The sequence below is a fragment of the Antedon mediterranea genome, chromosome 3 (assembly GCF_964355755.1).
Source record: "Antedon mediterranea chromosome 3, ecAntMedi1.1, whole genome shotgun sequence".
Taxonomy (NCBI): domain Eukaryota; kingdom Metazoa; phylum Echinodermata; class Crinoidea; order Comatulida; family Antedonidae; genus Antedon; species Antedon mediterranea.
In genome coordinates this window covers 21,072,776-21,144,864 of record NC_092672.1, presented here as the reverse complement: position 1 = coordinate 21,144,864, position 72,089 = coordinate 21,072,776, and the positions used below count along the sequence as shown (strand labels likewise).

General features: G+C 31.5%; 2 protein-coding genes and 1 non-coding gene across 3 annotated transcripts; 1 reads left to right on the top strand and 2 right to left on the bottom strand.

Annotated features, from left to right (window-relative positions):
- Positions 1 to 20,572: 20,572 nt before the first annotated feature.
- Positions 20,573 to 23,518, bottom strand: LOC140043702 (uncharacterized). The gene is made up of 4 exons (XM_072088200.1): positions 23,453 to 23,518; positions 22,915 to 23,116; positions 21,493 to 21,744; positions 20,573 to 20,841 (listed from the first exon to the last, which is right to left on the bottom strand). Exons 1-4 carry the CDS (start codon positions 23,510 to 23,512, stop codon positions 20,585 to 20,587), a joined length of 771 nt encoding a protein of 256 aa, XP_071944301.1. The 5' UTR covers positions 23,513 to 23,518; the 3' UTR covers positions 20,573 to 20,584.
- A 2,023-nt stretch (positions 23,519 to 25,541) lies between these two features.
- LOC140044134 (uncharacterized) lies at positions 25,542 to 47,178 on the bottom strand. The gene is made up of 13 exons (XM_072088614.1): positions 46,781 to 47,178; positions 46,136 to 46,301; positions 44,386 to 44,492; positions 42,026 to 42,138; positions 34,232 to 34,343; positions 33,977 to 34,011; positions 33,591 to 33,615; positions 31,946 to 32,097; positions 31,323 to 31,412; positions 30,930 to 31,109; positions 28,887 to 29,047; positions 27,030 to 27,150; positions 25,542 to 25,796 (listed from the first exon to the last, which is right to left on the bottom strand). The coding sequence occupies exons 1-13, from the start codon at positions 46,992 to 46,994 to the stop codon at positions 25,542 to 25,544; spliced, it is 1,731 nt and encodes a 576-aa protein (XP_071944715.1). The 5' UTR covers positions 46,995 to 47,178.
- Trnad-auc (transfer RNA aspartic acid (anticodon AUC)) lies at positions 45,248 to 45,319 on the top strand. The gene has a single exon. It is a non-coding gene; the product is annotated as a tRNA-Asp (tRNA).
- Positions 47,179 to 72,089: the final 24,911 nt, after the last annotated feature.

Here is a 72,089-nt window from a genome sequence, read left to right as displayed (position 1 = left end):
AAGCACTACAGTGATTATTTGATCCATTGTAATACTGTAATTTGTTGTCACTATTTAATTTATTTAGTTACAGTACTTGTTTTAGTTCTCTTGTTTCCATATCATAAGCTAATAGAACAATTTATTAAGTTGTTAATGTGATAGCATTGCTATAATTGTTGCTGGTTAAATGCTATTATCCTAAAACAGTATAAACTTGCCTACCTCAAGACCATTTTTTGCACAAAGATTAACCAGCCATCCATGGAGAGCCATTGTATTGCTAAACTGAAAGAAAACGCAAAAACAATGTATAATGTTATATTATAAAAAAAAAAACAATTTTTCAATTCAAATAAAAATATTTTTATATTAAAGTAAACTGCATTAATACATACACAGCTTCTTTTCACAGACATAAAAACATGATGATAATATTATGAGTTATTTGAATACTAGTGGTAGATACTTAATGATAAAAACATAAAAAAACACCAGAAGAATTTTTTCTAGTGTTTTAAAAATTCTTCTGGTGTTTTAAAAATTCTAATACTTTAATAAATTTATATGTTTCTCTTGTCCGTCCCCATCTTGAATACTGTAGTGTTGTGTCTAATTCGTTTTCGTCTGTTCATAGTACCCGTCTTCAAAGAGTCCAAGATCGTTTTGTTCGTTTTGTGTATTCTACTTGTCACTGTCCTCCTTTGTCTGTCTCTCTTCCTTCGCTTGTCTCTCGTCGTTCTATGTTCGATCTTCAGTTTTTGTATAAATGTATGAATTCCCGTTTCAATTGTAATTTTATCTCCTTGTTTTCCTTTCATGTTAAAGCTGTTGGTTGTCGTACTCGTAATTCCAAATGTAATCTTCTTTATGTGCCGTATTGTCGTGTTAATGTTACCAAGAATGGATTTATTTCACGTATTTGTCTTCTTTTTAATAATTGTGTTGTTAAAGATAATTCTATTGATCTCTTTTTTGACCGTTATTATTGTTTTTGTAATAAAATTAGTAAAATTGTATAAATTTGTATTGTTAGATTTTAAGATTTTTATATATTTTTATATGGTATAGTTTATTCCATTCTGTAAGGGGCGGGTTTCCCGCTGTTGAATGAGTTTGAATAAAATAAAAATAAAAAAATAAAAAGAAACTTGTGTGACAACTCATCACAGAATGAAGCAATAATTGGGATCATCTGCAGATTGTGGCTTTAAACTCGACCTAAATACTATCCCTTCCTCTAATTTGACAGCTCATCACATCATTAGAGGATCATCTGCAGATTGTGGCTTTAAACTCAACCTAAATACTATCCCTTCCTCTAATTTGACAGCTCATCACACCATTAGAGGATCATCTGTAGATGTGGCTTTAAACTCAACCTATATACTATCCCTTCCTCTAATTTTGACAATAATCAATATAAATACAGTACTAGGACTAAAAGTACTGAACATGATGTTGAGTAAATAAATGTCTCATCTATCAACACTTTCCTCAACCAATGCCTCCTCTATCAATTAATAATATATTAATTCTAGATTCAAGTAGGTCTACGGAGTAATGCTGAAATAAAAAAATCTAAAATATATAATGCTTCTCTATCAATAGTTGAATGCAAATTGTTGTACAAAAGACCAACACTTTTATCTGATAACCAGGGCAATTCAATATATTCTGTAAAATTGCTAATTGATTTTAATAGGCCTATGGGGAAAATGTCACCATTTAGTAGGCTAGTACCTCAACCCATCCTCAACCAAGGTTGGGCTGAGTTTATGTGAATCTTTACAGTTGCGCCCCCTTCCCCTCTTTCACAAAATCCTGGATCCGCCCCCTGGAATGCATTAATTTATTTATTAATAGTAAAAGCCAAAGTTGTTTTTTGAAATGCTTATTGTCTGATTCAGCAGCCAGTTATCTAATGTATACGTTTTAGTTTTACTTAATTGTTTACAGGTATAATAACCATTTTGACATACTGTATATCATTTATTGCAATTCATGGAGTGGAGCTGTAGCTTGGTGGTTAACGTGCTTGCCTTCCAATCCCAAGGTCCCGGGTTCAATCCTGACCTAGGGCAGGGTTGTAACTCATGACTCTTTCAACTCCACTCCCTAAGCCTCAAATGAGACTTAGTTTATAAGCACGATAAATTATTAAATAGTTTATCCATCCTGTAATTGGCGAGTTACTCGCTGTTGGATGAGTATGAATAAAAAAAAAAAAAAAAAAATTTACACCATAGTGTTGTCTTTGTTTTATCATATAGTTGATTAGAACTACAAACCAACATAAATTACCATTTTAGGTAAAGCAATAAAGGTGTATCAAGGTACCTCAGGTAAACCCTAATAATGACTGATTAAGGTCTTGTGAAAATACAATGTATTTTTACTTGGAATTATTAAAAATACTTGAACATTGAATAAGATGAGGTTCATACAAAGTATTAATAAAATAAAGATGTTTGATTAAAATCATGTCAATCATACATGGCTTGGAAGGTATACAATCTACAACTTAAGTCAAGAAATTGCATCATCAGTTTAACATTAGTTGAGTTTATCAGATTTGTTTTTACATTTTCAATAGATTGGTTTGAGATTATATTTTATCAGAGAGGCACTGTGGGGATCAAGGGTTAGTTAGTTAATAACCGCTCTTGAAAGAGGTTGCACTATAAAACCAAATATAATGCAATTATAAAATAAAAAAAAAGATAACAGTAATTTTCTAACTCTATGTAATTAGGTATTGAATAAATCCATTATTAATCAAGGCATTAGTAGTTAATGTCGTCCTTCTATAGGTCAGTTATAGAGAGTGTAATAACGTATTCTTTAACGGTATGGTTCGGTAGCGCTACCGAAAATGAAAAGCGTGACCTAAATAGAATAGTCAAGACCGCATCGCGTATAATTGGATCTACACAACTGCCTTTGGAGAACATATTTTCGGATCGTCTTCTGAAAAAGGCAGTGGCTATCAAAGATGATCATTTTCATCCGGCCTCTAGTATGTTCCAGTTGATGCGCAGCGGTCGGCGATTTCGTTCTATTAAGGCCAATAAGGCACGATTTACAAATAGTTTCTTTCCAGGATCTATTAGACCCTTAAATATGATGTAGACACTTTTTTTTTGTAATGTTTTTGTTTTTGAGTTCGTGTTGTGTCCGTTGGATATTGTGCTCCGCCAACAGAGCAAACAGAATTTCTATGTTTTTCCTAAAACAAATGATAATAAATGATACTTGACTTGACTTGACTTGACTTGACTTAATGATCAGAGACAAGACAAAATCTAACCAACTGAATGTTCACAGGCAAAATCAAAGCTAATGATCATTAGAATTATTAATACAAACACACTATAACAAAGATGTGCTGTATGTACCTATTCAAATAAATGATATACAGTATGTCAAAATGGTTATTATACCTGTAAACAATTAAGTAAAACTAAAACGTATACATTAGATAACTGGCTGCTGAATCAGACAATAAGCATTTCAAAAAACAACTTTGGCTTTTACTATTAATAAATAAATTAATGCATTCCAGGGGGCGGATCCAGGATTTTGTGAAAGAGGGGAAGGGGGCGCAACTGTAAAGATTCACATCAACTCAGCCCAACCTTGGTTGAGGATGGGTTGAGGTACTAGCCTACTAAATGGTGACATTTTCCCCATAAGCCTATTAAAAGCAATTAAAAGTAAAAGCGTCACAACAGGGCGCTTCAAGGTGCTTGTCCAAGGCCATCGACAGGACCTATGGCGAAGCGAACTTAAAATGTTAAATGACGCCCTAGAAACGGAATGGAAATGGTACTCTCGCACATAAAAATCATGATAAATGGCACCTCTAATTTGCAGGAAAAGACACTCTCATATGTACAGTAGCATGCTACCAATGAGCAAAACAATCATACTTTTCCCCTCCAATAAACACATGTGACTAATTGCAGGGCGATATAACATTTTGTTGCCGATTTCATTCACTCAGTATTTAGTTTTTATTGCGTTGCGTTCAAGTTTATTGCGAACGTACATCTAGAGGAAGCCCCGAAAAAAGCGCAAAATTTAATGCTTATTATAGCTCAATAATTTTATTTACATAAATTTGTTGAAGAAATTAAATATATAAATAGCCTCGGTATTGACACAGTTGGGTGGATGGCCTTGAAAAAAAATAGGTTGCTATAATGTATACTACAGTACACAGTTACCACAGTTAGTGTACGATATTATTATTAACACATCCTCTATGATGATGATACATATACTAGCCACACATACTGTAGGTTGCTATAATGTACACTACAGCACACAGTTAGTGTACTATATTATTATTAACATCCTCTATGATGATGATACATATACTAGCCACACATACTGTAGGTTGCTATAATGTATACTATAGTACACAGTTAGTGTACTATATTATTATTAACATATCCTATGATGATGATACATATACTAGCCACACATACTGTAGGTTGCTATAATGTATACTACAGCACACAGTTAGTGTACTATATTATTATTAACATATCCTCTATGATGATGATCTGTAGTTAACCACAGCGTTCCATTTTTGACGTATATACACTTTTATTTATGCTTACTGACTGTCAGCTAAACAATAGGTAGGCCTAGGGGCCGCGGTTGTATGACGGTGTCCTCTGTACGAATCGTTACGAATGAGATGCGGAGAGTGCGCCACTGCATTCTTACTTTGCTTGATAATAATAATAAATACACTAAGTCAGAAAACGACCTAACAAAAAATGATTCTGACGCTTAGGAGTTTTGGAAGGTATACAATCTATGACTTAATTCATGAAATTACAACATCGGTTTTAATATTGGTTAAAGACACTAGATCTGCAATTGTTGACGTTTTGTAAAAATAATGCATATATATAACTTTAAAAAGATTAAATGTGCATTTTAAGGTTAATTATGATAAAAGAGACAATTAATGCACTCCCTAATAGGAATGTGTGTGTGTTATAGGCCTATAGGCCAAAATTTAAAAGTGCAGTAAAAAATGTATAACATAAATATCCATTGATAGATAGATATAACTTTTATCATATTGTTTATCATAATATGTGCAATAAAAGGGGGACTGCCCCAACAAAAGAGAAAAACAAAATTAAGAAAATGAATTCAATCTCGGCATCTTTTACATAGAATCTGTTGCCGTTCAAAAAAATGTTTAATATGACAATTTTACATTTGACTCATACTTTTCTGTCCAATTTAATTGGCTTTGTAAATCTGTGATGCATGGTGACTGGATAAAAAAACAATCAAGCCTAGGGATTGCCCAGATTTTAGGCTCTGACATTCCTAATTAGGGGTGAAAGCACATGCCCCTCCCATACTCTTAACACCATCCCACAATTGTGTAATTTTTACATTTACAAAAATGGTTTGCACTCTGATCCAAATCCAGTATTTCAGTGTTTATTTTCAAACCTACTCATTGCAGCCTTCCATACTACACTGTAAATTACAAATCAGATTTGTAAATAAATTAATCTGATAATAGTTAGGGTAGTATTTCTTGCTTTAATATGAACTACAGTGCAAACTGACAAATTATGGACTCAACTTGGACTAGAAATCTTGATAACTATACTGACTTTACCAATCAACTCAAAATTAAACCAATTTGTAGCACCAACTGCCTACCACTCCTTACAGTCTATTTTCATATTTAGTGTTCATTCACATAACTAGATGGCACGCTCGCTTCGCTCGCGTACCATCTAGGGGTGCTCACAGATGGTTCTCGAATACAGTAGAATCCACGGACGGGGACTTTTTTGGGACACTAAACAAAAACGGAAGTGTCCCCCTAATTGGGGTATTCAGAAATAGAGACAACAAAACCAATACTGGATTCCATAAAGGACAATTAATTTATGTGGATTAAAGAAATTAGGGAGAAATGGAAATGTATGTACGGGAATTGGGCGGCGGCACGTGGTGGTGGTGATGGAACCGCAGTAATAAAGTTGATTGTATTTATATTATAAGAACCAAACTAAATAAATAGACCTAGACATTCTGCGAAATGGAAATCGGAAATTCAAGCTCCTATTCAGTGAAAAATTAAACTGTAGTCTACCTAAATATTTAGGGCAAATCATCGGTTGTGGTGTTGAACTTCCTGTAAACATTTGTGTGAACCAAACTGGGTCGAATTTCTGTCATGAGTACTGATTTGTTGGCCTGTGATTTATGACGCCCAAGGGATCTATCTAGACTTATTTTTTAGAATAATGTACGTACCTGTCAGATACAATTGTCTTGTGTCGTATAATAAATAAGTACTGTAATAGTTACTGAAGTTACTATTACAATCTCGTCAATGAAAACACGAAAATGTATATGCACTTACTTATGAAAACGTATACAGTATTATACTCAGTTATTGAAACAGTAGGTTTAAAAAAGTTTCGTTTGTCTGTAAAATGATGTAATCAAGCTGTTTACATGAGTCTTAATTTATAAGCACATCAATAATAAAATAGTTTATCTATCCTGTAATTGGCGAGATTATGGTCGCTGTTGAATGAAATAAAGCCAATCGGTATCATATTTGTACAGAAACGTTTTCGCGGCCGAAGGGTGTAACCTAAATTCGTTGTATTATCGTCAAGAACTAACTGTAACTAAACTTACATAGAAAGTAAGGTATCATAAATTTGGCCTTAGCACTCGGGGGAGTGGCTAAGATGAAGTCCGTGGGACTACTAAATATAAATTGTAATGAACCTCGAGGGACATAAATAGGAATATTTCATGTTTCATTATCAATGTATAATAAATGGAAACTGTTTACCGATTCAAATAATAGAAATTGGTTTTTAACATTTTCCGAACCTATTGCAAGTTTATTCTCAAAGGGCCCATATATTTACCTACCGTATGTGTTAAACCAAGGGCTCATAAATTTACCTACAGTACTTGTGTTAAACCAAACTGGATGTTCCATTCATCGCAAATCAATACATTTGTATAATCGTATATTAAATCTATCAAAATATTATTTTTTAAAGAAAATCGGCCTGTCTTCAACATTATGATGGTGTACTCTAGCAATCTATCAAAATAGTATTTTTTAAAGAAAATCGGCCTGTCTTCAACATTATGATGGTGTACTCTAGCTGTTCAACCGGTTTTCAGCTATTAAAAACAATTATCGTAAGAGGAGATAGGAAAATGCGAAGCCTCCTCGCTATGTAACATTAGGGTTGAGGGATGGGAAAGCGGATAGGTACAAAGAGGAACAATTTTTAAATATATTCTTTATCCACTGAGTAACGAAATATTTTGTTCATGTTTTATAGGCCTATAAATAATATACCTCTAAATACAGTAGGCCTAAAACATTTGCGATTTAATACTTTGTTAAAACTGTCACTGTCATAATCGATTGAAATATTAAAGTACATGTCACGATACACCACTACGACGTTTATATTTTTGGTAATTATTAATTAATACAAACGTTGAGAAGGAACTGTCAGTATAAAGTTTATTTGTATATCTAACAGTAGAGCCTATCCACAGTCTCAGTAATAAAGTTTATTTGTATACATTTTTATATTACATCTAACAGTACGAACATTCACAGTAAGAAATGTTCGATTCAAATGAAAAATAGTTAATAGGTATTTACAGTATTGTCAAAGTATTGCAAGTTTATTCTCAAAGGGCCCATATATTTACCTACCGTATGTGTTAAACCAAGGGCTCATAAATTTACCTACAGTACTTGTGTTAAACCAAACTCTGGCAGACTGAGAGATTGGGATGTTCCATTCATCGCAAATCAATACATTTGTATAATCGTATATTAAATCTATCAAAATAGTATTTTTTAAAGAAAATCGGCCTGTCTTCAACATTATGATGGTGTACTCTAGCTGTTCAACCGGTTTTCAGCTATTAAAAACAATTGTCGTAGGAGGAGATAGAAAAATGCGAAGCCTCCTCGCATTTTTTTGGCGGGTATTTTTCAAGATGGACATCAATTAGACAGTGTATACCACGATCGGAAAACACCCCTATTTGGGGCAAATCTTTGAACCTAAATTCGTTTTAATCGTCAATAACTAATTATCTAACTCAATTTAATTAGTAAACAGGGTTACATCAGGCGGTTAAAATCAGTACCGAAAGTACGAACCAACTTTACATACCATCGAGTGAAAATTCTAGAAGTAAGGCGCGATTTACCGAATTTAAATAGACACGATGATTTATGTAGTCAACTAAAATTAGCACCCTGGGAATTACTTCCGAAGGAGAAACTTATCACAAAATCAAGTTTTTGATTTGGACTCATTTAAAGAAACCCAATTTGTGTTTTGTATGTAACATTAGGGTTGAGGGATGGGAAAGCGGATAGGTACAAAGAGGAACAATTTTAAAATATTATTATTCTTTATCCACTCACTAACGAAATATTTTTTTCATGTTTTATAGGCCTATAAATAATATACCTCTAAATACAGTAAAACATTTGCGATTTAATACTTTTTTTATTTTATTTATTTATTTATTTCTTTTAAATATTCATTGTACACTAATTTTCCCCGTGTATGGCAAGAGATTCCTAATTATATTAGAGAACATTCTTTATTTAGTTTAGTTAAAACTGTCACTGTCATAATCGATTGAAATATTAAAGTACCATGTCACGATACACAACTACGACGTTTATATTTGGTAATTATTAATTAATACAAACGTTGAGAAAGAACTGTCAGTATAAAGTGTATTTGTATATAATAATGTGTTTATATATCTAACAGTAGAGCCTATCCACAATCTCACAAGTTTATTCTCAAAGGGCCCATATATTTACCTACCGTATGTGTTAAACCAAGGGCTCATAAATTTACCTACAGTACTTGTGTTAAACCAAACTCTGGCAGACTGAGAGATTGGGATGTTCTATTCATCGCAAATCAATAGATTTGTATATCGTATATTAAATCTATCAAAATAGTATTTTTTAAAGAAAATCGGCCTGTCTTCAACATTATGATGGTGTACTCTAGCTGTTCAACCGGTTTTCAGCCATTAAAAACAATTATCGTAGGAGGAGATAGGAAAATGCGAAGCCTCCTCGCATTTTTGTGGCGGGTATTTTTCAAGACGGACATCCATTAGACAGTGTATACCACGATCGAAAAACACCCCTATTTGGGGCAAATAGTTGAACCTAAATTCGTTTTAATCGTCAATAACTAATTATCGAACTCAATTTAATTAGTAAACAGGGTTACATCAGGTGGTTAAAATCAGTACAGAAAGTACGAACCAACTTTATATACCATCGAGTAAACATTCTAGAAATAACGCGCGATTTACCGAATTTTGCCCTTACGTAAATTTATATATAGATATGCTTATTGACTTTAGCTATGATGTCACAACAACTTTTGCATGGTCTATGCACTTGTACAATTCACAATACTCTGTGGAATTTTCTTTAGAATTCTGTTATTAAATTTCTATAAAACCCCTAAAAAGTACTAAAGGGAAACAAGTTTAGCCCAGTTTTTATTAGCAAATAATTGCTATTTTAGCCAAAAAAATAAATAGTATTTTAATTTAATTACTACTTGAGGAAAATTCTCAGTATGGTAACAAAAGGACTGCAAGTTTAGACAGAAAAAATAATAAAACATTTAACACATTAGATCTAGTACATTAATTGATTTCTGTAGGTCTTTTAGTATTTTAAACATTTAACACATTAGATCTAATATACCAAATGATTTCTGTAGGTTTGGTAAATCAGCTCTAACCTGTTATCATAATAAAAAAAGACCGACAGACCTACAGGAATCAATTGGTATATCAGATCTAACCTGTTATCATAATAAAAAAAAAGACTGACAGACCTACAGAAATCAATTGGTATATCAGATCTAACCTGTTAAATGTTTAAAAGACTGACAGACCTACAGGAATCAATTGGTATATCAGATCTAACCTGTTAAATGTTTAAAAGACTGACAGACCTACAGAAATCAATTGGTATATCAGATCTAACCTGTTAAATGTTTAAAAAACTGACAGACCTACAGAAATCAATTGGTATATTAGATCTAACCTGTTACATGTCTAAAAGACTGACAGACCTACAGAAATCAATTGGTATATCAGATCTAACCTGTTAAATGTTTAAAAGACTGACAGACCTACAGGAATCAATTGGTATATAAGATCTAATGTGATAAATGTTTACAAGACTGACATACATACAGGAATCAATTGGTATATCAGATCTAACCTGTTATCATAATAAAAAAAAGACTGACAGACATACAGAAATCAATTGGTATATCAGATCTAACCTGTTACATGTTTAAAAGACTGACAGACCTACAGAAACCAATTGGTATATCAGATCTAACCTGTTATACATGTTTAAAAGACTGACAGACCTACAGAAATCAATTGGTATATCAGATCTAACCTGTTATACATGTTTAAAAGACTGACAGACCTACAGAAACCAATTGGTATATCAGATCTAACCTGTTAAATGTTTAAAAAAGACTGACAGACCTACAGGAATCAATTGGTGTACTAGATCTAACCTGTTACATGTTTAAAAGACTGACAGACCTACAGAACTGACCAAGCAGCTTAAAAGATACAGTAGGCCACTCTTTACATTGACTAAGAAGTCTACTAAACTTATCAGGCTACCAAACATGTTATGTTAAAGGAAATAGAGTTAGACTATATTAAAGTGTCTTCCTAAATCTACATACTGGTGACAAAAAAAATGACATATCCTGTTGTAACAACTCATTTAATTTTCTTCTCTTTTATCCAAACATTTCAATTCTCAACCAGCTTATTTTAGCTTCCTTCTTCCTTAAAACTCTTACTCTTAATAATCAAAATTATAAACTAATATTTATCAAATTTATAAAATTGAAAAATCAGCAATATACTGTATTTCTTACTGTACTTACATAACATCTACATTGCAAACTTACATTATTATTGGTTAAAATGGAATAATCTGGTAATTCACAATAACTGGACTGACTTTCTAGTTGTCTGAATTCAATCAATTCATAGCACCAACTGTCTAACTCTTTAGAGTATATTTCTTTTATATAGTATTCACAATGAATAGTACCTAACTATGATATCACAAAAACGTGTCCACGGTCTGTGCACTTATTAAATATAGAAGCACAATACACAAGTATTCTATTGAATTTCACTTTAGAATTCTTACAATTCATTTACAAAACTCCTACACATGATTTCCTTTGGAATTGTAGTACAAAACACAAGAAGTTGTTAAGTGTAGTATATGGAAACTTAATAGACATAATATCAATCATACAAGTATCATTAAAACAAGTTTCAATAGAAAATCATTGCTATACTGTAGACCTATAGCAAAAACATACCGTACTATGTTGTCTGTACGGCACACTTTTATGAGCAGTCTTCTTCAATGCTTTGCTATTTCTGCCTTTGTGGTAAGGTAACAACCACAAGAGGCACTGCTGCCCAGTTATGAACCTGCAAAATAAAATAGTTTACAGTATTGGCAGCTGTCTATGGAAATTGATGTTATTATGGCTTGGCACTTGGCATTAGTATGCAAATAATGAATGTTTGAGTTGTGGTGAGAAAATGTCATGAATTGAAAGATTGACTATTGTTAAAAGAAGGTTGAACTGAGTTAAATAGAACAGCCAGTATTTCAACAGGTTTTTAAAGGTTTTTTTAATCTTGAAAAACCATGGGGGCAAATGCAGGATCAAAAGAGGGGGATACAGAGGCAATGGCCTTCCCTACTTCAGCAAAAAAGGAGAAAGACTATCTAGAACTATTAATTAATTGTTATTCTGAAAATTACTCTTATTCTGCAGTGTGTGTCTGATAGATGTGTATGTGTTACATCACAGTGGATATATTTATACTTCACATTTCTAATTTACAATATCCCTGTAGTTTTCCATAATTAATTATGATAGAAGTTAGTAATTTATTATCTTATTAATCTTTACCTTAAATGAAAAAAAGAGGCAAATGGTAAGACTTAGTACTCGTCTAGGCTGACTACGCTCATAGATTTTATGTGTCAGTCGTTTGTTAAATGGTGTGTGTTTGGCTTGGAACAGTTTGGTAACGTAGAGAATGTGTTCATGATAAAAATACCTTCAAGAAACAAATGTAAAAAATGATGCTCTGCTATAGGTATTAAACCGAGCTTTACAAAATTAAGATGATGACTGGAAAAATTGTGGAATTAAAAAAATTAGAGAACAAAATATTTACAAAACCATGTAATCGTGTCGTATAGTGGGTCATACCAAAATACAAAATCTACAAAAATCTGATCAACATGGACTGAAGACTTTAATTAAGTCAGAGGTAACTGTAATACTTTTAGTAATCTTTTTAGTTAATATAAATGTCATGGTGTAGTGGTATTTTCACTGGTCCTCATTTTGCAAAACCATTTTATGAATACTGTTGCATATTTACCACCACTCAAGGAGTATACAATCATGGGGGAAGTCTGTCTAAAGTCCCATTCCCTACGTTTTTAAGATTTAATTTAAGAAGGTCACAAATTACATTCATCTTATCCTATTGCGATAACTTGTTTTGGCTTTAAATGGTTAAAAATGTGAAAAATAATCGATTCTAATAAATTTAGTAGTGCATTGTTTTTTTTTCTTTTTATCAAATTACCATAAAACGTACATTTAAGACACGGAATGACCTGGTTTCATGTTTTAAAACTTTTAACATAAAAAAACATAGGCAATGGGACTAGGATGGGATACCTTCCATCAGTGGTTAATTACTTCAAAACAATTGCGGCACACACTGTATAGTAACTAATGTACAGTATCATTTTTGCTACCAAGATTTATTGCTTAAGTTGTAGGCATTCAATCTTAAAATTATCAAGTCTTGCATACCTCGCCAGTCGGAAAAGCTGTGATAGACTGCTGTTACAGTAAGAAAGACAGGTACCTAAATCTCAGCTAGCTAGGCCATAGTGAGGCCGGATCGGGGGCTTAACTTTAGCCTACATACAGTACTTACTACACAGCTTACTATAGTAGCCTAAGGCTAAAATCATTCTTGTCTTATTAGCTTAATAATTATTAGTAGGCTTAGGCACCTGTATTGTTGGAATGGCCTATTGTTATCCTTTACAAAAGTCACTGATAGCTTAACTTTACCATAAAATATGTAAAATATTACCGGGAACTAAAGTTCAAAATATGTCAACACTAACAGTCATGATTCCTGAAAACTTTTTTGTGCCAACACATGTAGTACCCTTATTCTTCACTCCATGGTAGTACACACACGTGTGCAACCTCTGGCGATGACTCACAAGAATGAGTAATCCGCGATTTTCCTTGTACATGTGGTAGGGCGCCGCCATGAGTGAGGATGTATCTGGGATGTATACAACTTTTTGTGAGGGTTTCACTAATCAAAGGCTGGACCACCTATTGCTGTGTTAGGCCTTTTTTGTGAACTAATTTAGCATGTTAGTAAATAATTGTCTGTAAAAGTGAATGTACACTAGTTTGTTAATAAATATATATTATAAAATAGTTTACAATTGCAAAATATATTATCATAATTCTATATAATGTGACATGTATAATATCTATTAAATCAAGTCTTATTTAGTATGTATACATCCGCACTTATTAGGGCGGGCATCACACTCTCTGGAGCTCTCTGTTACAAATTTCTCATGCAAAAATCGCGGAATACTCATCCAGTGATATATATTCTTTGGTCTAAGTCTAAAGAGATGACCTGGAATCTTTTAAGAAGACGTCCCTGGGAAATTACTGAAATGACGTGATGTTAATAAATTTAAAAAGTAGGCCTAATAATACGAATTTATCTACTTTCAACAACAAAAAATCATTCTAAAACAGGATCATGGTTGAGATCATTGCAAGTCAGGATATACTATTGTGTAATAAATATTGCAGACCTAGGCCTATGGTAGGGATGTGACCCTATTCATCAATCGATCATCAAGCAATCGACAGCCTTTTAGGCCTCGAAGAACAAACCATGTCTTAATCATTATAATCTATTAACTAAAAGACGCAAGAGAGATGTAATTTGGAATGACTGTGATCAAATAATTCATACATCTATTTATCATCAAATAATCAGAGATATCTTTTATAACCATAAGCTAAAGTTGTCTTCCCAGATCGTTTCGTATTAAGTGGTGATAACGTATTTTTAAATTTTGTTTAATGTCATATCCTAATCCTGATTTTTTAATCAAATTAATATCGCAATATATATTTTGTTCATTATTTAAGATGTCAACATAATCATCGAAATGTAATTTTGGCCCCGTTAATTACAGATGCCATTTTAATGTCACATTAATAGTTATCCACTTTGACAAAAATTGAATTTACCTGAAAAACTGTAATTTTAAAAAGAGTCAAATTGCTACAAGTCAATGGGTTTTTGATAGAATTTAACCATTTTATTTTGTCATTTGTCGTTTTTTTACGGAAGTGATTAACTTATTAAAACTAATAACCTACCGTATTTATTCGAATAAACGCCCGCTTTGAATGACGCGCCGCGTCCCCTTCATAAAACATCATTTGAAATAAACGCCCACCCTTCCACCTCCTCAAATAATAAATGCCCCGGGGCATTTTCCCTCATATAACGCTCCGCCAAATGCATACACACAATATTGTACCAGGGCGTTTATGTCGTGTTTCGGTTTCAACTACATACAATTCCCACACATCATTTTTTTTTATTAGGCCTACTGTTTGTTCAATAAATAGATCTATCAATATATCGTTTTCAAACATAGATCTCTTGAAACAATCTCCTCAGTATTCGTATCGCATTTTAAATTATTCTGAATAACAATATCGAGTAATTATTTTCAACACCTTTAATACTGAATCATTTTTACTTCAAATTTAATAACATCTTAATAGTTGTAACGACATCACCTTACATTTAGATAGTTTCGGTGTCATATTACCAGTTACATTGCACCACTTGTTTAAGTAACTGTAACCTCCACAGCACACAATGAGTGCATCATTGAATAACACCAGGAAAAGGGTGGGTGCTATTAAAGTACCTGTTATTCTAGAGAATCCATTGAAAAATGAAATATTCAAACAAAAATGGAGAGAGCGAGATAGGTCTAAGCACATTTAAAGTCTTGGCATTTTTAACCTTTCATATTGTAAACTGAGTGGACTTCTTCCAATCCTCCAAAAAAAATATCTTTCACTAGTACACTGTTCAAAATATTCGTGATAATTGGAGTTAGTATAGGTGCAAAATCCATTATTAAGCTCACTGGTTAATTGTCGGGATGACCAGCTTTAGATGCTTTTAAATCAAGCTATATTAAGCCTTTTCCGTACTTTCCAGGCATATATAATAATAACAATATATTTATTTTAAAACGGAGGCTCGTTCACAACAAAATGTGTTTTTCCACGAGACCGTATGAAAGAAATACAATTACAATATAAAAATGATGAACAAATTATACAAAAAAAAGTATATGAATATAACTGGGGAGGTTCTCTTGATGGAAATTATGCTGGTAACCTAAATTATTTTCTGTACCAAATTCCGAAGTCTGGCCCATTGATCAGTTTTTTAAATTTATCTTAAATTAAATTTAGCAACTTAATTAATTAACTAATTTTCTTATGTTGTGCGTCAGTTTTATCTGTAACCCGCTTATTGCTAGTAATCACTGGGAAATGCTCATTGTAAGTATCATGCATAATTGAATTATATAAATTAGTTTTGGCATTAACATTACCATCCGAGAGAAAAGGATCATCTCCATTGTATACTTTGGCCGAAAGATCTAACTGACGAACTCTCGTAGAACTGTGTCTTCATTGTGATTTATGATCTTAGTGTTTATCTCATTCGTCGAGCAGATAAGAATAAAGTTGTGATGGTTCGACCGATTGGTGCTAAAGAGTTTGCACATTCTTGGTAATGTAACTTTAATCAAAAGGCATTCAAAAGGGCAGTTGTTGTGGTCGGTAAGTGTCTCACATACTAGTTCCGTTGGCAATATAGACCAGCTCCTTTTGTTGTGGTTGGTAAGTGTCTCACGTAATAGTTCCGTTGGCAATATAGACCACCTCCTTTTGTTGTGGTCGGTAAGTGTCTCACATAATAGTTCCGTTGGCAATATAGACCACCTCCTTTTTGTCTTTCTATTTTTTGTATTAAGTTGGTAATTATCAAATTCTGCAAACTCACTGGTCTCATCATTAAGCGTTTAACTCCTATCTAAACTTTATATTTATTTAGAGTAGCTTCATTCAGTTTATTATTTATAACATTCATGAGGAATAATCTAACTATTTAATGTTGTTGGTTACGATGATTATGACGTATTATCATATTATTGTATTTATGGTCAACTGAGCAATTTTGTATTACACACCAGTTATCGTGACCTTTTTTTACTCATGATGTTTGCCTACTATTTTTAGTCGCGTGGACGCGACTCTATAGTTCATTATGTCGGTCGGTCGGTCGGTCGGTCTGTCGGTCCGGTATCACTATGCGTTTTAGCACGCGACTTATGACTGTTGGCCTTGTTCATGTTCACTTCACCACGATGAGTTGTTTTTTTTCGGCGTGCTTACAGTTCCTCAAAGTATTTGGATCTCTTTCTGGAAGTTACTGATTCCTGCACGGTGCATTTAATTACGTACTTTTTAAGTCTAGAGAAAATTTAAAGACACGAATTAGTACACATTGCTGCACTAATGAGGTGACACACAGAATTCCGAAAGAATCCGTTACATTTTAATATACAGTTTCGAATGATGGTGACGAATAATGATTTGAGAATAATGACGATAGTGACAATGATAATGAACACGAACGGCAATGATGATGAACGCTGACGTGATATTTAAACGGCAACCAAAGAGACGCGGATGCAATAATTGAGGTGTTCTCTTCTTACAACGACACAGATTTAAAATGAATTAAGTTCAAAATATACAAATTATTATCACGGTAATTAGAAATATTTCATGGAAATATCATCCCGCTTTTATTCATTTATAATTATTTTATCATACAAATATAAACAATTTAGTACTGTAAATTAGATACTTTATATTCAAAATAGTGATATAAAAATATTTAAAATGTGTTTTATAATTTTCCTTTCGTAATAAAACGTCCATAGATATTTAACTACATCACAAAATACATCTGCTTTGGTGTACAAAATAACCGACAGATAGTTAACACTACATTTTATAAACTGATTCCTATATAATAATGGTATCATAACATATTAACAACTGATTCCTATATAATATGGTATCATAACATATTAACAACTGATTCCTATATAATATGGTATCATAACATATTAACAACTGATTCCTATATAATATGGTATCATAACATATTAACAACTGATTCCTATATAATATGGTATCATAACATATTAACAACTGATTCCAATATAATATGGTATCATAACATATTAACCACTGATTCCTATATAATAATGGTATCATAACATATTAACAACTGATTCCTATATAATATGGTATCATAACATAATAATTAGCTGTGCACAATCATAGAATAAATGGCTTTCATTTTCAATCTAGTTGCATGTTTTACTTTAATAATTTTTGTTTCAGAGTCAGTTTATTTGTTCCCATCTCTCTTTTTAGAATATAGGCCTATATAACATCATATCAGGGATGTAAACACATAGGACACATTTCAGCTGAGAGACTGGGTATAATGAGAGGGTAACCAATCTCTTAAATGTTCTCATCGATTTGTGCGGTTCACTAGATGTATCACAATTGACTCCTGACATATTTCAGCTGAGAGACTGGGCATAATGAGAGGGTAACCAATCTCTAAAATATCACAATTGATTTCTGACAATTTAAATGGAAAGAATGACCAAAAAATAGCAAACTCGTACACAGTGTGTTCACCTTAAAAAGAAATAAGAAAATACGATAATAATTACAAACATGATATGTACTACATGCCTAAAAACATAATAACAATTACAAACATGATTATATTAAAAACATAAAATACTAAAACAAAAAATGTTGACAGATTATATAACAGGCTTATAACATGACATATATATATATTGATCTTACCAATAGGTTGATAATAATTGATCTTTTATAATTTTGAAAGTATTAACAGATAAGAATGTTGTATAGATGCATCAATACTATCCATTAGATTGGACTATGCCTTTGAATAGTACTGTATTTGAATGTATTAACAGATAAGAATGTTGTATAGAAGCATCAATACCATCCATTAGATTGGACTATGCCTTTGAATAGTACTGTATTTGAATGTATTAACAGATAAGAATGTTGTATAGTAGCATCAATACCATCCATTAGATTGGACTATGCCTTTGAATAGTACTGTATTTGAATGTATTAACAGATAAGAATGTTGTATAGAAGCATCAATACCATGCATTAGATTGGACTATGCCTTTGAATAGTACTGTATTTGAATGTATTAACAGATAAGAATGTTGTATAGTAGCATCAATATCATCCATTAGATTGGACTATGCCTTTGAATAGTACTGTATTTGAATGTATTAACAGATAAGAATGTTGTATAGAAGCATCAATACCATCCATTAGATTGGACTATGCCTTTGAATAGTACTGTATTTGAATGTATTAACAGATAAGAATGTTGTATAGAAGCATCAATACCATCCATTAGATTGGACTATGCCTTTGAATAGTACTGTATTTGAATGTATTAACAGATAAGAATATTGTATAGAAGCATCAATACCATCCATTAGATTGGACTATGCCTTTGAATAGTACTGTATTTGAATGTATTAACAGATAAGAATGTTGTATAGAAGCATCAATACCATGCATTAGATTGGACCATGCCTTTGAATGGTATTTCTAGCCATATATCGGTTACGAAATTGAATTGAACAGTAAATATCGGAATAACTGGTATCATAGTTAAGAAAAGTAGTTAGCTTTAACAAAATATTTTGAAAAATTTATACATAGAAATACATTTGGTTAATTTGGTTAGCACCATACACATCTAAAGACTAACATATAAAGGTTTCTTTATTCAGAAAAACAAAGTAAAACAAACATCTAAAAACTAAACTTAATTATATGGCAGTAAAAAAATTAAATTATAAAAAAATGTTTACAAAGTGGCATTAAAATTGCAGAATATTCTTATTTTAACTAACATTTATTCTTAATTATGATTATGATTAAATGATCTACACTTTATAATGTATACATTATTCTGTTTCCAAGTGAATGTTAATAAGTTTGAAACTGGAAATACACATATTTTGTATTATACTAATAATAAAGGACAACAAGGATACAAAACAAATGATATTTACAAACATACTGTTGTACAGTTTGATTGGTTGCAACTGTAAATCTAAAAATCCTTCAACTTCCAATCCATCAATGTGGTTGTGTACTGCCGCCATAATTGTTAATATGATATATCCAATTCAAGTTGCAACATACCAATATTTTAACAAATTCATATGAACGTTGTAAATTGTAACTTATGGTATTGCAGGTGGTCATATTTAATGTTTAAATTGTGCACACAACTGTGTATTTGTTTTCATTATACTAGTATATAATGAGTTGGAAAGTTAGAATACAACCAATAAGACCAACCAATGCCTTGGTAAATTACATTTAATTGATTTACAATCTATTGTGAGACTGTTGAGTTATTGTAAACAATACAAATGAACTGGAAGGTTAAAATACAACCAATAAGACCAATCAATGCCTTGGTAAATGACATTTAATTGATTTACAATCTATTGTGAGACTGTTGAGTTATTGTAAACAATAAAAATGAACTGGAAGGTTAGAATACAACCAAGAAGACCAATCAATGCCTTGGTGAATGACATTTAATTGATTTACAATCTATTGTGAGACTGTTGAGTTATTGTAAACAATACATATGAACTGGAAGGTTAGAATACAACCAGGAAGACCAATCAATGCCTTGGTAAATGACATTTAATTGATTTACAATCTATTGTGAGACTGTTGAGTTATTGTAAACAATACATATGAACTGGAAGGTTAGAATACAACCAGGAAGATCAATCCATGCCTTGGTAAATGACATTTAATTGATTTAAAATCTATTGTGAGACTGTTGAGTTATTGTAAACAATACAAATGAACTGGAAGGTTAGAATACAACCAAGAAGACCAATCAATGCCTTGGTAAATTACATTTAATTGATTTACAATCTATTGTGAGACTGTTGAGTTATTGTAAACAATACAAATGAACTGGAAGGTTAGAATACAACCAGGAAGACCAATCAATACCTTGGTGAATGACATTTAATTTTAATATACACAATAGATAAATGCACAAGTCAACATTATTTCAATGACAGTGATGCTGCTGATACTGCTGGTTGTAGGCAGTGACATTCAAACAATCATTGTTTTCATAGCCTGCATTTAACTTCATCTGCTAAGTCATTTCTGTTAGCTTGTTTAAGGGCTTCAATTAGTTGTGACATAGTACCTGACGACTTCCTGTACCATGCATCCAGCATACTGAAGATTGCTCCTAGCAAGTAACCATGATTGTCTTGCTTAAAGCGATCAAGGTCAGCCTTTGCAAACTCTAGGAATATTGCAACTTGTTCCCACTCACTGCCAAGTTTTTTGGCTAATTCCATTAATTTTTTAGATGCTTCATCTAAGAAAACAAAAAGATTTTTCTCTTATTTCTTTCACATTTGAGATTTTACACACTGATATTAAATTTAATGTAATAGGAATAACATTTTTTCATAACAAGTTGAATGTGGAGAATACATTGTCTTACTACAGTATTACTTAAACAAAATATCACTGAATTACCTGCTGGGCAATTGTATATATTCATTGAAAATCAAAATAGTTGTTCATTATCAAACCAAATACATGGAAAATAATTGAGATTCTTTATCTAAATTGTAAGCACATGAAAATGAGTACAAAAGTATAAAAGTATAAATCAGTCAATGTTTTAGTTGCTGTTGTTGGAACAATGTTTTATTTATTTATTAAAATCAGTCCAAAAGCTGCTAAGAAACTTTAATATAATACAAAATGGAATGGCGTGGAAGAAAACTAAGTTATAGACTTATAATGAAACGTAAAAAATATTAAAATACCAACAATGGTGTTACAAAAAAAAAGAAATGTATTGTATGGGAAGTTGTGAAAATATACTATGTTATAGACATCAACTCTATAATGAAACGTAAAACATATTTAACAAAAATGTATTTATAAAAAATTGAAAAGGATGGTGATGATAGGGCTAAAATTATTAGCAGTTTTTAGAACACTGTTTATAGCTTACTTTTGACTTCATCTGCTAAATCGTGTCTATCAATTTCTCTGAGTGCTTTAGTGAGTTGTATATTCCATGACTTGCTAGTACCTGCCTTCTTGCAGCAAGTGTCTAGCATGCTGAATATTGCTCCTAGCATGTTACGATTGCCATATTTAAAGCCATCAAGCTCTGCCTTAGTGAACCCAAGAAACACAGCCAGTTGTTCCCATTCATTGCCTAGCTTTTTTGCTAGCTTCATCAATTCTCTTGTTCTTTCATCTACAAAATAAGAATATACTTTTCTTTGATTCAGAATTATAATTATTATTAACATTTTAGAAACAAATAACAACAAATACTGTGCATACATGTAATGCGACTACTAATGACGAAATTAAATATGTTGCTTTGAAAAGGTGATCATTGTGGTATTCTGTGTAAATATTATGTGTGATGACAGCAGTGGCTTTTGAATAAATGGCCCCATCAGCTACGAATGCTTACTTGAATGAACACTTTATTTTCTGGCCTATTTATTGATACACTAATATGAAAAGTGCATTTACAATGATGATAATAATACTGATACAAATAAAAAAGAATGCATGTATTTAACTAGGCAGTTTAAACTCACTGTTGAATTAAAAAGGGTATTTGTGTTTACATCATATGACCAATTGCTTGTCATACAATACTACAGTAGTTTAAACCTGTAAAGTTTAGTAACATACCATTATGGTATGTATAATATATAATTTTAACGCAGCAGATCCAAAAGCAAGAACATAACTCACCAATTACAGATGAAATACAAATCCATATTTTATAAATCGGGATTAATATTAGGCTTAAGGCCAATTTACACAGATGAGCGTGAACTGTAAGGGGTAATGAAAAACAAAAATACAGAATCTATGTTTTTTAAACGTGGATGGCGGTTTAGTGGAAACCCACTCAGGATAGATATAGATCTTACGTGGGACAAGCATGCAGTTTACCGCTTACCATTATCACTCGTCTATGTAAATTGCGGTGTTGTTGTTGGGTCATGAGAAACATCTTAGTATTATGATTTGAACCAAGGACTAATGTACAGTAATACACCAAGCCACAGTGCCACTGCTAGTGTCACGATGCGTGTTTACCAGACATTAAACATTATGGGTAATTGCTTGCCTTTAATGACGTTTTAAAGTGTATTCTATTCATTTATGTAGGGTGATAATGATGATGATCTTGTTGCACATATTTTAACCGCTTCATAGTTATTGTTTAAATTCTATTGAATGTAATTTGTTGAATCATTACCTGTATGTATCTACACTTCTTACTTTTTTATCCAAAATCTATATTGTTTTCATCAAATAGAGCCCTTCACCATGAAATTTAATCTGAAATACAATGCACCAGTGATTTGTATAATTTGTACTCTAGTATTGCTGAACTTACTGCCAAATAGCCTCTTGTAGCGTTTAACATTCATCCGATCTCCTTTGCATGGCAACATCTCTTCCTGGAAATCACCAAGAACTTGCATGTGTTTCTTCTCAGATGTCTTACTACAATCACAGGGAATGCATCGATGGAATTTAATGCCCCTTCTACCACCATCTTTAGAATGTTTGAAAGACATCTCAAGCGTTGACATAACCTGTAAGAAAATAAAGTTGATAATTCCTTTTAACTAGAGAGTTTGTTCGCTTCACTCTACTGAGAATTTCTGAAACATGGCCAACGCCTCTGGAAACTATGTGTGTGAGATTTGAACATGTACTGAAAATAAGTCTTGTAAGATGCGAAATATATGCCAATTATGATTATGTCCCCTGTCAGAAATGATGTATGTACACGAATCGTCTCCTGGCCGAATCGTCCCGGTACTACATATTCATTGTGCGGTGTATTCATATTTTCTGGACTTATCGACGAATAAAAATATTGAATGTCGCCACCAATGGTGCATGTTTTAAAAGAAATCATAACATACCTGTTTACATGCTTCAGGAGAAGGTTCACATTCTGTGGTAGCTGTTTCTGCAATTGCCATTCTGCCTTTAATTGTACCCTAAAGACAAACATTTTAAAGTACATAAGTTTATTTGTCTATTATGTTTGTAATAAATCTTATGGATCTCAGGATGCCAATTCTGGACATTTTATTATTATTTCAGATCTGTTAGTGTTAAAAGATTAGAGAGAATTTTCAAAAGATGGCGAGCAGTCTCAAAGTAACAAATAAACTGGAATCTCAATTTCTTGTTTTTGTCGTTGCTGTTCTATTGATAGTCAACTGAAACTATTGTCAGTTGAAAGGCTGGTTAAATAACATTTACACCAAACTTGCATAAAAATTGTTGTAGTGAAATTAGCCCAATCACACGCAGCATTAAGAATTTTACAGTAGGCGGAGGTATGAACTCTCAGAGTGCCATTCTAGTTTTTATATGCACTTGATCGGTTGTAGCATATTAATTTTAGGATTTGAAAGCTATTGCATGCATTATTGTCGCACACTTGTATATAACATATTTAATAGCACCAAAATATAACATTACACTATTCATAGTTTAAATTTAAGATTTAATGTCACCTTTAACATGAACTTTCGTTCATCTTCTTTAGTTACCAATTGAACAAGAGACAGAATCACATTATGACATTGGTCTATGTAGAGCTCAGCATGATTATGGGATAGTTGTGGTTCATCTTCTGTCTCCTTCTGATATTCATTAATGAAATCAATCACTAAATATGGAAACAGTATGTCAGGCAGATGTCCACAAAGGTCGTAATAGATGCTGATAGAATAGTGCCCATCATGCACAGACTTCACTTCACTGGATGGTGACGTCTCAAAAGCAAGTCGTAGTGGTACAAAAAATGATCGCTTGACAACTGATTTCTGAAATAATTAATGTTAAAATGTGTAAAAATGCAATAAAATTTAATCTGCTTTGATCAAACTTTAAACAAGTACAGTAAAATAATAGTGCTTAAAGCAATGTATCTAACATCTTTAATACTAAGTCTTGTTAAAATCAGGCCAGTAGCAAGGAAGGTTGAAGACTGAGACGGCCTAAGTGCGTTATTGGGGCAAAACGTAAGCAGCTTTCATCAATTACAAAAATTCCTTTATATCCCATTTAAACTACCTCTCAGAAGTAAGGGTATGTCATCAACAGGGTTGTTCTTGAAAAAAAACCATATAAAATATTGGTCGTAAAATAAATTTGGGTAAAAAAGCTAAGAAAAAAACCTACTGTAGATGTACTTGCTGTGTTGGCTTGGCTGATGGAAGTTGTTCTCTCACAAATGAAACCAAATCAAATCATCAGGTCAACAAGGTATTGAAATTTCTCACTATCAATACCCTTTTTCTCCCACAATTTCTTTAACAACATCTCATCCAGTATGCCTTTGTCAAGGTTTCTAAAGGCTTCACGGTACTGAGGTGTCTAAAATAACAAAACAATCAAAATATACTTTTGTGTCCATGAACCAGTAGTGAATGAATGTTAAGAGAAAGAAGAGAATTTTTATGAGAACCAATATAATTAATTTAACTAGAGGGTACAGTATGCTTGCTTTTCGTATCCTGTATCTAGGAAGTGCCCTCAAATGGTTCTTAAATACTGTAATGAAGCTTTGGCATAAAAAAAAATGTAGACAAAGCTATTGTATATGTGTACTGGAGGGCTATACCTGCAAATATGATGGTGGTCATGTATGTAGTAAAAAATTGTCCAAATATTGAAACAAATTTAAACAAAGCCAATTTTGTTTTGACACCTTTGATGAATTTGGGTGGACCTTCACAATTATATCATACACAAAACAATTATTGTAGATGAAGATAGCCTGCTGCAAAGCAGCATCATATTATTGTGTGTGGGTATGTTTCAGTATCGACATTGCGTACCACATTCTAAAAGTACTCCTATATATAGATTCATCACATGTTTTACCACAATTGGAACATTTGTGTCAAATGAAACAAACTTGATTGTGTTGGGGTTTACAGATAAATTAGAGAAAGTTTAAGACTAATTAAAAGTTTCACCAATCTAGCATTTTTTTTATCTGTCAACTTCTGAACGAATGAGTGTTTTGTTGATCAACATAAGCCCACTTACTTTAAACTCATCGGGTGTAACCACTTTCACAAATGCTGTAACAAACTGAACAAGACTCATTGGGTCCAACACCACTTGATTTCGTAATAATTCATTATCAGGCAAGTAGATGATGTCACCAAGGTCGTACAGAAAGTTAAGCATAATTAACTGTTGGCTTTCATTACCAATTCCGTTTTGTCTGGCCATTTCTTTAACCTAAAATCAACAAAAATGCATGTTTTTAAAATTTAAATAAATATACAAGTGTTGTACTCTACACAATAAGTAGGTGTTTCTTCAAAATAACTTTCTGCACTCAAGTTCAACGTCAAAATACAATACTCAAAATTTATTATTCATTCATGTAAGACTTTCCTTGTTCAAACATAAATTAAAAGTAAATATAAATATAACAGAAATAAACATAATATTTAAAGGAAAAACCTTTATCAAAGTCTTACATGAATTGAATGAATGAATAATAAATCTAAACCTGAATTAAAAGTTATAAGCCAATGCATATTCAAAATCCAAGATAACTTTATTGTCAAAAAATATATAATTTGAAATTTCTCTTCCTCAAGGCAATAAACAGCATAAAACATTTAGAATAACTTAAAAAAGTTAAAAATACACAAATTCATATAAAACTACACAGTATGTAATGTAAACAAATTCATATAAAATACACAGTATGTAATGTAAACAAATTCATATAAAATACACAGTATGTAATGTAAACAAATTCATATAAAATACACAGTATGTAATGTAAACAAATTCATATAAAATACACAGTATGTAATGTAAACAAATTCATATAAAATACACAGTATGTAATGTAAACAAATTCATATAAAATACACAGTATGTAATGTAAACAAATTCATATAAAATACACAGTATGTAATGTAAACAAATTCATATAAAATACACAGTATGTAATGTAAACAAATTCATATAAAACTACAGATATAAAAATACTATAAAATACAGATATAAAAAGGAAACAAGAAATATAATTTACAGAGAGTGTAATTAATATTATAAATTCTGTGTAAGATTGATTATAATTTATCAACTTGTGTTATTATACTCGAAAATGCATTGTGGGACGAATGGTAATCGGTATCTTGAGGTTCGTATTCTAAGCGGTACTCTACGTCCAGCTTGATTAAGCATAAAAGAAAGCCTGAGCGGGTGGGTATCGTTATCCATTATTGCTTTCACTTTTTTAATCAAACAATCTTCATACAATTAGGAGACGGTATTTAAATCGGTGTTTTAGACTACACGCTTGTATTGCTTTTTATAGTAATCAATTGTGAAGTGTTCCCATAGTAACAGATTATATTCAACAGATTTATAAAAAAGTAACAGTATTTTACTATCTACATTAAAAGTTCTAAGTTTCCTTAAAAAGTACAGTTGTTAGTTAGCTTTCTTTACCATGGCTTGGTCGATCCAGGTGAGTTTCTCGTCAATTATGGTTCCTAAATATATGTATTTGTTGACTCGTTCAACATCTTCACCATCAATAAGGAGAAGTTCAATTTGAGGTTTCTTAATTCTAAAATCGATAATAAGTTCTTTAGTTTTCGTAATGTTTAGCTCTAAAAAATTATCTCTACACCATTATGCAAACTGGTTAGCTTCATCATCAAAATAGCCATTTGGTTTATCTGACATAAAATCTGTTATGACAGTGTCTTCAGCTTAATTGATAATTGAGCATTTTGGCTCTTTACATAAGTAGTCACTGGTATAGAGTTTGAATAAAATGGGTGATAGGACACAGCCTTGTGGTGCGCTCGTGCTAACTTTGCGTAATTCAGATTGTGTATCACTAATTTTTAATTAATAACATACTGTGGTCTCTCTCTCAGGTAACTTAAGCCAAAGAAAATTTTATTATTGAAATTTAATTTATACATCTTATCAATGAGTAGGTGGGGTTGAATACAGTTAAAGTATGGTTAAAGGCACTGAAAAAGTCAATAAAGGTTAACCTGATATACAGTAGGATCTTTGTTTGTCTAGGTGTTTATAGACATTGTATATGATCACAGCATCATCCACACCTTGGTTTGGTTTATATGCAAACTGATTAATATCATTTGCGGTATTCATCTTTTGACTTTCCCAGTGCTCTTAGTATGATTCGAGACATTTCATGGGATTTGATGTTAACGCGATGGGACGGTAATCATTGAGGTAAGTAGGAGGTTTATTTTTAGCTTTTGGTAAAGAAGAAATTAGAGAAGTTTTCTAAATATTTTGGATCAATCCAGAGTCTATAGAGCGTTGATATAGTTTAGTGAAAACTGCCGACAATTGGTGGCTAAAGCATTTCAGGACTTTATTACTAATACCGTCAGGGCCCATAGATTTAGTTACCTTAACACCTAAAACCTGCTTAACTAAGTGTTCATTGACATGCAACATGTAAGATTCATGATCTAATAGTTTAACTTTGCTTTCTAGTAACTTAACTTTTGCATTAATACAATCACTAAAGTCGTATTTGTCAAATCTACAATAGAATTCATTGAGGTCATTTACAAGTTTAGTTTGTATTACCATTTATATCCTTTTTTTTTGTTTACAGTTAAAACCAGTTATGGTTTGCATTGCTTTACATGCTGCTTGGCTATCACAGTTTTTGAATTTCTAATTTCTTTTTGTTTCACGAGACTGTAGACGTTGTTAGCAAAGGCACGCTGTTTTTCGCATGTTGCAATATTTTTAGACATCCAAGGTTTGTTGTGTAAGTATGACTTCTTATGTTTAATTGGGATCACGTTGTTGATGCATTGCTTGATGTATTCATTGATGACAGTCACACTAGCATTTATGCCAGTGTTGTCATAGTACACGTCTGACCATTGCATCTCTTGTCCAGGAGCGGTATTTAATTGTAGCAGGCTTAAATTTATTATTAAAGTATTGCCTGTATTTCGGCAACATACATATTGTGTTATGATTCGAGGCACCTAAAGTGGTACGGGAGTTAGTTGGTTTATTAATGTATTGAACATAGCCCGGATAGTTAAGGTGGCATTTATTAACATCACAAATTACAAGTATAATAGAATCTGGTGATTTGTTTTCAAGAGCAGACAGTCTTGAATGTGTTGTTAAAGAAAGGTGCTTTGCCTTCACAATATTTATTGAACAAGTTTTGCTTCCCCTAAAAAAAAAAATTATAATAAAATAAAAATTTACCTCTTCTGCAGAACATATCAATTTGTCCTTCCTCAGATTATACATTTCACATCTAAACCGCATCCACTTTATGGAATAGACTTTTTTAAATGGTTCATAAGATCCTGAATTACTTTTTTCAGATCACTAAAGCTCTTGTCTGTAGTCTCCCTACTGTTTTCAACAGCATAGTATCCAAGTACATGTTTTTCATATGGTTTTCCTTTCATGGAATCTTTAACTTTCTTTAACACCACCTCTGCCTGGATTAAAAACAAATTAAACACTACTACATAATATATACAAACAAAAGACAATAAAAACAGCACCGTATTTAAACCTACAAAAAGAATTATTAATTTTTCTCCCCAAAACTTTATTTTAAAACCTTAAAATGCTAACATGTAGTCATAGTCATAGTCATGTAGTCATATATACTTTATTGTCCATTTAAAAAACAGAAATGTGATTTGAAAACTGGCAAAATACAAAAATATAAAATACAATTTACAAAAACACACACAAAAAGTTAAGAGGCTAAAAATTGTTAAAATTAGATAAAAATTATCGGTTACAATTACATTTTACCTTTGTACTCTGGAGTTATATAAATGTATAGCATTAGGTACAAACGAGCACCTAAACCGTTTTGTTTTGGTATTAAGTGCACGTAGTCTTATGCCAGAATTCATGAGAGCAAATTGTTTGTGAAGAGGATGTGTTTCATCATCAATGATACTTTTTACTTTTTTTAACACATTTTCTTTATACAAAGATTCAACATCAGGTAAGTGCTCTCCTATTAGTCTAATTGCTCTATTTCCTATTCGATTAAGTTTAATTTTATCTTTTTGCATTGTATTACCATAAAAACAAACATTACAAAAAAGTATTACACTGAGAATTACAGAGTTATAAAACAATTTAAGTATAGTTTTTGTCAATTTGTAGGTACTTCATTTTTCTTAAAATAAACATCCTTTGGTTGGCTTTGCATGTGGCTTTATTTACATTATTTATCCAATTTAGCTTATTGTCAATTATACAACCCAGATATTTGTACTCATTTACTACTTCAATCTCATTTTCATTTATAATCAGAGGTTCTAAGGGTTCTTTAATTTTCCTAAAATCAATTTGCATTTCTTTTGTTTTCTTTATGTTTAGTTTCAGGTTGTTATTGCAGCACCAGTGATAAAAATCACATCCTATTTGTCTATAGCTTGTTTCATCATTGCCAGTAATGTATCCAGTGATGACTGTGTCATCTGCATATTTTACTATACAACATTCATTTGAATTGGCTCTGAAACTGCTGGTGAACAGTGAAAACAACATTGGGGAGATAACAGACCCTTGTGGCGTGCCAATGCTAACAGTTCTTTTATCAGATAAAATACCGTTTAGTTTAACATACTGGAACCTTTTTGTTAAGAAATTATATATCCATGAAGGCAATGTGTCGTTTACGTTCATTTCTTTAAGTTTGCGTACTAATGAACCAGGTTCAACGGTATTAAAAGCACTAGAAAAATCTATATACAAACATCTTACATATGATTTAGGCACATCTAAATGTTGGTAAATATTATGTAAGTGGAAGAGCACAGTATCTTCAACACTTCTATTACTCTGATAGGCAAATTGGAGAGGATCGAGAAACAATTTGGTCTGATCAAGCAACTGCCTAAGTACAATCTTTTCTAGGCACTTACCAACATTGGATGTGATAGCTATTGGCCTATAGTCATTAAGTTCCTTGGGATTTTTTATCTTAGGAATAGGTGAGATACAGGCCGTTTTCCATTGATTGGGCACTCTACCACTTGCTAAACTCTCATTAAAAAGTTTGGTATATATGTAGTATTTATATTAATAAAGTCCAAATTTCCTCTTCTATGTTTCATTTTCATCAAGTATATTCTTTATATATTTCAAATTTGACAATCACTTGTTTTATGTCATGTCAACTTAATTTGCACAAAAAGCTAAATTACATTTGGTGGATTTAAAACTGTGTAAATTGATTGATTATTAGTCCTACAGTTTAAATGTACTATACCCACTGTGGTACATGTGCCCAAGACAAATATTTTAAGCTTTGTATTAAATGTAAACACAAACCTATTCTAGATTATTACTAACCTCTTCATTTTGTTCTTCTTCTGTTTCTCCCAGACTTGCCTTGTGTGTGCCAACAACAAGGATAGCAGGTAAATTTACTTCCTTCTCAATATTCTCTCCCAATATACGACTATGGGAATATATTGACAGGATTGAAGACAGTAAAAACTGACGATTTGTCCAATGATGTTTACGTTGTTGCTGTAAAAAATAATTTTATTAATTTTAAATAATAATTTTCTATAAAAAATCTATAAGAAATTGTATATTATTTTAGTACCAAACAAGCTTATATAAAAACAAAACTATGACTATCTTTGACACAGCTACATTGCAATGCAAGCATTTTACTTTAACTAATGAATGAGATTGTCAACAACATCTAATCTAATCTAATACCCCTGAAATACTTACCCCATTGGGATCCATTACTATTGCAGGATCATCGAGGTCTTTACTCAAATCAAAGACAGCAACATAAACTGCCTCTGATGTCACAAAGATCTGCATACAAAATAAAAACAATAATTTATAAACTATTTGACAAGGATAGTAAAGCCTACTGATGTAATATAATGCAGTGCTTTCTAAAATCAATAAATATATCCAGAACATATAGAGCGCATATCATCAAAGAAATACTTATCTCTTAAAACAGCAATTAGAAATAATGTGAATAGAATACAAATATATTAGAATAAAGAAAAGTAAACTTTATAAATAGTTAAGAGTGCTAAATAGAGAAAAAGCTCTTCAAAATTCACTTCACATGTAGTGAGAGAAGTCTAGAGATAGCTTGCAAAACTTTATAGATTGGGTGTGTGAAGAGATACACGAAGGTGTGTTGGGTAATCTGTTTACATTAGGATAGGTGGAAGACCTAAACAACAATCTGTACAGCGGGCATGTTCCCACCTACCTACACACAGCAGAATCCTATCCATGTGATACAGATAAGATACTGCCATAATTAGGCATTAAAACTGTTAATACACAAACAATAGACCATACAAATATACAAAATGTCCAAAACTTACCTGATGTATTCCTTGATAGATTAACTGTCCCCCGTGATCCCAAATGTTAAAAGTTTCCAAAGGAGACCGTTTTACTTCTTGCTTTGAAAAAATGTCCTGAATAATATCTTTATCCAACGATTGTTGTGCATTCAATGATGTATCTTCAGTTCCTTTATAAATCAACAGGAAAAAATGTTTAAAAAATAATTTCAAAAATCAAATAGACTAAATATATATGTAAAAAGATAATAGACATTGAATATATCATCATTATCATCTCTATTATCATTTGTCTAAATGTTACTATTATCAATGACATCTTCTCTGTTGTAATTCTCTGTTGTCATTATCTTTATCATTATATCTTTAAGTTCATTTTTTTGGTTGTGTTTCGTGGTCTCACCCTAACTTTTTTGTTTTTGTTTTTAAAATTATTGCACAATAATTGAATAATAATGATCTACCTCTTTCTCATTTTAGTAAAATATTAAATATGGTATTTATAAAGGATAAAAAATAAATCTATAATAAACTTATATACTGTAGCAACAATATTTCAGAAAATCACTTTTCCTACAATTAAAATGTTTAAAAGATAACATTTATTAAACATAAAATGACAAGAAAAGATGTAAAAACTGATTAAATGGTTCTTCTTTGGGTAGAAAGGCTATCTTGATCATTGTAGTAAACACTCTCACTGTTAATTTTATCAACGTTACCATTTTCAGATAAATCATGAATAATACCACCAAATTTACGAGTTAAAATGACTATAGAGAGGCATTTAATGAAAAGGCAAACTGCCTTAAAATGTGACATGTTTCGAGAAACTATTCTCATCATTTGAACAGTAAACAACGCCTAGAGTGTTTAGATACCAATAGGACAGGTTGTATGTAAATAAGTAAGTAATTAGCATAATAAAACAACAAGGAATGTAAGCAAAAAACAATCATATGGGAAGTGTGACGCCTAAGTTATAGATTTGGATGTACAAGGAAGGTTTACTCCACGTGATGTGGAGGGCTTCCTTGACCTTAAGCTTGAAAGTGGAATCTGCAGACTCCAGAACGGTGAAGCATTCCGCCTTAGCGAGGGCCTTACACCGTTCTGAATCCTGCAGATGTTGAAATATGTGAGAAGCCTTGTCCCTGAAATGTTCACGCACCCGCATTGATAACCGTCTATTGGTTTCACTAATATACATGGAATTACATCCCATACATTTAAATTTATATACAACACGAGAGCGGAAAACATCAGGGACAGGGTCCTTAAATGATTTGAAAGCTAATTTAATATTAACACCTTTGCAACATTTACTTGTAATTATCGATTCTTTGTTGTGCGCATTTGGCAAACTGTAAGTAAGGTAATTTAAAATAAAGAACCTTGTTTTGTTCAATAATTGACTCAACTGACGCAACATTGCAAGGAGAAAAAACATTATTAAGATATCTGTAAATGTTGTCATTAATTATACTGAGTGGAAAACAGTTTTTATTCAAAATGGTTTTAAGTGTCGTTATTAATTTTCTTCATCACAGTTATCATTTTTATCATTCACTAATTCTATTATTATTATTCACTCAGCATGTTAAATTATTTTATACTTGCACAATTAAAGTATTAAGAATTTAAAAATTAATTACACACTTACCTTCTGCAGTTGATTTCTTGCTAACCTGATACACAAAAATAAAAATAACAAATATTATATAAATAACATAGAAGAAAATGTGTTACTTTCTGAACCATTCATATCAGTGTAATGTTATATACCATGTTAAAAGTAAGTATATAAATTCGAAGGCAAATTACTGTCAATGGTTATCATTGGCTGGATCTTAATAGAATAAGGAAAAGTTAAACACTGTTCTTTCGCCAGGGCTATAATGTTAAAAGTATAATAGATTTAATTCCTCAATTTAAACAGTATACAAGTATAATGAATTTGTGAGTTAAAAGAAAGATGGATTATTCTTTTTGAGGAGGCAGAGTTGAGTTAAATAGAACAGTCAACAAATGCTATATTGTAGTACTCACATCTTTAACTTTTGCAGGTGTTTCAGTATTCACCTCTAAAATATGATTAAATACAAAAAAAAGTATAAGAAAATTATAATTTATCTATTAGATGAACTGAGTTAACTAGACATTGTATAGCTGTTAGAAAATAAAATGAAACTTACTACTGTTTGTGGTGGTTTTGCTGTTTGTGGTAGTTTTGAACTAAAAAACATAAATTTAGTTTACCAAAATGTACATGAATATTTATTTCAAAATCAATTCGTAAATTACCAAACTCAATAAACTGATTACAGAAAAAGGAATTTATCTTTTGACGAATTGTTTCCCAATTCATACCAAAAAATGTTATTCCTTTGTCTCTCTTATTTGGACGTGACTTTTCCTGACAAGAAATAAAAAAGTGAATCTGTGAAGTAATTAAGATTTAAAGCAATGTCACTGGTAAAGGCTTCTATACAAATATGAAATGCTATGCTCTAATTATTATTATAATTTAGAAGATAACCATATAAGGAAGTTTTGGACTTTCTAACTTAGAAAAATGAAATATTGGAAGACTTTATAAAGTGCTATAATATTTACTTATAAAAAAAATACATCTAATCCAAGAACACTAAAATTAAAGTAGTAACATTTTTTTTAACACCTTTGGATATTTTGTTGGTTAATCCAAAATAAATTGTATTTTAGGGAGAGAGTTGGGAGGTCTGATGTCTTTTGAAAGCAACTTTTATATTAACAACAATTTCATTAAAGATGTATTGTCCCACAAAAAAACATGAAAGATGAAAAAAAAATGAAAAAATAAATAAATTGGTCACTTATAAAATGACAAAATAAATGGTTACATTCAAGCCAAAACCCACTGACTAGCAGCCAATTTTACTATTTTTTGCTTTAAATTACTACAATCTAACCCTTTCGTCGGGGAGCCTAGAATGTACGCTAAAGCAAAAACGAATTGTCAATTTTTCGTATGTTCACCAATTTTTAAATTTACAAGTAACCCTCTGTACCGTGGGGCACCTAAAATAAATATTTCATACATTACTAAACAAAAAAACATGCCATTTTCGCTTAGCCAACATCTTATTATAGCTAACTCTTGTACTAACTATACTTTTGTACTCGGAAGTCCAGATGGTACGCACGCATACACTTGGGAGGTATAAAATGATTTTCCCGTCGCTTACGACCACTTTTTTTAAGCCTCTAGGCCTGATGTTTTCAAAGTATAAGATGCAATTTTTAAAGACCTGCAGCTCTAGTTTTAAAAGTTTTCTTAGCTCAGCCCCAACCATAAAGCTGGTCATATTTCGAAGTACAATAAGTGCATTTTTCGGGACCTAACAGCTCTATTTTTCAAACATTTCATAGCTCAGTCACAACCATGATAGGGACTTGTATATTTTGTTTCATGTTTTGAAGTATAAAAAGTCCAATTTCCGGGATCTCCAACTCTATTTATCTAAATTTTCTTAGCTCCATCCCAACCTCGTTCTGTAGACTTGTAATTTCGTTTCATAGTAGGCCAATCAATATTATGTATAATTGCAACTTCCAGGGACCTAGCAGCTCTATTTTTCAAAATTTTCTTACAGATCAGCCCAAGGCACCCATTTACTATTTTTGCACCCCCAGACAGCAACCAGCCTACGCCTCTGCAATAAACAATATAGGCCTACCTCTTGGTCTGTGGGTACGTTTTACGTTTGCGTATATTTTCTATGCTACAATTTACCCGATAAATATAGGCATATTTTGAACTTTTTTTTTTTAAATTGAAAAATATTGATTTAAACAGTCATCGCGCATCGTTTTTTTGCAAGCAGTATTTTATTTATGCATTATAAAAAATGGAAAAAAGTGATACGACTACCCAAAATCTGATTAAATTGGCCTCAAATGACGCTAAAACATGTTGATTCCGGGGGCTTCGCCTCCTGGCCCCCAGCCTAGTGAAGCGCGCTTCGCTCGCATAGTTGTTATAGTGTGTACACACCTTTTGTTATAGTGTGTACACACCTTTTGTTATAGTGTGTACACACCTTTTGTTATAGTGTGTACATACCTTTTGTTATAGTGTGTACACACCTTTTGTTATAGTGTGTACACACCTTTTGTTATAGTGTGTACATACCTTTTGTTATAGTGTGTACACACCTTTTGTTATAGTGTGTACATACCTTTTGTTATAGTGTGTACACACCTTTTGTTATAGTGTGTACACACCTTTTGTTATAGTGTGTACACACCTTTTGTTATAGTGTGTACACACCTTTTGTTATAGTGTGTACATACCTTTTGTTATAGTGTGTACACACCTTTTGTTATAGTGTGTACACACCTTTTGTTATAGTGTGTACATACCTTTTGTTATAGTGTGTACATACCTTTTGTTATAGTGTGTACACACCTTTTGTTATAGTGTGTACACACCTTTTGTTATAGTGTCTACATACCTTTTGTTATAGTGTGTACACACCTTTTGTTATAGTGTGTACACACCTTTTGTCATAGTGTGTACACACCTTTTGTCATAGTGTGTACATACCTTTTGTTATAGTGTGTACACACCTTTTGTTATAGTGTGTACATATCTTTTGTTATAGTGTGTACATACCTTTTGTTATAGTGTGTACACACCTTTTGTTATAGTGTGTACACACCTTTTGTCATAGTGTGTACACACCTTTTGTCATAGTGTGTACACACCTTTTGTTATAGTGTGTACACACCTTTTGTTATAGTGTGTACATATCTTTTGTTATAGTGTGTACACATCTTTTGTTATAGTGTGTACACACCTTTTGTCATAGTGTGTACACACCTTTTGTCATAGTGTGTACACACCTTTTGTCATAGTGTGTACATACCCTTTGTTATAGTGTGTACACACCTTTTGTTATAGTGTGTACATACCTTTTGTTATAGTGTGTACATACCTTTTGTTATAGTGTGTACATACCTTTTGTCATAGTGTGTACATACCTTTTGTCATAGTGTGTACATACCTTTTGTTATAGTGTGTACACACCTTTTGTTATAGTGTGTACACACCTTTTGTTATAGTGTGTACACACCTTTTGTTATAGTGTGTACACACCTTTTGTTATAGTGTGTACATACCTTTTGTTATAGTGTGTACACACCTTTTGTTATAGTGTGTACACACCTTTTGTTATAGTGTGTACACACCTTTTGTTATAGTGTGTACACACCTTTTGTTATAGTGTGTACATACCTTTTGTTATAGTGTGTACACACCTTTTGTTATAGTGTGTACACACCTTTTGTTATAGTGTGTACATACCTTTTGTTATAGTGTGTACACACCTTTTGTTATAGTGTGTACACACCTTTTGTTATAGTGTGTACATACCTTTGTCATAGTGTGTACATACCTTTTGTTATAGTGTGTACATACCTTTTGTTATAGTGTGTACATACCTTTTGTTATAGTGTGTACATACCTTTTGTTATAGTGTGTACATACCTTTTGTTATAGTGTGTACATACCTTTGTCATAGTGTGTACATACCTTTTGTTATAGTGTGTACATACCTTTTGTTATAGTGTGTACACACCTTTTGTTATAGTGTGTACATACCTTTTGTTATAGTGTGTACACACCTTTTGTTATAGTGTGTACATACCTTTTATAGTGTGTACACACCTTTTGTTATAGTGTGTACACACCTTTTGTTATAGTGTGTACACACCTTTTGTTATAGTGTGTACACACCTTTTGTTATAGTGTGTACATACCTTTTGTCATAGTGTGTACATACCTTTTGTTATAGTGTGTACACACCTTTTGTTATAGTGTGTACATACCTTTTGTTATAGTGTGTACACACCTTTTGTTATAGTGTGTACATACCTTTTGTTATAGTGTGTACATACCTTTTGTTATAGTGTGTACACACCTTTTGTTATAGTGTGTACATACCTTTTGTTATAGTGTGTACACACCTTTTGTTATAGTGTGTACACACCATTTGTTATAGTGTGTACATACCTTTTGTTATAGTGTGTACACACCTTTTGTTATAGTGTGTACATACCTTTTGTTATAGTGTGTACATACCTTTTGTTATAGTGTGTACACACCTTTTGTTATAGTGTGTACACACCTTTTGTTATAGTGTGTACATACCTTTTGTTATAGTGTGTACACACCTTTTGTTATAGTGTGTACATACCTTTTGTTATAGTGTGTACATACCTTTTGTTATAGTGTGTACACACCTTTTGTTATAGTGTGTACATACCTTTTGTTATAGTGTGTACATACCTTTTGTTATAGTGTGTACACACCTTTTGTTATAGTGTGTACACACCTTTTGTTATAGTGTGTACATACCTTTTGTTATAGTGTGTACACACCTTTTGTTATAGTGTGTACAGGGCCGTAGCCAGGATCTGTCAAGGGGGGGTTCGCACACTAAGTATTTGGGTCACCCCCACCCCCATACCTAGCCCCCCCCCCCCCCCTGGGGTAGGGCCTGAGGCGAAGCAAATTTTTTTAAATGACACCCCTAGATGGCCGGAAAAGACACTCTCATGCAGCATGCTACCAATGAGCAAAACGATCGTACTTGGACTCGTGGACTATTTAAACAATAACATTTGTTGCCGTATGTTAGATGCGCGTGCTCTGTGCGGAACCGCTCGACTCGATATTTTGTTTTGCGTTCAAGTTCAATGCGAACGTACGTCTAGGAGAAGCCCCGAAAAAAGCACACTGGGTGAAGGAAAATGCTATTCTTATTATAGCTCTATCTATAATATTTATTTACAGCAATTTGTTGAGGAAATTAAATATGCCAATGTAAATAGGTGATATTGATACGTATCGGCTGGTGGTCTAGAAAAAAATAATCGGATGCCATAATTTGAACTACAGTACATGATACCATAGATATTATAGTGTAAAATATTAATATTCACTATAATCCTCTATGATACATTATACTTCATAGCCACACATAAATACTGATGTATGTCGGAAGGCTATACTTTATGCATGCTGCCTGACTGCCAGTGATCTAAACAATTGGTACGCAGTTGTCTGTCGGTGTCCTTTGTACGAATTGTACGAATCGTTCGTCCCCCAGCTCGCTTTGAGACGCGTCAATATCATGTTTACGGTGGCCTATAAGTGTCACGGCAACTTTCAAAAAATATCACGGCAATTTTTTCAAAAAAAGCCACGGCAATTTGAAAAAAGCCACGGCAATTGGAAAAAAAGCCACGGCAATTTGAAAAAAAGCCACGGCAAATTAAAAATAAAACATCACGGCAAATTAAAAATAAAAGCATCGCGGCAATTTACGGTAACAAAAATACCAGGGCAACTTAAAAATGAAACACCAAGGCAAATTAGTATTGAAACACCACGGCAAATTAATAGTGAAACACGACGGCAAATTACAGAATGCCACGGCGGAAGTGAGTTACCACGGCGGAAGTGAAACCTTTGGAATCTTCGATTTTTTCTGAGGTAAGTAATTATTTGTGCATTGATGTAAATATTATATTAATTTATTTAACTGCAGCAGTTTACGTGTTTATTGCACTCTTCTTGAACTTTCTAGGCCGGGCTAGACCATAGGCCTTATTACAAGGTAGGCCTAGGCCCTATAACATTCTACAATGTTTTAATATATTTACAGTAATCTGTTTTTTATATAACAAGTTGTTTTTACAGTAGACCTAGCTACTACTGTAGGCCTAAGGCCTAGGGCTAGTAGTAGGCATAGCTAGGCCTAGTGCAATAAACACGTAAATGCTGCAGTTAAATATAATAAATTAATATAATAATATTTACTTCAATGCACAAATAATTACTTACATAAGAAAAAATCGAAGATTCCAAAGGTTTCACTTCCGCCGTGGTAACTCACTTCCGACGTGGCATTCTGTAATTTGCCGTGGTGTTTCATTACTAATTTGCCGTGGTGTTTCATTTTTAAGTTGCCGTGGTATTTTTGTTAAATTGCTGCGATGTTTTATTTTTAATTTGCCGTGATGTTTTATTTTTAATTTGCCGTGGCTTTTTTCAAATTGCCGTGGCTTTTTTCAAATTGCCGTAGCTTTTTTTGAAAGTTGCCGTGATATTTTTTGAAAGTTGCCGTGACACTTATAGGCCACCGTACATGTTACATGCAGGGACCAAACATTTATTCAGGTTAAAATCGGCAATTCATTTGCAACTCTTTACATACTATATCGCTTGAAGTACGCTCATACAGGGAAGAAGGTACTGTATGAGTTATTCCGAACGAGTTTACGAATTTTTTAATTTACGAACAATTTTTTGTACTGTGGGGCACGTATTTGGACGATTTTCGGAGGTGAGGGTGAGGTATTGGGCATGTCGGGGATGGGGTTCGCAGTCGGTTAAGGGGGGTTCGCTGTAAAGGGGGGGTTCGCCCGAACCATAAAAACCCCCCCTGGCTACGGGCCTGGTGTACATACCTTTTGTTATAGTGTGTACATACCTTTTGTTATAGTGTGTACACACCTTTTATTATAGTGTGTACACACCTTTTGTTATAGTGTGTACATACCTTTTGTTATAGTGTGTACACACCTTTTGTTATAGTGTGTACACACCTTTTGTTATAGTGTGTACATACCTTTTGTTATAGTGTGTACATACCTTTTCTTATAGTGTGTACATACCTTTTGTTATAGTGTGTACATACCTTTTGTTATAGTGTGTACATACCTTTTGTTATAGTGTGTACATACCTTTTGTTATAGTGTGTACACACCTTTTGTTATAGTGTGTACATACCTTTTGTTGTATTGTGTACATACCTTTTGTTATAGTGTGTACATACCTTTTGTTATAGTGTGTACATACCTTTTGTTATAGTGTGTACACACCTTTTGTTATAGTGTGTACACACCTTTTGTTATAGTGTGTACACACCTTTTGTTATAGTGTGTACATACCTTTTATAGTGTGTACACACCTTTTGTTATAGTGTGTACATACCTTTTCTTATAGTGTGTACATACCTTTTGTTATAGTGTGTACACACCTTTTGTTATATTGTGTACGCACCTTTTGTTATAGTGTGTACATACCTTTTGTTATAGTGTGTACATACCTTTTGTTATAGTGTGTACATACCTTTTGTTATAGTGTGTACATACCTTTTGTTATAGTGTGTACACACATTTTGTTATAGTGTGTACATACCATTTGTTATAGTGTGTACACACCTGTTGTTATAGTGTGTACATACCTTTTGTTATAGTGTGTACATACCTTTTGTTATATTGTGTACATACCTTTTGTTATAGTGTGTACACACCTTTTGTTATAGTGTGTACATACCTTTTGTTGTATTGTGTACATACCTTTTGTTATAGTGTGTACATACCTTTTGTTATAGTGTGTACATACCTTTTGTTATAGTGTGTACACACCTTTTGTTATAGTGTGTACACACCTTTTGTTATAGTGTGTACACACCTTTTGTTATAGTGTGTACATACCTTTTATAGTGTGTACACACCTTTTGTTATAGTGTGTACATACCTTTTCTTATAGTGTGTACATACCTTTTGTTATAGTGTGTACACACCTTTTGTTATAGTGTGTACACACCTTTTGTTATAGTGTGTACATACCTTTTGTTATAGTGTGTACATACCTTTTGTTATAGTGTGTACATACCTTTTGTTATAGTGTGTACACACCTTTTGTTATAGTGTGTACACACCTTTTGTTATAGTGTGTACACACCTTTTGTTATAGTGTGTACACACCTTTTGTTATAGTGTGTACATGCCTTTTGTTATAGTGTGTACATACCTTTTGTTATAGTGTGTACACACCTTTTGTTATAGTGTGTACACACCTTTTGTTATAGTGTGTACACACCTTTTGTTATAGTGTGTACACACCTTTTGTTATAGTGTGTACATACCTTTTGTTATAGTGTGTACATACCTTTTGTTATATTGTGTACATACCTTTTGTTATAGTGTGTACACACCTGTTGTTATAGTGTGTACATACCTTTTGTTATAGTGTGTACATACCTTTTCAGTTGAGCTGTGAGGCTTACTTGCTGCTGCTACACCTTTTTTATTATCTTCTATTGTTTTACTGATATTTTCTTTAGCAAGTCTTCTATACAATTCAATTGGATTTCCTGAAAATGAATACCAGTTTTTATTATGTAATTGTCTATAATAAAATCTTATTTTGGGGCTGTACAATATAGCAAGTTGTGGAACTCTTTACAAAGTAAAAAATATTCAACTTTATTTTCTCAAAAACATGAAACAAGCTTACTCCTCATTTTGAAAAGACTGTATTATCATTATAATTTTAACACTTAAGTGTGGTTGTATCAAATTAAAATTCCTTGTTGAAATTGAAAATAAAAGTAACCTACAAACAATTCATGTTATACTGTATTATAATGGTTTAAAAACTTCTAAGCCCCTTTCTCACAGAGCTGTGTGCTAGGAATATTGCGGGAATATACCATTACCATGCCGGTATGGTTTTCTGTGAGAACGGGCCGTCTTGGCATCATACCGGCATCGACATGACCTGCTTTAGACCTAGTAATATTCTAGGGATATTCCCCGCAATGCCAGACGGGCATTCTGTGAGAACGTGTTCGCCGTTATATTCCGGCCGGGGTTATGTTTAACGCCGTGGTTAGGATTCCGGCACCGGAACTCAACTGCCCACCGTTAGGGAATCCGACACGCTATTGCGCATGCTCATAGCTCTGGGAAGTGAATTATAGCTTGCACTTATAGAGTGCCACACACACCACACCACCGAGAGTCGGAGTGTTATAGGGATTTACTGTAGCCTAGATAGTCGTTGCGCGAGCGAGAGAGCGATGGATGAAACTTGGCCTATGCCATACATGAATTAATAATTAAAATACGACTACGCCACGCGTTAAAATAATTATAATGATATTAATATCTATCTAAGAATCGTAATGCTGTTTTTAGCGTTGCGACCCTGACTTTCCGAACAGTTTTCACATCCACGCGGTGGCTGCCGTCAACAAATCAACTTGTGATTGCATGTTGTTATGTACAGTATAATGCGTTATGAAAAATCATAAAACTAGTCATGTAATTATATAATTCATAATGATATGAAGTTTATATATGAATGAAGCAACCACTATTTAATTAAAAAATAAATAGGCCCACTGGTCACGTCTAACTGGTAGCCCTAGCCTAGATTAGTGGATACCAAATTAGTAGGCATCTAGGCTAGTTCGCCGTGTGGCGCAGCTATGAAATGATCCATCGCTGTTGTTGATAGGTATGAGTCGCCGATTACCTCGCTCTGGGCATGCGCAATAGCGTGTCGGATTCCCTAACGCTGGGCAGTTGAGTTCCGGTGCCGGAATCCTAACCACGGCGTATATTTAATTCCCCGTCGAGGCTTTGACACCTTGCGCGGTCAAGTGTATCACTTTGGAGCCGATTCAATTCAATTAGGCCTAACAATAATAATGTCGAACTGGAGGGATAATGAGATAAGAGAGCTGCTTAAAATAAGGGGACAAGAAGAAATTTGTAGCATAATCTATAGACATAGGCCATTCATAGCTATTTGTTTATTGGTGCCTGACCCTTCGTCGCCTTGCCTTGTAAATTGTACAGCCTTCGAAGGTGTTTTACAGATTGCTGATGACGGCTAATTAATTGCTGTACCTGTATAATATATGCACAATATACTGTACATAGCAAGTATTGCATAAATATGCTATAAAGGAAGATAATAATCTGTGACTTATAATTCGCCGCCATAATCGCTAGACAAAAATAATAACAATAAAGGACGCCCTCAATAATTATTTTGTCAGAGACTTTTTATTGGCCGAATATGCCCGACTCCTTTCTCACAGAAAGCCGGTATATTCCGGTTATATTTCCGGCACGATAGTCCGATGAGAATGGGTATATGCCGGTAACGATACCGGCATGGTGCCAGCATCATACCGGTATATTGCAGGCACATCTGTGAGAAAGGGGCTTTACAAATACACAAATTGTTCTGCCTTTAATAACAATATGTGCTATCATTTAGTTTTCAGTTTCTCACTAATAACTATTTATATTTTACTGAATATTAAGGAGATATTTAAGTGATGGATTTGTTACAATGTTGCTTAATTAATTTTAGTTTTTAGGAAAAGTTTGTTAGAGCCATTGTTAATTAAATTAATTAGATTTATTAAGGAAATGATATGATTTATTCCTGAAAATTGAACTTGGTGAATTACAGTATATGAACACTAATATTAAACACAATGCCACACTTTAAATGGACTGACTTTATGATCTATCCCTCTTCATTTTGCTTGTCTACTTTGATGAGGATAATGATGATGATACTTTAATTTATTCATTTTTACCACAATCATCTGTAAGATCCTCTGTCCAGTTGTTTTGTTCTTTAGCCTTTGTTTCTACTGTTTTAATCACAGCAATACCATCTGTTATTAAATGCTCTTTGTTAAATCTGAAATATAATTTATACAAAAACATTATCGATTCTTTAATTTATTCATTTTTACCACAATCATCTGTAAGATCCGCTGTCCAGTTTTTTTGTTCTTAAGCCTTTGTTTCTACTGTTTTAATCACGGCAATACCATCTGTTATTAAATGCTCTTTGTTAAAACTGAAATATAATAAAAACATTATTGGTCATCCAAGTATGAATTTAGATAAAGTTGTTTAACATTAAATAAATTCATCAAAGTCGTAATTTGCTTGTTGGTATGTTTGCTTGAATATTTTAGATAAAGCATGTGTTAAACAAACAAATACTATAAAGTAGTTATATATATATATTAGCTTTCCTAATATGAAAAATGTGGTCAAATCATTAATTAGATCAAAAAACATTTTAATGTTTAGATATAAAGGTAAAAGCATTGTATATATGTATGTTGGGGCGACTTTTTCTCATTCTCAGTTGGGGCGACTTTTTCTCATTCTTACAGATTTCCTCATCTTTATCGTTTCAAATTAATTAATTAAATTTCAGTATATCACCGGGCGGTTTAGAATTAATGTTCTTTGCCTCTTGTGTTTATATAAAAGTATCTCTTCGAAGATCCCGCCTCGTGAATAAAAATACTGAAAGATGAGGGCGTATCAATTTGATCTCTGTTGCGCGTGCGTACAACTGAGGACTAGTGCTGTTCCGCCGTACCACGCCGAGAATGTTAAAGAGTCGTTATCCAATCGAGTTCGAACAATACCATGAAAGCCCCAGTGGTCTAATGGTTAGGACATCTGCATATCAAGCAGGCGGTCCGAGTTCGAGTCTCGGTTGGGGCGACTTTTTCTCATTCTCACAGATTTCCTCATCTTTATCGTTTCAAATTAATTAATTAAATTTCAGTATATCACCGGGCGGTTTAGAATTAATGTTCTTTGCCTCTTGTGTTTATATATGTATATATTAAAACATTTATTATTAGATACACTGATTGAAGTTTTTATACTGTAGCAAAATTAGTTTTTTTTTAAAATTAATTTGATAGCCCTATGTAAACGCCCATTTACACTAGGATGATAACGATCAATAGATAAATATGCATTGTTCATACATAAAACAAAATATATATAAAATGTAAAACTAAAGGATAACCTTCTTTGCTTCCTTTCACACGTCCAAACAAATGACGTCATGATTAGTAAGAGCAATAATACTGTGACAATACAATATTTTTTGTTTTATTATGCATGACGTCATTTGATTGGATTTTAACAAATATTATTTTTATCAAAACAGCATAAATCCACTAGTTTTAGAAAAAAATACGTCTCTATTTCTTTTGTTTTATGTAAGAGACATTCATGCTTATATATTTATCATTGATCGTTATTGTCCTAGTTTAAATGGGCCTTAAGACTTTGAAACCACTTTATTTATGGAACAGTCCTGCTGTGAGACTGCTGATTGGTGGATAGATATGGTAACATTTCAAGGGAGAAACCCACATGGTAGGCAGTCCAGTTTGATCCTCCAAAGATACCAGACTATTACCAGATACCAATTAACTCAAACTTGAAAATACCTCATCCAGGCAGATAAAATGTTACAATACTATAACACTATTATCATTATTTCTAAGCTTAACTTATACTTACTTCTTTCCAAGACAAGCATTGATCAGGCAAGTTTTGCCCACACCTTCCTGACCAATCACTTTAACCATTCCAAGATTCACTTCAACTTGACCTTCTTTCAATGCTTCAATGTAAGCTTTTTCAACTTCTTTACCACGAGCAGATATTGCATAAGGGATGTCTATTTCTACTCAGAAATAAAATAAGTATTAGTTATACAGTTTATTAAGCACATACAGTTCTACATTTTATTATTTAAACAATAAAATACAACTAATACAGTAAAGCTAGATCTGAAATTAACAAAAAAATGTTGTATGTATACATATTGTGTATTCAGTATTTTTGCAAAATTAAAGTAGGCTCATTAGTTCTAAAATGAAAATAATGTATATATGTTAATCCATTGTTGATAATCCCCTTCCTTCATGAGACAGGAGAAATGGACTTATATGGTATACTATATTCATTTGTTTAATTTGTTCTCATATTGTTAGTTAGCTTAATTTGTATATGTTTAATTTTAAAATCAAGGATAATATTGTGTTGTTGGATTTTTTAAAACTTTTACTGCAGCTGTCTCTTAACAAATCTTCCCCTTAAAGTTATGAAATAGTCAGTTTGAAGGTTTGAGGGAAGTAACCTAACCTGGAATGTCTCACTTACTTTCAACTTCATCAGCCAAATCATGTCGGCCTGCTTTCCTGACAGCTTCACAAAGTTGTGAACGCCTGGACTCAGTAACTTGTACTGTCTTGTACCAGGTGTTCAGCATCTTATACATTGAATCTGTTTTGCTAAGTGAATTGACCAGGAAAGAATCAATATCTTCCTGCTTGAATCCAAGACATTCTGCTAGTTCTTCAAACTGATTGAACATGTTGTTAGCTACATGTATAAAATCTTTAGTTGTTATATCTACAAAAAAAAAGATATTCTAATAATTCTCAAAAGATAATATATTATAGCAATTTTAAATATGAAAGTACATATGGTTTAAACAGATTTCATCCCAGCTTCCCAAGTAACATGTTTGCCTTTGAATCATGTAGTCCTGGGTTAAATTGCAGCTCTGGGCTGAAATATTCCTCATAAAGGATTGTAGACTGAATAATGACAATGTAGTTTAAAGAAACAATTTTTGCGTAAAAATGTAAATAATTCTACATTCTTTATTACACACTAAAGGGTGTCAAATCATGTCACGAAGTATGACATGGTATGGGTGAATACTCATACCTGATGATGTGAAATATATTTCTGGTAAAGGTCCACCTAAAAGAAAGTAGAATATATGATATAAAGTTGATGAAGCTCCTTCATAATAAAAAAAAGACATACCATATTGGAAATAAGATAAAGATCAACATTTTAAACATTTTATTTTGCAAAGTAACTTTTAGGCAGGCAATTATGCTTTATATTAATTCCTTCAATAAACAATCAGAGAATTGTATTTTTGTATTTTAATTTTGTATTTTTGTATTATGATATGCTATAGATTAAAATACAATACAATACAAATAAGAATAACAAAGAAGGCAAGAAACAGATTAAGAATGCTGTTTTTGTTAATTTTATACTAATATAAAAAAAACAGTTTTTAACCAAATTCATCAATATAATAGTATTGTTTAATGTAATAAATGAGTAAAACAATCTAGGTAATCAGCAATTGGATAGGGTTCTTTTTGAGATGGTGTTCTTTGAAATTAATTGATCTATTTTACTTTCTGTAAAATCAACGATGTATATATAAATACATAAAAGAAATTATTCTTATTATTATAACTGTAATAAATTCTATTTGTTTGATATAGGCATTATTATTATTTCAATTTGGGATGGGTAATCACTGCTTTCAAGATTACTTATCAAAGCATTTTGTGGAACAAACTTGTTTTGTACTGTATTTAAACTTTCAAACCTTTCAACAATTTCATTACTTCTTCCTTTTGGGATTTGACATCTTCATATTTTCCACATACATTTGTAATGTACAAATCAATAACAGATTTGCCATTCTGACAATCAAAGATATAAAATGTAAGAATCCAAGTATAAAATTAGTGATTACAAAATTCATCATAAAAACAATAGGCATGACTGTGACAATCCTCAAGTTTCTACTTTTCATAAACTAAAAATGTAAATAAAACAATGATTGATATACGGTAGAATTAATATTATTATTTGTATTTCATTCAAATTAGACATATTTAATAAAATAATAAATATGTAAAAGCAAATAAATAAAAGTGAATGTATAAAGTTCAATGCATTCAAATTAGATGGTCAGTTTAGCACTATGAACAACAATATTGAGAAGGAAATAAAGTATTTTGGTACAGCTATACAACATTTATCAAGAACACTTCATTCTAAAAATATTAACTATAATCATTGCAAAAGCATACACTATCACATATTTAATCATTAAGGTAATACCTTTGATCATAACCTGGAATTAATATATCTGATTTAATCTAATTATTAATATTATGTCATAACTTACAGGGTAGGAGGAAAGTATAAATTGGCCTATGGATGTTTACAAATAGCATGAAAATATGTTATGGAATAAACAGGTCCAACATTTACAAAAAGAGTACTCTTATGAAAAATGAATATCATTTAATTTTTATTTAATAAAAGTATTGTTATTATTCTAATTGTTTTAACTCAAATAGTTTACCTTATTTTTATTTGAAATAATACCTCTACCATGAGCCTTTATCAAACACACCATAGTGTTTCTGTGCTCATCGTAAGTAAGATCACTCATAGCACAGAAATGCAGGGCTGTGTCACCATCCTAGAAAAAAAAAGACAATAATGTGCATAAACCATACTGAATATTTTTAAGGGAAAAAAGTAATCAAGGAAACCACTACTCAAACAACAATATGGGAATCCAATATTTAACCTTTTTTTTTTACTTAAAGAGTTCCAGGGGTACAATCTTCTGTAAACTAAAACTGTATTTTCCTAACAATACATAACTGTAATCTATTAAATCCCTTGTGGTTTTAACAAAGGCAATCTTTTATGATTATAATTTTTTACTCTTTCTCTATTCTTCTACTATACTGCAATAGTGCAAATTCCAATTTCAAATAAACAAAAACAATCATGAATGATGTAGACATATCAGTGTTTATATTGTGCATCATCATGCAAATATTATAATTAACATGATATTAATAGTTATTTTATTTAGACATTTAAGCATGTTTAAAACAAATGTAATTAACTTATGAAATGTTTAAATACTCTGTGAACTGGAAATGGAACCATTTTATAGTGGTTATTGCACAATTTCCTAAACAACCAAGGAGTATATAATTAAATCTGCAACTTACTATGAATATAAATGAACATCAATATAGATACGTTAAAGTAAACTATGGCAGCAATAACATTGTTAAATGATAGTTTGCTCTAGCCACATTGTGAAAATAAATAGTATACAATAACAATATATATTTATTATTTGACCCTTGACCTATTAAGAGTTGCATTAATAACATAACATTATTACATCAGTGGTGAATAAAAGATGCAAAGAAAATGATTTGAAATTGAAATTTATATTTATACTGGGTAAAGTCAAAGACTGGTCTCCCAGAGGGCCCAGTTGGTGATCAGTGGCTGTGATGTACTAATACACCGGGGTAACACCCTACTCGTCTCGAAAGATGTACTAGGTTCTTTAAAGTGCACACGAGCTAGATGTGTACACTAGACCTACGGTTTATAGTCCTTATCCGAGAAGACTCGTTCTACCACCAGAACCATGGAGTGAGTGAGCCTCGAACCCCTGCCGATGTTATGGCTACGTAATTACGGTTCCACTGTCTTAAGCGCTCGGCCACTCACTCACTAGATCGTACTTAATATTATGTTGTTTTACAAAAAATCAATTCATATCAAAAATTATAATAATCAAAATCAAAATATTTAAACAGACAATGAAGTAAATTTTGTTTAAGAACTGTTGACAATGAGTTTGAAAAAGGTATGAAATAAAAGTAGGTGCAATGTACCTGGTCTGATGATAAGAACCATACAACATGTGCAGATTGATTTTGCATTAAAAGAAATATGTATACAAAATAATAGAAAGTATTACAATAAATTGTATAAATTTATGAGTGATTGTATCTGGGTCTTGATGAGTTTCAAGGATGTATAAGGTGGAAACCAGGTGATACATTCAAGTTCAATTTCTCTTTCAACAATCAAAAAATAATAGTTTATGAGTTGTTAACTCAAAGTCATGTTTGGAGTAAGGAACCTAGAAGTTTTACATGAGACAGTAGTCGGTAGACGATTATAAAAAACAAACAATTACTCTGTGCATTTGTATAAGTTCAGTATATGCACAGTTCTAATAATTATCAGAATTGTTCATTGAAAGTTTATTTTTAAAATGAGATCGAACAAAGCTTGTGAAGTAATTTTGAAACTTAGACCAATACAATGGCCAATCACCACAAAGTGAATGTATCAGTTTTTTTTATGTGAACCTATTCATTCTTTGTGTAAGATATTTTTATATAAATTTTTGTTTGTTGCTTCATATCTCGTTATCCAGTTTTTGCTGTATGAATATATTAAAAGTCACTGTTAAATATTTCCATACGGGGAGGTGCAGCATTTATGAGGTATATTACCAAGGACTTGGTAACACAAGTGTGGGAAATGATGGGGTGAAATTAGTAGTTATGTCCGGCATCAAAATGTCACGATTTATCGCACAGTTTTAGAGAGGATTTTAGCTTCACTGGATGCTAAGCCCATTGCTAAAAGGGGTCATACGTTTGAGAAACTTAGCTTCCAGTGTTATTGTGAACTCCTTTGCAAACGCAATTGCGCCCCCTATTGCGTTGCCTTTTACCTGTTAGGTAGCGCAAAAGTGCCTCATGTCTGGAAGTGGCTGCTGGTTTGTATGCAAATAATATTGTCAAGTCTACATAAAAACTTATGAATTTGGGATTCAATATAGGACAAGCTATATGCTATTCTGACCAAGAAAAACTACATGGCCTATTTAGAATTAATTTCATTTTTGTTTTTTAATTTTAAACATACATTAATTAATTAATTAGCAGATATTTATTATGAAATCATTTTTAAAAAACAGATTCTTAAATTATAACATAAATAAGAAAGCATTGTGGTAATCCATGCATGAAATCGCTAAAAAATAATAACAATAATTGTGCCCTCATTATTACATTTAACTACATAATGGTTTTTTTTTTTTTTGGTAATGATTCTACTTTTCATTTAAATCATTTTCCTGGTAAAATTAAAGTTCTCTGGAAATATAGGTAAGTATAGAGACAATGTACGTTTTTGGTGGTAAATAATATTTATTGAGTGATAAGACATACTAGAATCAGTCACAAACAATAGAAAAGAAGAACAGTTTTTAAAAAATTGAGTTTTAAAAATTTGTTATGGTGAAGGGGGAAAAATATACAGTACAGTAAGGCATTAGAAATGGCACATTAAATGCAATGTACTGTACTGAATTCAAACCACTGTGAGGAAATACATGACAGAATAAGGTGAGCTTTATTTCTGCTACCAAGAAATATGTAAATAAACATACTCCATATATAAATAATGTAAACTTTTATGGATAAGGCTTTGATTAATTTCTTTACAAAATAGGGTAACAAAGTTGAGTGATAAATTAGGCAAAATAAACAAACTATTTGTGTGCACATGTCAACAAATATTTGTGGTATGCATTTTCAAACAAATTTAAATATACTACTAGTCTAGATTTTGAACTAGTACTAATTTTGAATTATCCTACAATCCCATTATCAATGACAAAACATAAATTGTTATTAATATGTACTGTCCACCTATGTATTTAAAAATGTTTAAAATACAATGTGTGAAAGTACCTTGTCTTGTTGATTTGCATCAGCTCCCTTATTGAGAAGTACCAAGCAGACTTCGTGAAAACCATTATATGCAGCTTCAAACAGAGGTGTTGATCCATTCTAAAAATAATAAATGCATATAATAATTCAATTTTTTCATACAAATACTTTCATATAAACTCTTTTAAAGTGGTATTTACCATCAATTTGCCAATTTATTTTGTATTTTAAAAGAATGACAGGTTATTATTACTTATGTCTACATCTCGCATTGAAAAGTCACCCTGCTGAATTCTTATTTTCATCATCAAACCTCATTAGGCAAATTGCAATCATCAGCTTTATATTTAAATTATTTTTAATATTTGATTAATTTTTATTTATTTATTTTTTTATTTTCAAGATGAGGTGAAAGGTACAGTAAAACCATATCAGTCAACATTAACTGTTAATATGAATGCTCTATAATTGTTGACACTTGATTCATGTATTATTGTATCAATGATAACAACAAAGTTCAAGATACAACAAAGAAGTGTTAAAGTATCAATACATCGTATAATGAATTATTAATATTTACAAAGTGCACAATGATCCCATTATTTTGTGATTAAGCTGTTTCTAAATTTGAATACAGTATTGAGGGTATTGCTAAACTGCGCAAACTGCGCAAACACTGCGCAAATAACAAAAAAAGCTGCGCAAACCTCCTTCAAACCAATTATTATTGATTAAAGCACAACTAGACCTATATAGGGAGACAATTTATGGGGAAAAAATGTAAAATTCCTTTAAGTTTGCCTTTTTTTGGTTAAAAACTTCAATTTTTGGGAAAATTACTGATTTCACAGCGCAAACCCCCCAAAAAAGCTGCGCAAACCTACTTCAAACCAATTAATATTTAAATTAAAGTTTTTGCCCCCAAAAAAGGCAAACTTTTTTCCATAAAATGTCTCCCTATATAGGTCTAGTTGTGTTCTAATAAATATTAATTGGTTTGAAGGAGGTTTGCGCAGCTTTTTTGGGGGTTTGCGCTGTGAAATCTGTAATTTTCCCAAAATATTAAAGTTTTTCACCAAAAAAAAGGCAAACTAAAGGAATTTCAAATTTTTTTTCTCATAAATTGTCTCCCTATATAGTTCTAGTTGTGTTCTAATCAATAATAATTGGTTTGAAGGAGGTTTGCGCAGCTTTTTTTGGGGGTTTGCGCTGTGAAATCAGTAATTTTCCCAAAAATTGAAGTTTTTCACCCAAAAAAAGGCAAACTTAAAGGAATTTCAAATTTTTTTTTCACATAAATTGTCTCCCTATATAGTTCTAGTTGTGTGCTATCAATCTTAATTGTTTTGAAGGAGGTTTGTTGAACCCACAAATGTGAAAACGCCCACAAATGTGAAAACAACCACAAATGTGAAAACGCATCACCCACAAATGTGAAAACAACCACAAATGTGAAAACGCATCACCCACAAATGTGAAAACAACCACAAATGTGAAAACGCATCAACCACAAATGTGAAAACAGCGCCCACAAATGTGAAAACGATCATCGCCCACAAATGTGATAACGCCCACAAATGTAAAAACAAGAGAGACTTTTTCGCCCACAAATGTAAAAAAATCAGATCAAATTTAATGCTAGATTCAGACAAACATTATATCATGATTGTATTGAGTTGTTTGTTCACGATACGTCTGTTAGGGTCGTCGTTAACACGTTGGATTATTATCATTTGCTGCTCGTGCGCGCGATATTTGCAAGTTAACTCGTTTGTTTAATGAATGTAATAGTTCAAGACAATATTTGTTATTTGCTGCGCGCGTGCACGATACTTCAAGGTCAAGGCCATGTTATATCATTGTTGGTTATTAACTCGTTGGCTTACTGTTATGTACGTATAGTTCCAAGTCGATGCTCGATTCGATGTTTTTGGGCGCGTACACAATACGACAAGGTCATATATCATTGCTGCTTGAAGTGCAGTTGGGCTTACTATATTAGTATTATGTACGTATTATAGCTCCAAGTCGATGCTCGGTGTACACGATACTACAAGATCAATGCTATACTCGTCGTTGTTGCAGTAGTTCCTAATGTTCAATTTTTTTACAAAACTATAACCACAAGATAATAATACAAGAGCTAGAGCAAGAACAACTAATAAAAGAATATTTCTTTATTTTAGAGCGATAAACAAATTGTAATTAGAATAATACCGTAACACCAATATCCAACCAAACATAATACACGATACGATAGTATCAAACTTGTCACGAACATGTATTCTATAAAACATACTATGAAATCTATAACAATTATACTAATGGACAAAACTTCCTACTATAGGCCTAACTACTATTTACATTCGTGGTTTAATCTGATGCTTATTGTTTAATTTGTATATCTATTTTTAGCGGATAATTATAAAGATATACGGAGAATAATATTACCTATTGAATGCATTACAATTTAACTGATTTACTATCAAACGTATATTCGACAATTTTTATGTATAATATAATTATAAGTAAATAAGTCAACGTACAAGGTATAACGGTATTGTTAATGAGGAACAAACTGGCTTCATGAATTACCTAACAAAATATTTAAGGAGGAGTTGCAATGCGATTAAATAATGTTATCTACTAATAGTAGGCTTACACTTGATTGGAGATGCCTATAACACTGTATGAGCATTAGAAGTCATAACAGTAAGCCAACGAGTTAATAACCACACACTACATACAAGTAGCAATTTAACCTTGACCTTGTTGTATCGTGTGCGCGCAAAAAAACATCGAATCGAGCATCGACTTGGAACTATACGTACATAACAGTAAGCCAACGAGTTAATAACCACACACTACATACAAGTAGCAATTTAACCTTGACTTTCCCCACAAAAAAATTCGTCGGGATCCCGACCGGGATCCCGTCGGGATTATTGGTCGGGATTCCCGATCGGGATCCCGGCCGAAATCCCGATTTCGATCGGGATTATTGGGAAAATTCCCGACGGGATCCCGGTCGAAATCCCGTTCCTGATCGGGATTATTGGAAGGAAATCCCAATCGAAATTTTGATCGGAATCCCGATCGGGATCGGGATTATTGGTCGGGATTCCCGGTGGGATCCCGGTCGAAATCCCGTTCGGGATTATTGGGAAAATTCCCGACGGGATCCCGGCCGAAATCCCGTTCCCGATCGGGTTGTTGTATCGTGTGCGCGCAAAAAAAAAATATCGAACATCGACTTATAACTATACGTACATAATAGTAAGCCAACAACCACACAGTAGAAGCAACAATGATATAACATGGCCTTGACCTTGAAGTATCGTGCACGCGCGCAGCAAATAACAAATATCGTCTTGAACTATTACGTTCATTAAACAAACGAGTTTACGTGCAAATATCGCGTGCATGAGCAGCAAATTATAATAATCCAACGCGTTAACCACGACCCTAACAGACGTATCGTGAACAAACAATTATTGAAACAACTCAATACAATCATGATATAATGTAGTACCTCGATCAAAATTGTTTGAGTCTAGCATTAAATTTCATCTGATTTTTTTTTTTTACATTTGTGGCCGAAAAATTCTCTTTTTTTTAAACATTTGTGGGCGTTATCACATTTGTGGGCGATGATCGTTTTCACATTTGTGGGCGCTGTTTATTACATTTGTGGTTGATGCGTTTTCACATTTGTGGTTGTTTTCACATTTGTGGGTGATGCGTTTTCACATTTGTGGTTGTTTTCACATTTGTGGGTGATGCGTTTTCACATTTGTGGTTGTTTTCACATTTGTGGGCGTTTTTACATTTGTGGGTTCAACAAGGTTTGCGCAGCTTTTTTTGTTGTTTGCGCTGTGAAATCAGTAATTTTCCAAAAAATTGAAGTTTTTAACCAAAAATAAGGCAAACTTAAAGGAATTTCAATTTATTTTTCCCATAAATTGTCTCCCTATATCTGGTATAGTTGTGTTTTAATCAATATTAATTGGTTTGAAGGAGGTTTGCGCAGCTTTTTTTGGGGTGCGCTGTGAAATCAGTAATTTTCCCAAAAATTGAAGTTTTTCACCCAAAAAAAGGCAAACTTGAAGGAATTTCAAATTTTTTTCCCATAAATTGTCTCCCTATATAGTTCTAGTTGTGTTCTAATCAATAATAATTGGTTTGAAGGAGGTTTGCGCAGCTTTTTTTGGGGGTTTGCGCTGTGAAATCAGTAATTTTCCCAAAAATTGAAGTTTTTCACCCAAAAAAAGGTAAACTTAAAGGAATTTCAAACTTTTATTTCACATAAATTGTCTCCCTATATAGTTCTAGTTGTGTTCTATCAATATTAATTGTTTTGAAGGAGGTTTGCGCAGCTTTTTTTGTTGTTTGCGCTGTGAAATCAGTAATTTTCCCAAAAATTGAAGTTTTTAACCAAAAATAAGGCAAACTTAAAGGAATTTCAAATTTTTTTCCCCATAAATTGTCTCCCTATATAGTTCTAGTTGTGTTCTAATCAATATTAATTGTTTTGAAGGAGGTTTGCGCAGCTTTTTTTGGGGGTTGCGCTGTGAAATCAGTACTTTTTCAAAAAATTGAAGTTTTTAACCAAAAATAAGACAAACTTAAAGGAAATTCAATTTTTTTTTCCCATAAATTGTCTTCCTATATAGGTCTAGTTGTGTTCTATCAATATTAATTGTTTTGAAGGAGGTTTGCGCAGCTTTTTTGGGGGGTTTGCGCTGTGAAATCAGTAATTTTCCCAAAAATTGAAATTTTTCACCAAAAAAAAAGGCAAACTTAAAGGAATTTCAAATTTTTTTCCTCATAAATTGTCTCCCTATATAGTTCTAGTTGTGTTCTAATCAATAATAATTGTTTTGAAGGAGGTTTGCGCAGCTTTTTTTGTTGTTTGCGCAGTGTTTGCGCAGTGTTTGCGCAGTTTAGCAATACCCTACTACCCTACTATTGACTTGATAAACACCTATTTTATTCAAATATGAGAAAAAATGCATTATCAAACCTGTATGATTTATGATTGTTAAAAGAATATACAATTGCAAGGTATTAGATACTTAAAGCATTTAAGCACTGTATATATGTATATACTGTAAACAATCTGAGCCATGCATTAAAGAGGCTCTTTAAATGAACTTCTGCTATTGTCTATTCCTATAAAAATGTTATCAATATTTTTACATAATTTGTTATGTATACAATAATTATAAGAACATATGCTTTTCATTTTCAATAACACATATATATCACATTCATTTTTATTTTTCAATTTCCAGATACAGCTGTAAGTTAGTTGGAACAATTTTATGTAATGGTTTATAATTTAGTATATTTTTCCATTTTTCACCTTCTTTATCAGATTTATGTTTTGGGCGTTGAGAGCAACATTTCATTTGTCTATAACCCGAGAAGTAATAGATTTTGATTTGAAGCATGAGTATATACATTTTGCTGTTGGCTTCATGTGTTATTTGTTATAATACATTCATCCTTAATTATGTACAGACATATTGTTGTTATGATTCTTAATTATACTTATAGGCCTACAATCTTTTGGAATGGCATCAACTAATAAAGCATAATCCAAGAGTCAGTTAGCTCTTCTACATAATGTATGGAGGATTTCAATAGATGTTTTCAGCCAGTTAAAATTGATTATGGCATATATTTTATTAAACCCTTAAGCTATCCTTTTTTTATAGCCTTGTTTCTACATAAGTACTAATTTCATGGTAACAGTTTTCATCATCAGATTTTGGTGGGATGAATATGACATAAATAATTAAGATAAATCTGATTACTTCCGCACGAAATAACAGAAATTTTCAAAATGAATGCTTTCATCACTATTGTAAACAACAACTAACAAGAATAATATAGTACGCAAAGTATTGTTTGTGCAAAAAGAGTACAAGGAGGAAAACAGTGATGAAAAACAGGATGAACCAGGAGGTAAATTATTAGCCTGTCGCTTTTGACGTGCTCGTATAACGTAATTTCAAGTTGAAAAGTAAGTCAAGAAAACAGAAATCGGGCAAAAAGAGTGCGCAATAACATTTAACGCGCAGTGCGCGCGAAAAAATATGCGCACTCATGGCAATTTTGTAAACGCTTAAAATTGCTTAAAATTGCCTGAAACGTACTCTTATTTCATTGAAAATAAATTTTGAAAATTTTAAGCGCGCGTACGCATGCGTTACATGCACTACGTATGTAATTGTATTGCCATAATGATGATTTATGCCCTGAAATTTATGAGTACCAAAGTTTATTTAATTGTGATTCATGGTTGTGAAGATATGATTACAAACGTGATTTCGTTAAATCGTGCGTAGACCGTGTAATTTTTTATTGCACACCGTGAAAACATAACCACATCGATTCCTGGCCATAAGGAATATACTGTGAAAAATTTACCTAGCTAGATTAACCTGATATCAAGATAAGGTCAGAAAGCGATAAAACGCATAGTGATACCGGACCGACAGACGGACGGACCGACCTAGTGAACTATAGAGTCGCTTCCACGCGACTAAAAATTACAAAGATATATGAGTAGCAAGCCAATATAATTTAATACTAATAGCCTTGAATTTGGTTCCTAAACCAAAAGACTTCAAATTATAACAATGGTTCCAACAAACATTTAACACAAGGCTGTAGGAGCAACTCAAATAATTTTAACTATGATATGTTGCCATTGGTTAAATTTAAACAACTTAGGATCTTCAAAATAATACAGAACAATATACCACCAAAAATATGAAATTTTGTATAATATATGTGTGTGTATACTGTTAGTCTGGGCTCCAGACGGAGTTTTTTCTTAATATTAGTAAAAATATAAATATTTTTGCACATATGGCGTTTCATACGTGTATTACTTGAGTTTGGATACTCCGTCTGGGGAAACACGCAAAAGTCACGTGGTTTGACACCAAGAATTCTTGGTGCATAGATTATCTGGTTGACTAGTTTCAGCTGCATGCGATTGGCTACTCACTCGTACACCATTTTAATATTCATATTTCAGAATTTCAAAGACTCAACAACTAAGATGGTGCGCATGCGCTATGTTACGTTTAGACAGTGTACTTGGGTACAGGATTTTATATGGATCATTTAATATTACGCGGAGATAATTTGATTTAATTCCCACCCAGACCCTGTCCTGTTCTGTGTAGTGTGGTGTAGCCCTGTGTTGTGTGTGAATCCTGTTGTGTGCCGGTGGTGGTATTATGTAGGCCTACCTTATTGGCGTTTTATTTGGCAGGTCATACGTGCGAGTTGAGTAGGACCTACGAAGGAGACCTAGACTAAGGACTAAACAATTAATAAACAAAACTTGGCAACACGATTTCATATTTCAACACGAGCCTCGAACTCGATCGTACATTCAGCACTGTACGTAGGCCTACTCGATCTTTTTCATTTTGAAACAAAATGATCATTGGTTGATTCGAAATCCATATTTACATACCGCCCGCCCCATATAGCCAAATACGGTATGATAACCTACGTCATTCTTATCGGATGTTTGCGGTCTGCAAATCGATTTCTATACGTGTTTCACAAGTCTGTATTTTCAGACAAAAATCGCGGTCGAAATAAAAACAAATAAATAAAATAAAAAAACAATACAGACTTGGGGCAAGTCTAGTATACTGTATGTAATATATATTTTATCATAATATTATTATGGTGGGATGGGCTTATGTATTTGCTCTAATTTTAGGTAAGACAGAGCCCTTCTATCAAAAGTAATCCTCACCATCTTTCATTTCAGCATAGATATATCATTTTAATATAGAAATATCCTCAAATTATAAAGAGCAAAGGAATCAAGGTGAAGGTTGATGATAGACATGATTCATGTTCACAACTTTTTTTTTAAATGTACATTTTTTTTTTTAAACTTATATCAACAAATGTTATTCCTGTTTTCTGACCTGCCTAATACTAAAAAACAGTTAAATATTCAAAAGAAGTTTATGCTATGAAAAGTGTTATGAGTATTTTATTGAACGTTATCAATTTATAAAAACATACTATAATACCATTTAACTTTACAAACTTTGATGATTGAGGTGTATGCTATCAGCAGTTTTTATTTTACAGTACAGTAGTTAAATTATAATAATCAATAGCAAAAATATTTTAAAACTGTGCTGTAAAATTCATTTCACACTTTATTTCTAAAGCACCATTCGGCAATGAATTATGGAAAATAAATGTGTATATTATTGAATACACATATTAATGTTATGGTATAACAGTGTGTAAACAAGTAACTTGAAGTATACATGTTCTTAATACAAAAAATTTAATTGCAAGTTTAAACAGAATAGTAATAGTATGAGAATTTGTAAAAAAGAAGAAAATAAGTTATTGCGCATGTGTTTATAACTTATAATATTCATCATTTCTATATTGACCTATATACACACACCCCAGTATTGTGTTATTCTATTCATTTTAAGAATGTACAAGATATATTTAAAATATGTTTGTTACGAGAATTGGTATTATTATAATATAACTACAATAGTATAATAACATGGATACTACATTAGTGTATTGTCAACTAAATTAATCTTCCCATAGAGATATTATATAATATCTATGATTTTCCTAAAGTCTTATAGTACTGGTAGTCATCTAAATTCTAAAAACAATAGTTTAAATTTATTGATTTGTTTCACTGAAGGTTAAATTAATGTTATAAACTGTGTGTATGACTTACATTAGCCTGCATATTGACATCAGCTCCACCATCTAAGACCAGTTGGCAGATGGTTCTATTACCTGCTGCAGCAGCATATATTAATGCTGTATAGCTATCCTATTGAAAATATTAAATAATAAACAAAGTTACAAAACATGTACATCATATTCCTTAATATCTAACATACAAAAAATGACTAATATTAATAATCTTATAAATATCCTTAATTTATATTAATAAATTAATATTTTTTCAATGTTGAAAATAATTTTCCTAAAAACAACAATCAATTTTAAATGATTATTTCTACAAAGCATTGTAAAATGTATTGTTTTTTTGTAAACTATTCTTATGCTCATGATCAAGGTATTTATATTCTGAAATATTAAACAGATAACAGTATACTAACTATATCATCTATAATCAATTTTATTTTAATGCAAAACTATTGTGAAAATAAAAGGTATCCTACATGTTTTAAACAATTTCATTTATAGGATTATTTTACAGTGCAATTATAAAACTGGACAATTTATTTTAAATTTCAAATTGTGTTGGTAGCTGTTAATATTCAATTGCACCACTCCAACTTGTAATAGCTTGTTGATAATCATTTAGGCCTACTGTTTATTGTGTGTGTTTTGTGTGTAGGCATTTTTATTTTGTACATCACAATTGTTGACAGTGTAATCATAACCTCACTTTTTATTCACAATTATTTAGTAAATATTTTCTTTCATATTATTTTGTCGTGCAAAAAATATAAATCTAATAAAAAATGTTTAATCAATAAAATTAATCAATTAAAACTTAATGTCTTTTATAACAAACATTGTATAATACTAATTTTCAGCATTGCTTTGATATACATTTAGGATCTATGAAATAATAACAGACAGTGTGTTATCATAATTAAGGATCCTGGGTTCAAGTCCTGTCACATGTCAGAAAACATTACAACTCCACTCCCAAAGACTTGTAATAAGACTTTGTTTATGTAGAGTATCTTGTGTATATGTTTGTCTTGTGAACCTCTGAGGGTCCCTAATGATCAGCAATTGCTGGATGGATCACCCTCATTAAATATGGTAAAAAAAAAAAATAATAATAATCATTGAAAGAATAACAAGTATTATTGCTATTATACTACCGACTGTAGTCAAGTACTTAAGAAAAAATTAGACAAATTAGGCCTGAACATAACATACTAATTATGTGCCAGTCAAATGAGCAAGCATTTTTTAAGCTTTTATTGTGATTATTTGCCATCATTTATAATAAGTTTAATTTGTTGATTCAGTTTACTATTTATTAGAGTGATAGTGTGTCTTATTATATTATCACAATTAGTATGAATTGTAATGTATACAATCTACCAGCCATAACCCAAATCTAATCTTAATGATTTCATTCACATATTTTCTTCTTGTGAAATTGGTTTGTCTATTATAACAGTGGTAACATATTTTTAAAATTATCCCATAATGAGGATTATTGAAAATATCCATCTTGAAATAAATGAATCCACAAAATCTGTCTTGATTCTCTAAAAGAATGAGGATAAACATAGTTCTTGGTATCAATTTCTATAGTTTATTTACAATGTGCCTACTGTGTAGAGTTTACCAATAACTTTAAATATTTCAGAATCAGAAAAACAAAGACACAAACATGCAGTAAAATAAATATAGAACAAAGTGATAGTAGAGTAAAACAACATTATATTAAATATTATTCTTATAGAATTTTTAAAATGTTGAGAGGATTAATGTTTTAAGATTTGAGTGTCATAAGGACTAAATGTCAAATTTATTTGTAATTTAAATATTCTTATGTTTCTTCATCTTTATTGTTTCAAATTAATTAATCAAATTTCAGTATATAATCAGGCGGTTTAAAACTCATGTTCATGTGCCTGTTATATAGTAAAAACAGTTATTTCTGTCATGTTGCTCAACTTCAGTTACTGTATGTCTACACTATCACTAGACTAGATTTACAAAAAAATGTGTGATGTGCCCAAATATGGTGGTGATATGGCATCATTTTGTCCATATATGGGCAAATCACATTTTTTTGTCACATAAAGTTTAATAGTGTAAACAGAGCTTTATAATGATCTAGTTAAATTTTTCCTAACATTGATATTTTTAGTTGTAATACTTACACATTAATACTTATACAGCATTTAATGTCATTTTAAATAACTTGAATAACTAAATCTGTTGAATTGTTAATGTTTAATGAATAGTTTTTTAATTATGTTAATATTTTTATCATGGAAATATGTTATATTGTACTTTTATTTTGATCCTGTATTGGTGTTTTGATACACTGTTGGGTCTTGAATAATTGAATACAATAATAAAATAGTAATACTGTAGTAATAAAACAGTCACTAGTCTGGTGGTTAAATCTGTATACAACACAGAGCTTGAGCTGATAGGGTTTGATTTCAGCCTCAAGAATCAGTGGGTAGTGCACCAATATGTTGATAACTACTACAAGTAGTTTGTGTCAATATCTAAATTAATTTGCATGATTGGTTCATGACGTATATTTTAAATAAGGAAAAAGTCAATCATTAACATTGATGACTGTCATTTGCCTCAGAGGTTTAATTAATTAATTTTCAAATTATTTCTATATCACATGATAAACATCTCATCACATTTTTTTATCAGAAGAATGGTTGTATCTTTGAGAAAACACAAACTAATCTTGGTGTCAAAATAGCATCATACCTATGTTGGGAAGATCATATAAATGATCATATAAAGTTTGAACAATCAGCCACAGGAACTGGTGGTGGAGGGGGTAGCAAAAGGCCTCCAGTGTTCTACAATGTTTTAGGCTTTTTTTTTTTTAATGGTTAGGTTTTGTCAATTTGTTAATGTTATGGTACATTTTATAAATGGAAAATTGAATTGTTTGTTTCAAACTGCTGTGTGAAATCCAGGTTGTAAGTAAGTAAGTAAGTAATATTTATTGCTTTCCAAATACAGTACAAATATATAAAACAGTATAATGTAAATGAAATAAAAAGAGAAACATTTAAATATAGAAATACAAGACTAGACAAGAAAATAAGCATGGAAAGCAGGGGATGGCCCTTTAAGCCCAGAGGCTTGTTTCCAAAGGGGTCCCCAACATAATAAAACAATATTACAATAATTATACAAACTAAATATGGATCTATTATTATTTTATTTTGTAAATGATGGCATGTTGCATGCTTTATATATGAAACTTAAAAAAGAATCATTTCAGCTATTTTTATATCTTAAATGTTTGTGTTTTTATGTTTTGTTATTTGTACAAGTGGTTTTGTTTTGTTTTGTTTTGTTTTTATTGATTTTCCACATAAAATGAATATGATAATTAAGTAAAAATAAACATATATATATATATAGAAAGATGTGTGGCTGGTGGGCAAATAAGTTCAAAGAACTTTAAGGCTTACCCACCAGAAAAGATACAATAAACATTATCAAGTAGGCCTATAACGAGTAATTAATACATAGTAAGAATACAAAATAAGATATATTTCTTATGAAGTTTGTTTAGTTATTTGTTCAACAGATGAATAATTATACCATTGTTCAGATTCTGAAATTAATTACAATTACAGGGGATTGGGTTACCAAGCCATTATTCAAATCGGGTATTAGCCAATCAAATTGTCTAAGCAAATTGTACTGAAAGACTAATGTACTAAATTATATTGACAAACCATCTAACATACAGCTAAGATAAGATATAAACACACAATATACAAACCATCTAACATACAGCTAAGATAAGATATAAACACACAATATACAAACCATCTAACATACAGCTAAGATAAGATATAGACACACAATATACAAACCATCTAACATACAGCTAAGATAAGATATAAACACACAATATACAAACCATCTAACATACAGCTAAGATAAGATATAAACACACAATATACAAACCATCTAACATACAGCTAAGATAAGATATAAACACACAATATACAAACCATCTAACATACAGTACAGCTAAGATAAGATATAAACACACAATATACAAACTATCTAACATACAGCTAAGATAAGATATAAACACACAATATACAAACCATCTAACATACAGCTAAGATAAGATATAAACACACAATATACAAACCATCTAACATACAGCTAAGATAAGATATAAACACACAATATACAAACCATCTAACATACAGCTAAGATAAGATATAAACACACAATATACAAACCATCTAACATACAGCTAAGATAAGATATAAACACACAATATACAAACCATCTAACATACAGCTAAGATAAGATATAAACACACAATATACTTTTTAACACTAAAAAATGCTCAAGAAGTGAAACAAATATGATGCTTTTAACAATCAGTGTGAATGTTACTGAAAATATGCAACGAGAGAACAATTATAAAAGATCTTAAAAACAAATTAGTATTGATGCACTTGAATTAGTGTCAAGTAATTTTCGGTTTGTATTATCAAATAAATTCATTACAAAGGAAAACAAATTGATGTATACCTGGCTCTGGATGTTGACAAATTTCTGGTTTTAAATTTTAGGTAAGAAGAGCCCTTCTATCAAAAATAATCTTCACTACCTTTCATTTCAGCATAGATATATCATTTTAATCTAGAAATATCCTCAAATTATAAAGAGCAAAGGAATCAAGGTGAAGGTTGATGATAGACGTGATTCATATTCACAACTTATTTTTTTTTAATGTACATACTTATTATATCAACAAATGTTATTCCTATTTTCTGACCTGCCTAATACTAAAATACAGTTAAATATTCAAAAGAAGTTTATGCTATGAAAAGTGTTATGAGTATTCTATTGAATGTTAATATCAATTTATAAAAACATACTGACTTTAATACCATTTAGTTTTACTTTGATGATTGAGGTGTATGCTATCAACATTTTTATTTAATCAATAGCAAACATTTTTAAAAACTGTGGTGTAAAATTCATTTCACACTTTATTTCTAAAAGCAGCATTCGGCAATGAATTATGGAAAATAAATGTGTATATTATTTAATACACATATTAATGTTATGGTATAACAGTGTGTAAACAAGTAACTTGAAGTATACATGTTCTTAATACAAAAATTTGATTGCAAATTTAAACAGAATAGTAATAGTATGAGAATTTGTAAAAAAGAAGAAAATAAGTTATTACGCATGTGTTTATAACTTATAATATTCATCATTTCTATATTGACCTATATACACACCAGTATTGTGTTATTCTATTCATTTTAAGAATGTACAAGATATTTAAAATATGTTTGTTACGAGAATTGGTATTATTATAATATAACTACAATAGTATAATAACATGGATACTACAGTAGTGTATTGTCAACTAAATTAATCTTCTCATAGAGATAATTATTATATAATATCTATGATTTTCCTAAAGTCTTATAGTACTGGTAGTCATCTAAATTCTAAAAACAAGAGTTTCAATTTATTGATTTGTTTCACTGAAGGTTAAATTAATGTTATAAACTGTGTGTATGGCTTACATTAGTCTGCATATTGACATCAGCTCCACCATCTAAGACCAGTTGGCAGATGGTTGTATTACCTGCATAAGCAGCATGCATTAATGCTGTCCAGCCATCCTATTGAAAATATTAAATAATAAACAAAGTTACAAAACATGTACATCATATTCCTTAATATCGAACACAAAAAAATGACTAATATTAATAATCTTATAAATATCCTTAATTTAATAAAAGTTAATATTTTTTTCAATGTTGAAAATAATTTTTCTAAAAACAACAATCAATTTTAAATGATTATTTCTACAAAGCATTGTAAAATGTATTGTTTTTTTGTAAACTATTCTTATGCTCATGATCAAGGTATTTATATTCTGAAATATTAAACAGATAACAGTATACTAACTATATCATCTATAATCAATTTTATTTTAATGCAAAACTATTGTGAAAATAAAAGGTATCCTACATGTTTTAAACAATTTCATTTATAGGATTATTTTACAGTGCAATTATAAAACTGGACAATTTATTTTAAATTTCAAATTGTGTTGGTAGCTGTTAATATTCAATTGTACCACTCCAACTTGTAATAGCTTGTTGATAATCATTTAGGCCTACTGTTTATTCGTGTGTGTTTTTTGTGTAGGCATTTTTATTTTGTACATCACAATTGTTGACAGTGTAATCATAACCTCACTTTTTATTCACAATTATTTAGTATATATTTTCTTTCATATTATTTTGTCGTGCAAAAATATAAATCTAATAAATTTTTTTAATCAATAAAATTAATCAATTAAAACTTAATGTCTTTTATAACAAACATTGTATAATACTAATTTTCAGCATTGCTTTGATATACATTTAGGATCTATGAAATAATAACAGACAGTATGTTATCATAATTAAGGATCCTGGGTGGTTCAAGTCCTGTCACATGTCAGGAAAAAATTACAACTCCACTCCCAAAGACTTGTAATAAGACTTTGTTTATGTAGAGTATCTTGTGTATATGTTTGTCTTGTGAACCTCTGAGGGTCCCTAATGATCAGCAATGGATGGATCACCCTCATTAAATATGGTCCCAAAAAAATAATAATAATAATCATTGAAAGAATAACAAGTATTATTGCTATTATACTACCGACTGTAGTCAAGTACTTAAGAAAAATTAGACAAAGTAGGCCTGAACATAACATACTAATTATGTGCCAGTTAAATGAGCATTTTTTAAGCTTTTATTGTGATTATTTGCCATCATTTATAATAAGTTCAATTTGTTGATTCAGTTTACTATTTATCAGAGTGATAGTGTGTCTTATTATATTATCACAATTAGTATGAATTGTAATGTATACAATCTACCAGCCATAACCCAAATCTAATCTTAATGATTTCATTCACAACATTTTCTTCTTGTGAAATTGGTTTGTCTATTATAACAGTGCTAACATATTTTTAAAATTATCCCAAAATGAGGATTATTGAAAATATCCATCTTGAAATAAATGAATCCACAAAATCTGTCTTGATTCTCTAAAAGAATGAGGATAAACATAGTTCTTGGTATCAATTTCTATAGTTTATTTACAATGTGCCTACTGTGTAGAGTTCACCAATAACTTTAAATATTTCAGAATCAGAAAGACAAAGACACAAACATGCAGTAAAATAAATATAGAACAAAGTGATAGTAGAGTAAAACAACATTATATTAAATATTATTCTTATAGAATTTTTAAAATGTTGAGAGGATTAATGTTTTAAGATTTGAGTGTCATAAGGACTAAATGTCAAATTTATTTGTAATTTAAATATTCTTATGTTTCTTCATCTTTATTGTTTCAAATTAATTAATCAAATTTCAGTATATAATCAGGCGGTTTAAAACTCATGTTCATGTGCCTGTTATATAGTAAAAACAGTTATTTCTGTCATGTTGCTCAACTTCAGTTACTGTATGTCTACACTATCACTAGACTAGACTGACAAAAAAATGTGTGATTGCCCAAATATGGTGGTGATATGGCATCATTTTGTCCATATATGGGCAAATCACATTTTTTTGTCACATAAAGTTTAATAGTGTAAACAGAGCTTTATAATGATCTAGTTAAATCTTTCCTAACATTGATATTTTTAGTTGTAATACTTACACATTAATACTTATACAGCATTTAATGTCATTTTAAATAACTTGAATAACTAAATCTGTTGAATTGTTAATGTTTAATGAATAGTTTTTTAATTATATTAATATTTTTATCATGTAAATATGTTATATTGTACTTTTATTTTGATCCTGTATTGGTGTTTTGATACACTGTTGGGGTGTTGAATAATTGAATACAATAATAAAATAGTAATACTGTAGTAATAAAACAGTCACTAGTCTGGTGGTTAAATCTGTATACAACACAGAGCTTGAGCTGATAGGGTTTGATGTCAGCCTCAAGAAGCAGTGGGTAGTGCACCAATATGTTGATAACTACTACAAGTAGTTTGTGTCAATATCTAAATTAATTTGCATGATTGGTTCATGACGTATATTTTAAATAGGGAAAATGTTACAAGTTAATCATTACCATTGATGACTGTCATTTGCCTCAGATGGACATTGATAAAATGTTACAAGTCAATCATTAACATTGATGACTGTCATTTGCTGCAGATGGACATGATGTTCTTATTCAATGGAGTAACATGGGAAATTAATTTTCAAATTATTTCTATATCACATGATAAACATCTCACATTTTTTATCAGAAGAATGGTTGTATCTTTGAGAAAACACAAACTAATCTTGGTGTCAAAATAGGATCATACCTATGTTGGGAAGATCATATAAATGATCATATAAAGTTTGAACAATCAGCCACAGGAACTGGTGGTGGAGGGGGTAGCAAAAGGCCTCCAGTGTTCTACAATGTTTTAGGCTTTTTTTTTTTTTATGGTTAGGTTTTGTCAATTTGTTAATGTTATGGTACATTTTATAAATGGAAAATTGAATTGTTTGTTTCAAACTGCTGTGTGAAATCCAGGTTGTAAGTAAGTAAGTAAGTAATATTTATTGCTTTCCAAATACAATACAAATATATAAAACAGTATAATGTAAATGAAATAAAAAGAGAAACATTAAATATAAAAATACAAGACTAGACAAGAAAATAAGCATGGAAAGCAGGGGATGGCCCTATAAGCCCAGAGGCTTGTTTCCAAAGGGGTCCCCAACATAATAAAACAATATTACAATAATTATACAAAAATATGGATCTATTATTATTTTATTTTGTAAATGATGGCATGATGCATGATTTATATATGAACTTAAAATAGAATCATTTCAGCTATTTTAATATCTTAAATGTTTGTGTTTTTATGTTTTGTTATTTGTACAAGGGGTCCAATGTGGATAGAAGTGTTTGACACCTGTTCATCACTTTTTTCACTGCCTTGTGCCTTGTATTTTTCTTTCAGTGATAAAGTTTAATAAATGAAACTGCTGTGTGAAATTTGTTCATATAACAAAAATCCTTTAAAAAGTAATCTATATTCAAAAGAGAGAGAGAAAAAATAGGCATTATTTGTTAATATAAGCATGAATGACAATGTAGGAAAGCACAAAAGCAGCCTAGCCACTGTCACCAATTAGGTATGTACCACCATTATGCTTGTTGTGGCCAGGTCTTAAATGATGGCATGTTGCATCTGTGTGCTTTATACATGAAACTGAAAATAGTACCATTTCAGCTATTTTTATATCCTAAATGTTTGTGTTTTTATGTTTTGTTATTTGTACAAGGGGTCCAATGTGTATAGAAGTGTTTGAAACCTGTTCATCCTTTTTTTCACTGCCTTTGTGCCTTGTATTTTTCTTTCAGTGATGTATATATTTCTTATGAAGTTTGTTTAGTTATTTGTTCAACAGATGAATAATTATACCATTGTTCAGATTCTGAAATTAATTACAATTACAGGGGATTGGGTTACCAAGCCATTATTCAAATCGGGTATTACTATTAGCCAATCAAATTGTCTAAGCAAATTGTACTGAAAGACTAATGTACTAAATTATATTGACAAACCATCTAACATACAGCTAAGATAAGATATAAACACACAATATACAAACCATCTAACATACAGCTAAGATAAGATATAAACACACATATACTTTTTAACACTAAAACTGCTTAAGAGATGAAACATTATTATATTGAGAAAAAAAATATGATTCTTTTAACAATCAGTGTGAATGTTATCTGCAAATATGCAACGAGAGAATACTTTTAGCAGATACTAAAAACAAATTAGTATTGATGCACTTTAATTAGTGTCATGTAATTTAAGGTTGTATTATCAAATTCATTACAAAGGAAAACAAATTGATGTATACCTGGCTCTGGATGTTGACAGCATTGTTGCTAGCCATGAATTGGCAAATTTCTTCAGCAGTTTTTTCCTCTGTAATCTAATGAAATAAAACATATAGATCAATATGCATTCAGTTACATTTTTCATTAAAATACATATACTATAGTAAACATAGACAACAACATACTGTACATTCCATGTTTATAAGTTTTTTTTTTCTTCTTGTCTTAAATTTTGTTTTTACATTAATTTTGTACACATATTTTTATAGAAATTAATTTTTTTTTATATTTATTTTTATATGAAGGGTAGCTGGCACATTTAATTTACAGTAATGCCCGGCAGCAATGTATTTTGCTTAAGCTGCCCCTGCCCAGCATTTTATATGAAGGGTAGCTGGCTCATTTGATTTACAGCAATGTATTTTACTTAAGCTGCCCCTGCCCAGCATTTTTCATCTTTCATATGTTGTATTGTATGTTTTGTATTGACATCATGATAGTCAAATAAATAAACAAAACAATCACATCAAATGAGCAAACAGTATTTATAAGCACTACAGTGATTATTTTGATCCATTATGGCAGCACTGTAAGTTGTTGTTGTTATACCGCCATGTTGTCACTTTTAATTCATTTAGTTACTTGTTTTATATCCATTAGCATAGAAAAATTTATTAAGTTGCTAATGAGCTAGTAGTAGTATTGCTAGTTAATTGTTGCTGGTTAAATGCTATTGTCCTAAAACAGTGTAAACTTGCCTACCTGAATACCATTGAATGAACAAAGATGTAGAAGATTTTTCCTGAGGTGTTCCATTGTTATTCTGCTAAATTGAAAAAAGGGCAAAAACAAAATAATGGAATTGCTGGTTAAAAAAAAAACATTTGTCAATTCAAAATTTGTATTCTCCTACATCATTAGGATCATCTACAGTCTATTATGGCTTTAAATCAACCTTTTCCTAATAAAAGCACCCCTCCCTCTAATTTTGAAAGCAACAAATATAAATACGGTACAAGTACTGAACATGATGTTGAAATAGAGTAAATATATAATACAATGTCTCTTCTATCAACAATTTCCTCAACCAATGCTTCCTCTATCAAATAATGTTATAACATGATGTTGAAATAGAGTAAATATAAAATCCAATGTCTCCTCTATCAACAATTTCCTCAACCAATGCTTTCTCTATCAAATAATGTTATAACATGATGTTGAAATAGAGTAAATATATAATACAATGTCTCTTCTATCAACAATTTCCTCAACCAATGCTTCCTCTATCAAATAATGTTATAACATGATGTTGAAATAGAGTAAAAATATAATCCAATGTCTTCTCTATCAACACTTTCCTCAACCAATGCTTTCTCTATCAAATACAATTATAACATTA

What these genes read in the sequence shown, in the direction of transcription:
- LOC140043702 (XM_072088200.1), bottom strand. Translation starts at nt 23,512, where the DNA reads ATGGCAATTGCAGAAACAGCTACCACAGAATGTGAACCTTCTCCTGAA. An exon ending in CTCCTGAAGCATGTAAACAG is followed by an intron (nt 23,117 to 23,452) that starts GTATGTTATGAT and finishes ATTTTCTTACAG; the next exon opens with GTTATGTCAACGCTTGAGAT. An exon ending in CTACAAGAGGCTATTTGGCA is followed by an intron (nt 21,745 to 22,914) that starts GTAAGTTCAGCA and finishes CTTATTTTGTAG; the next exon opens with ATGAAAGAACAAGAGAATTG.
- LOC140044134 (XM_072088614.1), bottom strand. Translation starts at nt 46,994, where the DNA reads ATGTTCAATCAGTTTGAAGAACTAGCAGAATGTCTTGGATTCAAGCAG. An exon ending in AATGCTTGTCTTGGAAAGAA is followed by an intron (nt 44,493 to 46,135) that starts GTAAGTATAAGT and finishes ATTATATTTCAG; the next exon opens with ATTTAACAAAGAGCATTTAA. An exon ending in GGATCTTACAGATGATTGTG is followed by an intron (nt 42,139 to 44,385) that starts GTAAAAATGAAT and finishes ATTCATTTTCAG; the next exon opens with GAAATCCAATTGAATTGTAT.